Source organism: Pinus tabuliformis, chromosome 2_2 (assembly GCF_031772625.1).
Source record: "Pinus tabuliformis cultivar Carrire ecotype Pingquan chromosome 2_2, CPIR1, whole genome shotgun sequence".
In the NCBI taxonomy this organism is placed as follows: Eukaryota; Viridiplantae; Streptophyta; class Pinopsida; order Pinales; family Pinaceae; genus Pinus; species Pinus tabuliformis.
Genome location: NC_142300.1, coordinates 48,813,593 through 48,885,681, shown reverse-complemented (window position 1 = coordinate 48,885,681; position 72,089 = coordinate 48,813,593).

Sequence of the window (72,089 nt, the reverse complement as noted above, 5' to 3'; positions counted from 1 at the left end):
GGCCTGTATTTATCATATCTTAGCTTAAACAATAGGGTGTGTAAATTTATTCATTTTGGATGGAATTTGTTCGGATGCAACTTTATCATGTTTGGGTGAATTGGGTTTTGCACTGATTCATATTCTGTTGGATATTTTTGTTGCTTATGCCTAATGTGAATGTACGAGTTTTGATGTTTATGCTATACATTGGATTTAACTGGTAGTGTGTTCCCAGATAGATTGATTTATAAGTTGTGTTGGTGGAAGATTGTAAATTAAGTTCTGGTATGGTTACATCGGTTATAGCTTTCTTTAGGCCATCATGTGTTGCTTGAGTCAGTTATAATTTAATTTGTATTTGGCATATTTTAATGAACCACAAAGTTATTGGCAACAATTGTAACAAGTAAAAACATTTTCTTAAGGCATTTAAATCTAATATTTAAATGTGGATATTTGAGCATGTTAAAGAGTAGCAATGAGGTCAATTCCAAAACTTAAAATTGGACAGTGGGAAGTGTCAAGTATAGAGATTGACGTTTAGCAAAAGTATAGAGATTGACATTTAGCAAAATAAACTGCCAATAAACTTATAACAGAGGAAACCATGTGTTGGAGGCATGCTCTTGAAAGTAAACTAACAAGCTAGCCAACCTTTTTCCTTCCACAAAATATAGGGTACCATCGAAGGGATCAATATGATTGACAACAAAAAGGTGGCTAAGTACATTGGAACTAAGCAAAAAGGAGTAGTAGGAGTAGCTATGGTGAAGTAGAATCTGTCCTCCAAGCCAAGGCAAAACCAACAGTTCTCACAAATAAAGCATTGTGAACTTTTTAATGGATTTGAACTTGCAAGCAACACACTCATCAAATTGATTATGCTTACACAATTGTGTTTATGCATCTCAATCAGATCACTGTTACATGATGTGGTAGAGAACGTGCTTGCAGCAAACTACCTTTAGCCATAGAACACTTTGTCCATCCTAACCTTGGGGAGTTCATTCTGGTGATCTCTGGCCATCTTAGATGCCATTAAATATATTGATGTGGATCAGCGTTCTTTTTATGGTTAGAAATGTTGGGGTATGTAAGGTTTATGGTGCCAATTATTTCCAATGACAATGTATGCATGGATGTATAGAGGGCCATTTTGGCCCCTCTTATGGACAATATTATAATGAACACTTGTTCATTTTTGCTCATGTTCACTATTGGAGCCATTACCTGTGGCCCTACGTTTTTGTCTGCAGGGGATGAATGTTGACCATTTCCTGCGTATTGCTATTTCAGTGACTCTGAATCTTTGTTCTTTTCAACTTTTGGTCTATGCTCTCAGTAACAAATGACCAATTTAATTGAAAATTTTAGTTGAATTTTCATCAAGGAGGTAGTCCATTCAGGGTTTTACGTGTTGTGTTTTGTTAGGTCTGTTAGTTTTAATTTTTTCTAGTAGATTTGGGTTTTCAGATGCTATGTATATTTTCTGTGGTAATTTTGCATTCAAATATTTTGATTTCTTTTACTGGTACTTTTGGTATTGGTTAATTTTTTCAGTGATTTTACTATATTGTAAATAATGAAGTTGATTGACTTGTTTCAGATTTTTGCTCAACAAAAATCAGGTTTTTTTTGTGTGTACTATTTGGAAAGATGCAAGATTTCTCCAAAGGAAAAAAACTGTAATTTTCATTCATTTGTAATGGTTCAAAGTTACTTTCTGTAGACACATTTCTGTTGTGTTTTCTTGATGTTTATGATTATCAGTTCAGTGATCTTTTTGCATAGCTTCCAGAGAGGATTTTTATACAATGTTCAACCAAAAAAGACAAGGAGTGAATAAACTCCTTTCATAACATGTGCAACCAAACAACATATGGAGAGTTCAAAATGTATAGTAGAAAATGAAAGGGTTGCAAGTAGTCAATTATATTCCTTCCCGTGCAAGGAAATCCCTGAAATGTTTTATGTTTTAATTATAGGTATTATGTGCATTATCTGTTGTTTCATCATGAAGTATTGCTACAATCTCATGAAATGTAAACTAAAAATGTTGTCATTGTTTCACTTGTGTAAACCATTTGGTGTGTAGATGCATAACAAAAAATCCCATTTGCATTCTCAGGTAAGATTTCTACATTATAATAGACTATAGATGTTCCTTCTAAAATGGATTTTAGTTACAATGCCACACACAGTATGAAATAAAACAACCTAGGTTGTAAGCAAAAATGTTGCTGTCACAAGAAAAAGATACAATCCATCCAAAATCCACATCATAATGTGGTTACAACCAAAAACGTATGACACCCGTATTCTTTATGGCCCTGAGAATCTTGAGTGCCAAAACTCCCCGAGTTACCTAATTGAGCAAGGTAGGTTGGCCTACCTAAAAAGGGTTTATTAGGAAATGGTTGATTGCTGCCATATGATTGAGTCCAATTTTTAGCTTCCAACCATGGAGGTATTGAGTACCCATACCTCACATTTGCATAACTGACCCCTACATTAAGTGGAGGTGTGTAATGAGCATGCATAGAATTGACACCTCCTCTGATAGGAATAAGGCAAGTGGGTAAACCATTATTTTGATATTGAGGCACTTGAATGTTTATGAGATCTTGGAATAATGGTGTATTATCTGCAATGTAGTCCAATGAGTTTGAAACAATCTTGGTTTCATCAGCTATGCTTGCATCATTGTCAACCATATTGATCATCCCTTGTTCCTTTTCAAGCATTTGTTGTGTCTTTCTTGATTCCTTTTCCTGTCTTGCCATTTGTTTTTGTTGGTCCTTAACTTGCCTTGCTTTATCTCTTTCAAGCCTTTCATCTGCTCGACGTTGCATTGCAACAATCCTTGCTGCCTTCTTCTCCTTAACTAGATCCTTCCTTTTCTGTTTTAGTTCTTGCATTTCAAATTTATTTTTTTTAAGACTCAACTAACAGGTTTGTATAGTCCTCTGAGGTGAGTAACTGTGAACTTCGGTCCAAACAAAGACTACCCGGTGTACCTTGCTTTTTTTCATTGATACTCTCTCTACTGGTAGCTTTAGGAACCGACCAAGTATCTTCTCTACCCCTCCCACCTGCATGTCATTGCTTGGTACTTCCCTTTCAGTATCTGATGGAACTATATCATTATCTTCATTTGATGCCTCATTATGTGCTTCATCTTCTTCCATTGATCTATTGTCCACAAAAAATGAACAATTTCACTGTTCAATTCTGCTGGTTGTGAGGGCATGTTCATGCTTTGTTCATTGGTTGTTGAGACACTATGTGCATTCATATTAATCATTGCTTCTGCTAGCCATGACGATTGGGTTACTTGGTTTGGCAATGTTAATTGGCCATTGTCAACTGCATTTTCAACAGTGTCATTAACAATATCAACAACAAGAGTTTCATGTTCTTGAGTTGGTGGAACAATCTCCATGTTACTACGAATTTGTTCATGGTTATACTGTGTTTCACATACAGTTTCATCATCTTCATCATATAAGTGTCCTTGAGAGAGAGAAATCATATTACTAGCTACAACCACATCATCTTGGTCATCTACTTCTTGCACTTCAACACCTATTTGAGCATTCCCTTCTCTCTGACCATCCACGTGAAATGCCTGGCTACAACCAATATCATGCATAAGAGCATCATAGTTCAGTGGCCAGATTCTTGTCCTCCTAAAGCCAGCCTTGATATTTGATGGTGTCAGAGCCCTTTTAAAAGCTTTACTTGCAAGCTCTGCTAGCTCGAACCTTTTCACCTCAACCCCTAGATTCTTTTCCATCCATGCAACATGCTCTGACCTGAAATAGTTCTTGAAAGGGCCAAACACACTAACATCAAGGGGTTGCAGTTTGTGAGTGGTATGATCGGGCAATGTCAACAGGTCAATGCCTAAATTGTTTGCTTCCTCAATTGTTTGTATAACCATGTGGCTCCCATGGCCATCTAATATCAATAGGTGTCTTTTATTAGGCGAGATGCCACCTGGTACTGATGCAGCAAAGTGAAAAAGCCAACTTAAAAATAGTTCTTTAGTCATCCATGCATGGGGATGTGCAACCATGCATGCACTTGGTTCACAGATCTTTATATAGTTTTTCAGTTGATTTTTACCTTTGAATAGATAAAATCCTGTGATTGAAGTACCAATTGCATTGACACATAACATAAAATAGTTATCCACTCCCTACTCTTAGGCAAAATATTTGGCACATTTCGTCTCCCTCTCTTGGCAATTACCCGCATGCCATAATTCCTCCCCGCCTGGAAACCTGTTTCATCATAGTGCCATATATGGTTTGCTCCATAAGAATGTTTATCGTAAGCATTAAAAAGTGTGTCATAGAACTTCTGCACAACTGCAGGGCGAACATTTAATGCTCTGTCTATGTCAAGGCCCTCAGCAGTATGCAATACAAGTTATAGATGCCTTTTTTTAAACACAAACCACCATGATTTACCAGGAAACCCATCTTTGAATGGGTTTGGCCTCCTTTGACAGATTTGAGCAACTGTGGATTTGAGTTGTATCAACTGTAGCCCATGTCCCAATTGGGCCATCTCTTTACACCACTCAACCACCTCAGCCTCCTCCTCCTCAATGATAACTGTAAGAGGCCCTCTACGTTTTGTATGAGTCAGTGCATTTATCCAATAATGTATTGATGAGGGAGGAATACCATGTTTTCTTGCAGGTGCCCGAACTGAGTATTCATTAAACTCTATGTCATCAATTGCAACTAACATTTCTTCTTTTTGCCATCATCTTATAGCACTGATCTTTTTAGTTGAACTTGCCCCTTGGACTATTGTTGATGGTGGTTCTGTGGTTGATGCTGTGATAACATCAGCTTCAGTCGCATGGTCATCCTCAACAACGTTCCTTGGGGCATTGTTGACATTGACATCGCCTGTACTGCCCTCATCAGACGATGTGCATCGCAGCGGTGCACCCCTTGTCACTCTCCTCCCACTTCTCCTGGTACGAGCAACATAACTACCTTTTGCCATAGATGCAAAAGCCTATAAAATTATTGCATGCATTTAGATAAGAACATTTGTAAATTATGCTTTCATACAAGGCAAAAATACCTCTGCTTTATTATAGGAAATTATCAACATGTATGTTAGTATGCTTGAAAGATCAAATATACAAAATCATTTTGTTGTATGTCTTCAAAATTATCAGCGATTGTTGTTTTGATAACTTGTCTTTACACTTAAAATACCATGACTGTATTGATTAGTTTTGTTGTGCATTTCCCAACAGTGTCTCTTGTTCGGTTTGACTACTTAAAATATTGTTTTGTTGTTTTGATAACTTGTCTTTACAGTTAAGATACCATGAGAAGATCTGGTAGTTACTGTTGTTTGAATTAATTTGTTTAGACTCCTGTTTGTTATTGCAAGTGAATTTATTCATGGCCCCCGTTGTCTCACCAAGTGGACTTGCATAATGCCTTCTAGGTCTGTTCTAGGTCTGTTCTTCGGTAATGAGGGTGAAGTTAGATATAAATATAGGTTGCTGTTTGGTAGAGGGTGCATGCATGTGTCACCTTCAGTGAACTAGAGTGTTGCTTTTGTAGGTCTTCAAATCAGCCTCCCATTCAGTTAAACATCTAGTCAAGTTCTAAGTCCAATTCAGTTCTAGTTCCTCCCACTACAACCTATCCCTCTTAACATTCATTATCTATTTTTTTTTATTTTTTTATTTTTTATTTATTTATTTTTCCTGTAAGGATGCACTTCTCCAGAAATGGATCTCTGGTTATCAAGGAGTTATCATGGGCCAAACCAAGCATGGTATTTAATTTGACCAAGGCTCCAACTTGAGACCCCCTGAAGCGCTCTTGATCACAACTTGGCACCACAACAAATTTTTTCCTAATGTCACTTACAGTTGAAGTTTCTAGTCATGTAAACATTCATTTCAACTACAACTCTTATTTATATCTTGTTTACATATATAAGAGAGACCATGCCTTTTTCTTAAATCAGGAAAGCATATTATCAATTTGTAAAGTTTTGAGTAATTATTGACCTCATATATCAAATTAGATAAAGTGAATATGAGTAATGAGGGTGCAGTTGGATAGAAATATAGGCTGCTTTTTGGTAGAGGGTGCATGCATGTGTCACCTTCAGTGAACTAGAGTGTTGCTTTTGTAGGTCTTCAGATCAACCTCCCATTCAGTTAAACATCTAGTTAAGTTCTAAGTTCAATTCAGTTCTAGTTCCTCCCACTAGTTCTAGTTCATTAGAACTCGCATCATAAGATCCTTGTTGAATAACATGTAAAATATGGACATGTATTCAACCCATTCAATCTAGTTGATAAATTTTCATTACATGGCTAACTAGCCTCAATTCCTGTTGCCATTTTTTCTTTTCAATGTTGATCATCCTTTTCTTGTTTAAGAACACATTTAGACTTTAGCATAATAGGAAAGAAAGCTATCTATAGCAGGTGGTTCTGGGGTATAGAAAGTGATTGGTCAACGAGTTTACTAAGCATCAACTTTTTTGGTTCTATGTTTGCTTTTCTTCAATTCTTCAAAAATCTTCCTTGCCACATGTAGCTTTTGCCACATTTGCAATAGTTTGAGGTTGGTTGTGCCTTTTTTGTGGTCCTTCATTCTGATAGGTTTCCCCTTCTGTACAACAACCTTCCAATAAGGCCCTTCCACTGCTTCTTGTTCATTTGTTTATGTTATTTTCTTCCTTTTACATTGTTTTGTTTGCTTTCTGATCATATTTCAAGAATTATCTAAACCCCCATTTCCTTTTCTCCTTTCAACTTTTTCTTCACTTTATTTTGCAGGTCTTGTTTATGCTACCATTAGTCTTGATGATGTTTATTGGTGGCCTCATACAAGGTTTTCGGTTCCAACACCCAAAGTTGTATTGCAATAGTTGACCACTAATTAAGCAACTCATCTAAATCTTCTGATCTATTTTACAGCCAACACAAGGACAATATTTTACAACCAACACAAGGACAATAAATCTATGCTTATCTTCCAATTGGGCCATAGTTTTTGTTTCTTATTATAAAATTTCATTAAGCTTTTGTTAAAAATGATTCTAAAAAAGAAATTGCCTTGTGAAATTATGGGTAAACAGATTTCAATTGAGTTGATCATCCTGTTCCTATATATTTTTTCATGTTATCTTATGATAAGTTGCAATTTTAGCCTTCATGTCACTAAAGAAATGTCCAAGCAACCAAACAACTGCTGCAATACCTAAGGTGCTACCATTAAAAGTTGGGGGCTTCTCAAGTTATGGTGATTTTCAACTTCCTCTCTATATGTAAATGAGGTGAACCACATGCTCATATTTTCTTAATGGATCTTGCATGTACACTTTTGTGCTTACATTGACTCCAGGAAGGATGATAGATCTTAGTCCAATCTTCACGTTGATGTTGGTGAATATTTTGTTGGCATACTTAGATTTTGCTGCGTTTTGTTTGAATCCCTATGATCATTCTTTGTCAGACTCTCATTTTGTCTTAATCCCTTCAATATGTTATGTTACCTATGTGGTTCTTTAGGTTTTTTTGTCCAAATCCCCTTTTAACATGTTCCTCTTTTTTCACTCAACTTTTTATTGTTGTCGGTTTCTTCTGTAATTTAAACACGAGATTCTTGATGTGCTCAAGGCATCAAGCGACACCCTGTTTCTATTCATCTATTGACTAGAGTTGTTCCCTTTATTCATGGGTCTCATCTACCAATTCTTTGTTCTTATCTACCAACTTTAAACTATTAATATAGTCTCATTAGCTTTCTATAGTGTTAGTCTTTAATATTTATCTTTCCCTTAACATAAACATTATGGACCTAAGAGAGAACTTAGAATAATCTAGTCTGGTGTGTTAATTCATAAATCATATAAAAAATGCTAAATTTCGAATGTTAATTTCACAGAGATGCATGGCATTTCTATCCTCATTTATGCTATGTACTCTGATATTTGGAGTGGTATCCTATAAACACATTTTTTACATTCAGTAGAGATAAAAATGTATTTGAAACTTTGTCTCTAGGTTTGTTTGTTCATTGTGGATAAGATATCTAAATTGTTCAGATATGAATGAGAAGCCTTTACCTGGGTAATGGGTCCAAACGTCTCAACGACATTAAAGGCTTTCTTTGTCCAAATCCCCATTCAACATGTTCCTCTCTTTTCACTCAACTTTTTATTGTTGCATGTTGCTTCTGTATTTAAACATGAGATTCTTGATGTGCTAAAGGCACCAAGCGACACCCTGTTTCTCTTCATGTACTGACTAGAGTCGTTTTCTTCATTAATTTGTCTCATCTACCAGTTTTTTTTTAATTTACCAACTTGATACTATTAATATCGTCCCATTAGCTTTCTATACTGTTAGTCTTTATCCATCCCTTAAAATAAGCATTATGGACCTAAGAGAGAATACCCTAGGCTGTGTGTTGATTTTCATGAAACTGAAACTGTAAGAACTGAAACTGTAACTGAAACTGAATCTATAAGAATTGAAATTGTAAGAACTATGAGAAATGAAAATAGAACTGTAAGAAAAATGTGTTGTAATTGATATAACTAACCTGGATATACTGGCAACTGTTCTGTGATGTTTTGTTTTCAAGGTTGGTGAATAGTTTGAAAGCATAACATGCAACTTCAACAGTGGTTGAACTTCTTTTATAGCTTTTGGCACTTGAATTTAATTTGTGGTAAGGATGGACATGGATTGCAATGGCTTCATTTTGAATGTGTGATCTAGATTTAATTTGATGTGATCCAATGGTTGGGAATTTGTTATTTGTTGATCCATGTGCTTTGATTTGTTTTAATGAGAAATAGAATGGGTTGGGTGTCATTTATTGAACAAAGTGGGTTTAAATGTTATTGGGTTGGGTGTCATTTATTGAACATAGGGGGTTTAAATGTTGAACAACACAACAGTTATGGCTTACATACATTCACTTTTATTATGTCCAGGTATGGATATTTATTTGGGATACAAAGATTCAGTTCTAATGAGTGGGGTTTGAAGTGATTGCTACTTTGTAGTTCTGGAATAGACCATTTTGGAAGCATTTATGATTTTATCTGTTTTCTAGTTGGGTCAATATGGTTTGCACTCTTAAGTATTAAGATACTATTTATGGACAGTTGTGGGCCCAGTCAATGTTTTGGGAAATTTTGGACATAAATTAATACTTATTTGCACTTAATGTTATTTATCTTTGTTTAAATATTGGTTGCAAAAGTCTCAATTTCTGGTGGTTTGGTGGGACCAGTACTATACCAATTACTGGTCCCTTCACAACATTAAACATCTCTCCCCTAGATGTTTTCCTATGTAGAAATAAAGCACAAACCAAGTACAAGTAAATCTTAGAGTTGTTTCCAGCTTAAAATTGTTTTCATAATTCTAAATTCAATTATTGACCTTGTTGGAATAAGATTGTAGATTCAGACATATACATTACACTTTCACACTAAATGCTCTTTCTGAAATTGTAGTTATTTGGTCAAAATTGGTTTGAGAATGTAATGAAAAATAACTCTAAATGAAATCAGTGTTCTAAGTTTATAAGCAAATTCACACCAATTTAATGACAATCACTCTTAAATTCAAAACTCAAATCCTTCTAATCATGATTTCAATCATTAACTTAAGCATTATTGACTCTAATTAATTCCAATAAATATCTTTAAATCACAATAGTAATCAATTTCTGATAAATCTCGTCTTTTATCCATGTATTGACATCAAAATTGTTTTATTACATGAAAACATAATATTAATTACTAGAAATTTTGTGTGATTAAAAGATCACTATAGGAAAATTGCAAGGAATTCTGTATAATTATAGGATCACTAAAGGAAAATTACATGAATTTATAGATTTTGTTTTAATTGATAAAATTGAGTAATGGAGTGAATTTAAACACAATTAATCGTTTCTAAATCAATTAAAATCAAATAGACAACACATATTAGGGGGCTCTCCTAGAATATGTTGTGAAAACTACTCATAAGCTTTAGAAAAATGCTTTACCATGTCATAAAAGAAGTCTTTGAATTACAATTTTAATCCTTAGTACAGATAATAATCCTTACTCAAAATAAGCATATAAAAATAATGATTGATTAATTCCTTCCTCTCTTCATGAGGTTTTTTTTTATACACAAAATATCAATTAGAAATGATAGAACCAAATTTGATCAAGAATGGGGTTCATGTTAGCTTACTTAGGAAAATAGAATATCTCAAATGGATAGTAGGGATTTGATATGATGTTGTATAATCTTCCTTAATTTTCTTTGACTTCAAATCCTGATCCCCCAGCCCTACTATTTGAAATCCATCCATTGGAGACAAATCTACTCATTTTTCTAACTGATCAAGAATTTTTGAACTGACTGCAAGAATTGCTATGTAGACACCTTGTGTTGACCAATCATTGACTTGAGGGTTGCAACCATCTACAAGGAAGCTAGATAGGTATTTATCTATTAGATGAACATTTTGTATGCATTCTAAGTGTCAGAATCAGATTGGCTGACGTGGAACCCCATTGAGCTTGGCAGAATTACAAGAATTCTGCGTTTGTTGATTTTTTGTAATTACATGAATTCATGTAGATTGTTGTTTTGAAAATTAGCACATGAATAAATGCTTCTAATAAATATTTATAAATTAAAAAGAGAATATTTTTCTTATGAGAGATAATTACCTTTATTTTAACTTTTTTCATGCCATTATCTTCACAAAATTGATAAAAGTAAAGAATTTTGGTTCAAAATTGAGGATAGACAAGGTTGGAATAATATTATTAAAAGTACCAAAATTTGTACATGATAGTCACAACGATAGGCAGGTAAGTATTTAATTTATATGGTGCATTCACAAATATTAATGAAGCAAATTAATTCAGCCTTTCTGTACCTTACTATTGTTGAGTGATAAAATGTGTCTTTTTAACTCCTGATTATCTTCACATTAGTTTATCAATCCGGGCAAGATTTTCTATTTCAAGAGTGTACACAGTTTGTAGCGGCTATTTACTCAAGAGTAATGTTTCTAAATTGCAGTGCAATGCACTCAAATACAAGAATAAATGGATGCAACAAATAAATTCTAATTGCAATTAAAATAATGTCCAATCCTTTAAGGAACTCAAATCCTGCAGTAATTTAAGTAACAACAATGCAATCTATATAACAACGCTATCAGTTAAGAGTGCAGTAATAATAACTCTTCCCTTAGAAATTGATAGAAATTAAATCATGTTCATTCGAATGTAAGATAACGATGGCATCAATTTGAGAGTTCTTAACAGAAATAGTTATAGCTCATTACAGTTGATTACACCAAAAAAGAGATGTATCAATGAAACTCAATCTGAAATGAAAGGAAACTAATCAAGAAACAATTCTGTAAATTAAATATAAAACAGAGTTATTCTATCACGCAAAGAACCAATGAACAACAAAGTGATAAAATAATAGAAGGCAGTAATATGATCACACTAGCGCACTTGCGATAATTGAAATCATATAATACAGATTAAGCAGTGAGTTCCACTGGAAGTCGGGCCCTAGCTGCCAGCGTACACCGCTTAGTTACTGCAGAGAATAGAAAGGAACAACAACTCTTTTATTTATTAATCATCAAACTGTGAAATCATTACAACGTATTTGCGCTCTGAGAATTACAATGGTAATACAATAGTCCCCCTTTCCTCCTATCCTATCTTATCCTATCTCTAATAATCCCTAGCTTAATCTCTCATAATCTATATAATCTCCCCTCCTCTTATCTCTATTCCGATTTAAATACACAAAGAGAAAAGAGAAGTTACAACCATGATGATTACAATATGATTCCCATTACAAAATTGGATTGTTCTCAACAAATTGATAAACAAGATCATATTTGAAATATCTTCCCATCAGCGTTTAACAAGAACAGGTCGAATTTGGTGTTGCAGCTGAGATAATTTGCAAAACGGCCACAACAACGAATATGAGAAAAAAGTCTTCAGAGAACCTTCCATTTCTCTTAGTATGGACCGAATTTTGGAAAACTGTTCATGCAAAACTAATATGGTCCGTTCTTAACAAAACCCATGTTTCAGATTTTCCAGATTCTTCTCCATTTGCCTGAACTGTGTAATACAAAACTCTCACTTATTATTCCAGCGAATTTATGAGTTGGCACATTTAATGATGAGCTGGAGATCAAATCTTCAATCTGGAAAATATCTTGGAGGCTAAAATGGTGAGTGATGTTACAACCAATTTATTAATAAAACATTATTGGTAAAATCATGCATAATCATCAATTTATTAAAAATAAAGGAGAAGAAATAATATTTATCCATAAGAGCATAAATAATTATAAGATGGAATTATATGATAAACCATGATAAATGATATGATAAAGAAGAGTAGAAATGGAAGAAATAAGTGTTAAAAAAGTGATAATAATAATGATATATTAATAGCCCAAAAACTATCAGTTGAGGTGATGCAACCCTTGTACTTTTGGGTTTGTTAATCAAGACATTGATCAATAAGATGTGCAAATTGATAGCCAATCAGGTTGAAGATAAATAAATTAAATTATTGTTAAAAAATAATAAATTTCAATCTGCAATGTTAAACTATAGAAAGTTTGCAATTTTTTTGGTCAAACCCAAACTAATATGGGTTTGACCAAAAAACCCAATGCATTATGTACTGCCTGCTACAATGATAATAACAACAAAATACAAGATCTACCTAGGCTTGAACCTAAGGTGCACCACCACCAAGATATTATTACATTGATATATCATCAAACCTTAGGAAAAGGCTATTTCACCAAGGAAACATATGTAGTATCCCTCCTTTAACTCAAACTTAGGAAATATATGTCAACAAGGGTTTTGACATCATCCAATTTACATCCATCCTGGGTGATGTCTAAGGATGTTAGAATGTGAGGGAATGTCTAATAGTGTTACAATGTTATATCACCTAAGGAAATCCTTCCATGGAAAAATGTAACAATGCAACACATCAACACTGTATGAAAAGGAGACATGAGAAAGATGTTAGTTCCATCAAACATCAAGTATGTCCTGACCATGTAGAACACCCCTCCTAGTGACAAACCAATAACACCATGATGCATGATCACTAGGATGCTCCAAGAAGAATATAACACATAAATTAGCAAGCATTAATAAAGAAGAATATAATACATGAATTAGCAAGCATTCATATATCAAGAGAGAAATCCATCAAACGTAGTCATGAAATTTGCACAAAACGATAAGATAACCATCCACCCATAAATAAGTGAATCTCCTCCATCAATTATCTTCATAAAAAAATGCCCCCAAGTCCATCCAAAAGCTCCAAAGGTACCAACTAAAAACTCCATTGTGATGAAAATCACAATATGAGAGTAACAAGTTATAAGGCTTTATTTGTAATAAAAGAATCATGCTTTTATGGTCTTAGGTTGGTGGGATATTTCATTATATTATCATACAAGGTTACGTATGTGATAAAAAGGCTTAAAATGGATAATTAATGTGCTTAGAATTAAATATCTAAGGGCCTAATTATGCCATAAAGGTAGCTTCCGTCACAAGATGGGGTTGGAGTTCATTCTTTCTTTTGTATAAAAGGGATTTCACCCCTTTACAATTTCTATTGTGAATCAATCAAAGCTACTTTGACTTTCCTTTCTTAAGAGAGCTTATCTTGTAGAAGTCTTCCTCCAACAATGGAGACTTGCATGTCTAATCCACCTATATGTTCAGTTCCTCCGTATTTGACAAATAATCTTATTTATTTATATTATTTTGCGTTCTTTCTTGTATAATTTAGAATTTATTAGTTTCATAGTTTTCAAGTATTTTATTTTTGTAGATGCTTTTGGTTAATGATGTAAGCAACAAGTTTCACACTAATTCATATGCCATGAGGACACAAGGCACGAAAATATGAGTGTCCTACACTTCAATGACTCCACAAAACATGGCACGGAGAACATTTTATATATTAAAAATATGACAAATCAGTGAATTACCATAAAATATGAAATATATAAAACATTTACATGATGATACAAATTCAATCATACAACTATTGCATATAACCAAAACAATGTTGAGTGCAATCTATCTTTGAACCAAAAATACATCAACAAAGAGATTTTAAATAACATGTAGAGTCCAAAAAATATCATGCTACAACAAATAACTAGTACTACATATCATCAAAATCATTACTTGTACAAGGATCCTCATCATCAATATCACCCTCTAAGCATTAAAATAAGATGGAAAAAACTTAACATATCAAAGGTTAATGTTTTTACTAGGGTCATGGCAAAAGAGTTATACAATTAATGCCATCAACATCGAGGTACATAGAGGGTTTGGTCCTCTTAATTAAATGTTAGTTCAATACCCTCATACATGACAAACTCCAAAGGAAATGTTGCAAATCAAACTATTAACTCTGTTAAATTTTGAGTGGGAAAAAAATTACACTTTCTCAATAATAGGTTGAAACCACTCTCAAACATCTCGAGTCAATTAAGAGTAATGTTAAAAATTTAAGTAAAATGATGAAAATGGAAGATAAAGGAGAATGCCATTTTTACTTGCATAACATTAGTAGGGCATGGTCAAATCCACTTCCTAGCTCTTGGAATCCCTTCTAACATTGCTTACTCTCCCTTAGTTTCACTCCAAAACCTTTGAAAGCTCTAAACCTATGACTGAATTACGTGAGAATGATACAATAAATCAATTTAAGATGCTTCTTTCACTGGACAGGTGTCCAAATTTTGGGATACCAGTAGGGCTCATGTTCGACACTAGTCAAACTTGTATCGTATAAACAAGACACGAGTTAGACATATGTCATGCACATGTCATGTTTGACACGTGAAATACATGACACGAGGGAGAGGGGGGGGGGTCATGTTACTTAACTTTCAAAATGTTGGAATTTATTGCATGCAAGCAAATACATTTGAGAACAGACATAAGATCATTTGGTTAAATGATTGCAAGTGTTGATGATAGTAGCATTGAACAAGTGCTTCTGCATAGGTTTAAGTGTCTAGATGCTTGGAAGTCGCCCAATGTCCTTTAACCTTAGCAATTATTTTAATTAAAGCAATTATTCTTCTTATAAGAAGAAATGAGTTAATGTAATAAAATGCAAATGTTATTTGCATTAATGACTTAGATGAATCTCAATTTTTGATCTCATGTGAAGTTGAGATTTAATCTTAATCGTCAATCACTTGTGGATTTGATCAACAAATCTAACTTATATAAGGAATGCTAGGTTAAGGAAAAAGACACATTAGTGAGCACAAAACATGGTAAGACAATGAGATCCTAATGATTGGGTGAAGGAAATTTGTCAAAGGATAAAGGGTCTAGAGGGAGAAGAACAAGGGGTGGCAAGGGAGAAGGATCCAACAACGAGAAAATCCAAAGGATAGATTTTGAGGATTTGATTAGTTAGAAAATTTCTAGGTTTTTGCTATTTGTATTCTTCCTCAGAGGGCCATTATTCCAGTAAGGGAGCCCCTGTATACTAAAGATATTATTTAATAAAACAACAAACTTGAAGGGAAGAATTTGTGTGTGCATGTATATGAGGTTGGTGCTATTTTTTCTTTCATTTATTATATTTTATATTTTATTTACCTATTGAAATTCCACAAATAATTTTATTAAGCAGATTTGTAGTAAATAGCTAGTAGCTAGGGTTAGTAAAACTAAAAAGAAGTTGGGAGTATCTATCATGCAAATTTTGCCTAGGACTTGTACCTCAACAAAACAACATGGATTTTCTTGCTTAAGAGGGGAATAAAATCCATGAGGAGCTAGCATGTCACTTAGGAGAATCAAACTTTGGTGGGGCTAATAACAAGGGCTTTCTTTAACCAACTAGTGAAGCCCTTGTTGAAAAAACTTAATTAGTATTTAAAGTGGTTGTGACACTAGTTTACAAATTATGTTAGAAATAATAAAAAATTAGAAGTTCCAACCACATATATTTAAATGTGTTGAATTGTCTAAAGATGGGTAAACATGGTTGCAAATTAATAGTACAGATTTGTTGAATTGTTATTGTTGAAAAAAGTTTGCAGAAGGTCAAACTTTGAAGACAATTGTTAAATAAGTTTGAGATTGCAAACCTACAAATATTTGATGTTGGATGATAGATAGAAGCTATGGGCTACTAAGAAAGTGCATAGTTCCTACATATAGTAAGCATTGTAGAGGTAGAAGTTGAGAGTGGCGGGGTCCATAGAGGTAATAAGAGATTACATAGTTTGATTAAAATTGGAGAGTGTCGACAACATAAAATTGGTGGTGTTGAAACCTATATATTTCTGGAAGTTTTACACTACCGAAGTATTAATATCTATCAACATGTTAACATTAATATATATGAGTTGCATGATAGAGTCTAGACTTGCTAATATGAGAGTTGTTAATGAAAAGGTCTAAAAGAAGATAAAATATTAGAATACAAAACTGACCTAAATTTGAACATTGAGTTGGTATCATCTACCGTGAAACTTGGGAGATTATGACACCAACTCAATAATGCAAAAGCTTGTTGCAAGGAGTTATTAGAATCTACATTGGTATGGAGAATCTACAATACAGGTCAAGGCCAAGGATTGAATAAGAGATAGATGAGGTCCCAGATATGTAACTAGTTATGCATGTGTTGCACACTGTATAATTGATTAGTTTATCGACATACTTGATTTTTGTATAGATAGGCCAAAGAGTTACAAAATTTCATAGGGGCCTTAAAGCCATAAATTTTGTGAGGGGCCAAAGAGTTATAAAATTACATAAAGGCCTTAGAGCTATTCAATTTGTAAGCGCCCTTAGAGTTGTGCAATTTCTAAATTTACTTGTAATGTGAATATGTTGAGGGGTCTTTATGCCATACACTACATCTTGTGCTATTTGTATGATTATTGTACTTTGTTACTACTATTAGGTTTAGTTAATACACTTATACGTTCCACCATTCAATTGGTTCAAGATGAATGAATGGATTTTTCAATAGTTTTTGCATTTGATATAAAACTTCTAAGTTTGCTCATTTAAGTATGAAGAGAATCTGCTGTATTATTTAACTTGGCATAGGAATTGCTATACATAGTTTTTTTCCTTTTATTTTTCTCAAGAGAACAAAGCATTTTTTATGTAGAAATAGATATATCTGCAATGGCATCAATGTGATTGAAAAAGCACTGATTCGATCCAAAGTACAAACATCTTTTACTTTAATTTTTGACACTTTAGAGGCACTTAGATTTTGTTAACACAAATGTTACAACTGGTATTAGAGTGACAATTTGTTAATCCCAAGTAGAAACACATTTATGTGCATTGATTATTGCCAAAAATACCCGATGCTTCTTCCATAGCATCATTTTGTTGTTGTTGTCAATGATTCCGTTTACAATTTGTAGGTGAGCTATAGTAGGCAATCACACACACACACACACACAGAGACACACATAGATATACAGTTTTCATGTTTAGGGATTGACATGGATATAGTATTGAAAGGTGCTAAAGTTGAGTACACCAACATCATAAATGCTGCAACCTATATAGTTATGCACTTTATGGATATATGTGTGTGTGTGTGTGGAATTTGTACATTAGAATTTCTATTATAACTTTTCTTTAGGGAGGTTCTAGAAGCTAAAAATTGGACCATAGTGAGGGGAAATCTCACTAATCATATAGTCCAATTATCAAATATTGGGTCATGATATTTTAGGAGATATGGTAAGAGGAAGTCAAGATTTCTAAGATCAAGGGGGTATTAACCATTATTTTAGCCCGTGTCCTCTCCGAACCGTAAGAGATAGTTTCCCATCATACAACTCACCAACTTCACTTGCTCTGATAATGTTAGATGCTCCTAAAATCATGCATCAAAAATGTCATGTTGGAAATTTTGATACACCTTTTCTTTTGGGAGGTTTCGAAAGCTAAAACCTGAACCATAGTGAGGAGAAATATCGTTGATCATTTGATCCAAATTTAAAATCTTGGGTTGCAAAATTTTAGGAGATATGATTGAAGGAATTCGAGTTTTCTGGATGCTCCTAAAATCATGCATCAAATAGGTCATTTTAGAATTTTGCTATAACTTTTCATTTGGGAGGTTCTAGAGGCTGAAACTCGATCCATAATGAGGGGAACTCCCATTGATAATTTGGTCTAGTTTTTAGAACTTGGATTTCTATAACTTACGAGATATGCCTTGAGGAAGTTTCTATATTATTTTACATGCAAAGTGTTTGAATAAATGCGTAAATGGTTTAATGATTCATTGCATACAAACTGTTTGATGAAATTCCCCAATGAAAACACTATTTTTTGGATGGGGATATTATTGTTGTATGTTAGCATTGTTGTATTATAGTATTGATTTGGCTTATCTATGCCTGTTTGCATGCTAAGCAATTGAAGAAATGTATTAAAGTGTTTTATTACAATTTGCATACAAACTATTTGAGAAAATGCCTCAAAGACAAAAATCAAAAGTTGCATGATTGAGGGGTATATTTCAGTTAGTGTGTTACAAGTGGAATTAGAGCAATGTTTCTTATTTGATTTCATATGAAATGTTTGAAAAAAATGTCTACAAGAAAAATACTACTTAATTGGTTGTATACAATGTATTTAAAGAAAGGTTTACATGAAAATGTTTAACAAAATGTATGAGAGATGAAAATTGAGTTTTTGCAAGTGTGGTTAGGATAAATTTTGTAGGGGTATGTGGCAAAGTGGTATTAGGGATGATTGTTAAGCTTGTGAATAAGAAATTAAATTTTGATACCCCATGTTTTTATTTGAACATTAAGGCACCAGGTATGTGACATAAAATATGGTATATTGAGTCAAATTTGATAAGAATCCAAGAAATAACTTAAAAGTAATTAATTGATATGAAATGGGTATTCAAATTTAGTTAATAAAAAAGTCAATAATGTGATAAATTAAAATTTTAAATGAATATGATAAAACTGAGATATGAGTAACATGTTTTAGAGAAGTTTTCACTTTATGAACTATTTTACCAATGTGGGGTTTGCCACAAAACTATGGTATTCGATATACAGCTTGAGAGTGTAAAGGGTTAGATTTGTGTTTAACATTTTTAAAAGATGTTTGAGGGTGTCATGAGGTTTGAAGGGAGTTTTATGTTCTTTTTAGCTGTAATTTTGGATAACTAGTCATTGATGCCATGACTGTAAAGGAAGGAAAATTGACCATGGTAGGGATGAGATGATTGAGTGTTTTAGGTTTTAGTTTAGGGGATGACACATAAACTTTGTTGACTTGGGAGAGGGAGTAACCATTACTTTGAAGAGTTTTAGTGAGACAAGATTGTTCTCTATTTAGGTTTTGAGGGGTCAAAGATATGAATAAATCTAGAAATGAGATTTTTAAGTACAATAGAGTAGGGTGGTGATGGAATGGGCATGGAGGTATCTATATATAGTATTTTTCTAAAGACTTGATGGAGACATATCCTTCATATTGACAAGTAATTTGAAAATCCAAAACAATAAGGGAATTATTTGGCCCAATTTCCATACAAACTTTGATGTGAGGGGATAAGATATTAAGATGATCATGAAATAAGATCAATGTTGAATGTCTATGGGGTCACATGACAAAAGAATCATTTACCAATTGAAACAATAAGAGATATTGGAGATCTGACTACAATTCTTTTAGTATTTTAATAGTTTTTCATTTAAGCCAAATAAAGTGGCAATGAGGTAAATTTGAATGAAGTTTAATGTTTTAGATTTAACAAATTCAATAACAATGTTAAGATATTTGAGGACTGGGATTTTAGTAAACAAGGAAACAACATAAACACAGACTCAAATCTCAGTACTTGAAGCTCTTAACATCATTTTTTTTTATTTCTTGACTATGAAACATGAAACTTCATTAAAATTTGCCTCACCTCTAGCTTCTTTAGCTTCAAAGGAAAACTCTATGAATAGACTGAAGGTGCTACAGTAGGATCACCTAATATCCATAAATGTTGTTGGCATATTCATTGAACACCTTGAAGTTTTAGCCATTAGTTTCTATCATCTCAAACCTCATGCTAGTTTTGCTTTGTAAATGATATTTTTTTCAATTGGCCCCATGGTCATTCAATGTTGATTTTGTTTTGTGCCCATCGTAATAGATTATCTACTCACATAAAATTCACAACAAAAATGAACAAGACAATTCACTTCCATTTTTAGATGTTATAATTACTCATCAATTTGATGGCTCCCTCTCCTGCCAAATTTTTAGAGAAAAGGCTCATACAAATAGATAACTTAATGACGATTCTCACTAGCATCTTGCTCAAAAAATTGATGTCCTTAAAACTCTCATTCTAGAGCTATTCCAATCTCTGCCCATAACACCTAAACAAAGAATGATCCCTTCTCAATAAATGTATTCAAACTAATGAATACTCTCTATCCCCAAAATAAATCTTTCTATGCAATTCTCCAACCTAAATCTAATAGTTACTCCTCTCCTTCCTACTATGGTCAAATTTCTCTTCCTCACATTCATGGCATCACTAACCGATTATCTAAAATTCTAGCTAACAAACCTAAAAACTCTCTTTAGACCTCACATAACCCTTAGGCAACAATTTAGAAGTGTTAACATCTAAGCTTTTACTCTCTCAAAGTGTCTATCAAACTACTTGCTCTCGTGGCAAATCATAAATTGGGCAAACATGTTATTCAATTCAAACTCATCTCAAAAGAATATATTGTTAATATATTTCACAAACATCTATCAAAATCTACAATTGCTGAGTACTCCCATAACACTAAGCATTTAATTTTCCTGGAACACTTAAATCTTAGCATTGATCATCATAATGAAAGCTCTAAAAATTATAAACATCCCAACAATTTCAATCAAGAAATATAAACTTAACCAAAATTTGAAACCCATAACTTTCATCAACATATTTCATCTTTGACTCTCAATTATCAACTTCGAATTCATCATTTGTAAATTATCCTAAATTCTAACACTTTAAACCCTTTAACTTACTAGCACTTCTTACCATAGTTATAATTCTGACTTTTACGAGGTATTCTTGAATCATATTTCCATACCACAATTTAAAATTGCCTTCTTAATTTATCATATTGTGTTATTACCATTGTATAATTTTGACCTTGTCTCTCATGTTTATGTTAAGATTTCTTTTATATCTTTTTTCATCATCCATTTTTTATAACTAGTTTCTATTATTTTTTTAAATTCATTTTATATATTCTTATTTCTCCACTTAATCTATTTTAATTATGTTATATAGATGTTTTTATTGAAGGTTTTCACATTAATCTCTCTTTTAATTTAAAAATATTCTTATGATCTAGAATTGGATCCCAATGAAAAAATAATTGGCCATTGAATAGAAAAGTCGAGGAACTAACAAATTAAAACATAGCCAACACAACCGTGTTGGAGGGGTTGTGACAAAAACATAGGCATAGTACCACATAATAAGGGATGTTGGCATGTTTTTGTCGTCTCCTCTCCTCTACATCAATAGATGGAGTTTTCAATAATAAGTTCCTTGCATCTCTAAATTTATGATTATGCTTTCACATCTACCTAATCTGATTATAATTTACTATACCACTTGTTGATAGCCACTTATCATATTAGTGAAAAGTGGAATGCCTATTCTCCTCTCCTAGCTATTCTTATAAAAGGTTCACTATTTTAGGTTGGGAGATTAACCTAATGTGCTAGTTTATATTTTAGCATAACTTTACATATATTTATTAGCTTTCCACCACTATTACTACAAACAAGCCAATATTATAGATGGGATACTTTACCAATATAATTTTTATATCAACTTGGATTTAAAACACAAAATAATGTTATTTTAACTTACTGGTTAAACCTATCTATCTATGCACATAGAATGACATCCCTTGAAAGACTATGCTGGTGAGATTTAGGATGGTTCATGTTTCATGTGCCTGTCACGGATTAGTAATATTACAATGTTAGGTACACATTTATATTGGAAATATAAAAAAGTATGAGCCATTTGTAGTTATCACGATTTTTTCAATTGTAGCCATGATCAAGGTTGTTACAAATATAGAAGAGGATATGGAGGCCTGCCCTAGATATACATAATTTTTTTTGGTGGAAATCCTTTTATGGGAAAATAAATAGCTATACTTTTTCGTTTGAATTCATTTTCAATGGGGAAGATAAAATAATTAGACATGTTCAAGAAACTAAAGATAAATTTATTCCCCCCCATGGGGGTGAATCCCAAGATAAAAAATGGGCTAGGGCCCCTCACATGCATAAGCATGTAGCTTGAATTCATTGTTGAGTCGATGATATACTGTCCGATTCAGTTTTCTTATGGTGGTATTTGCTTACAAGGATGTGTAGGGAGGCAACATCTAGATTCCCCACCTTAGGAGCAAATGTCGGAAGGAAAGTTGAGGCGAGGATCGCTGAAAACTCTCTGGCCTTGACACAAATGGAGAATTTCTATGGTAATTACTAAAATGGGTACTAGGGTTGCTAGTATACATGTTGCATGTCTGTCTGAATCGATGTAGCTACCGTGGATGAGCACATGATACATAATGAGGGATAAAATATTTGGAGCTCCTTGTGTGCTTAGCACCACAAAATTAGAGACAATCCCTCTAGTCCTGAGATTGGTGTGTCTCCCAGCTCACAATGAATGGGTATGTCATTCTAACCATTTTTTCTCATTTAATTTTCATGGCTACTCTTTGAATGTTTCCCTGCATGTCATTATGAGGGGTTTTATATACTTCTAGGTCTATTTTTATGCTCGCAGTGTTATGAGAGGCTCACTAGTTCATAGTTATGGCATCTCCCCTAAGTTAATTTTCATATTTTTTCCTTTATACTTGATCTCCTCTAGTCGTGGTTGGCTTATCTGGGCTCTGTGCTCTTTGTATCTCAGCCTATTTATACTACCCTTAGGGTTGCCACTAATTTGGGTTTTGATTTTACGACGTTATAGTCTTGGCACTCCTCCACGATTAATTCTTTTAGTCTATTTTTTTCTGGTGATACCCTTCTACTAGGGGACACATTTTCTTGGTTCAAATTCCTCTATATTTTAACTTGTGTCATTCATCCTCAGTTCTGATGATAATTTTGGTCCTGTGGTGTAACTAGTTTAGGGTTTGTGAATTATCTATTTTGGTGTTGAGTTTCTTAGGTATAAACCCAAGGGATCATTTATATTTGTCTGATACGAAATGCTAAAATTTTCAAGGCAGGAATTTGGGGGGGGTGATCCGGGAGGATCCAAAGTACAGTGGCCTTGAAAACAGCTCAAAAATAAAAATTTTCAGATAGAATCAAAACTAGAACTACATCGAAGTGCTCGTCGTCCTAGTTCCAACAGTGCAAACGATACTCAAATATGAGTTTGTATGAAGGAGATAGGGATGGTCAAAGTTTTTGTCAAAGAGGACAAGTGGCTGGCTTAAGGGATCTACAAATTGGCTGGGCCCAGGGCATGGAATCTGGCTCCCGAGAGCGGGAGAAATTGTAGAATGATTAATTTTTCTATGAACCCCCAAAAATCTTACAAATTGACCAAATTGGGTTGGTTAATAAAAAAATATAAAAAAAGGGGAGGGGGTGTGGGCTGCCATGCCCACAGCCCCCACAACCCCTGCACTATGGTTTAAATATATATTATATAGTTTCAAAATGGTTGGGTTGGGGCCGCGTGGAGCAGACCCCACCCACCAAACTATACATCAAATATGTTAATACATATATATATATATATATATATATATATATCATCCCATGGTTACAAAGCTGATAGTCAAACAAAGGTTCATATGTTAGACTAACCGCAAGCCATTTCAATATATCGTTTCAAAAAAAATCTAAGGTGGGGGATCGATGTGGGTTGGAACCCTTGACCTCCCCGCCTCTCTTTCTCCACCTTGCCATTACACCACGGGTGGCGGCTTTGTAAAGTTCGACACCCTGCCACCATATAAACTCAACCTTGCACAAATGTTCAGGGAGAACCAACAGACCGAAGAGTCGACGGGTGGAACGACGAGCTAGGTAGAGGCCAAAACCTTTCCCAAGGGAATCTTGGGGGTATCCAAAGATTCCTTGTGGTGCAGAAGGAGGAAGTGTCAGAATTTGACGAATTGATAGTCATTTTTGCATGTTTTCGCGCCAAGAATTCAGTGGTGACGTTAGTTTCAATAGATGGGATCTCCGTTTTCAGGCCATCTTCCGGATTGGATGTATACGAGTCTTTTATGTAATATTGCTTGTACTTGATTTCTTTGATGTCACTTAATGAAAGAGGGCCTCCCCACTATTGAGCAAGGCCCAGAGAAGTAGCCCACCTAGGGTGAACTCCGATATCATATCGTGTGTATTTGATCTTGTATTTGCTTCTGTTTTTCCACTTCATGTTTATGTGGTTTAATTTAACTGGTTAAAAATGCTCTGTCATATGTAATTCTTTATGCATATTTAAGAAAAAGATTCTAGATCAATTTTGGTATCAGAGCATGTCTTTTTCGATGCAAATTGCATGAGTATATGCTAACCAAGAACAAGATCCAAAGAGGTGAATGGAAACTCAAGCCTTTTGATCCCTAAGCATGGTGTGCACCATGAAGACAAAACATGGTAGAGAATGATGCATGATACGAGGAAGAGCGAAATTTATGCAAAATATTCTACAACATGGAAAAGGAAATTGACAAGCTATTTGCAGACTATGAGAAGACAATCAAGCTAGAGAAGAAAGAGCATGATGATGATCATGCATCGGTGAATCATGAAGGTGGAAGAGAAAAGCCTCCTCCGTCTCCATCCTCCAGTGAGATTTCTTCTTCTTCCTCCTCTCGCCATTCTAACAGGCATCGTGGGAATGCATCTAAAAAGCCATTTTTTAAGCTAGATGTCAAATTTGATTTACCCGTAATTAGTGGAGAATCTAATGCAGAGAAGCTAGATAAATGGATAAGACAGGTTTGTTGGGTTGTGTTATATTCTTTCCACAACTAACCTATGTAGTGAACTGGGGGGTTAAAGGGGGCGGAGCCCCCCTTTGTTGCTCTGATTGTGCAGTGGGGGGGCGGAAGGGGGGCAGGTAGCCCCCCTCTACGGGGTTTTTTGGACCCTATATTAGGTTGGGCGAACCTACTTATGGTTTTTCGGTCCATGGTTTTGGACGCGATGGTTTTCGGTCCATGGTATTGGATGCTTCGGCATGTATAAATATGTATTGTAACATTGAAAGGAATATAATGAAAAATCAAGCTGGTAGTCTCGGTTTTGGGATCCAGGGGAAAATCTCTGTGTACATGTGTTTTATGTGTTATGCTCTTGCATTGTTTATTTTCTGTGTTTAATAATTCATATGCAGGTAATTTCTGTACGGGGTTAAAACCTACATTTGGTATCAACGCTGTTTTGGCTTTAAGGGGACGCCTTTGTTGTTGAGGGGTTTCGCTCGGGCTTGTGGTAGACCCTGTTCAGTGGGATATCTACGAGATCGATTCTGGTGGTGAAAGAAGACAACGAGCAATGGAAAGATAGAGATCGAGAAATTTAATGGTCAGAGTTTTGAGTTGTGGAAACTCGAGATGGAGGATCTGTTGGTGGATAAAGATCAGTGGATTGTGGTAGATCTGGGTACTAAACCAACGGGAGTGTCCGATGAAGAATGGAAGAAGCTGGATCAGAAGGCAAAGAGCACAATATGATTGTGTGTCTCAGATTCAGTATTGCTGAATGTATTAGGGGAAGCTACAATGAAGGCTTTATGGGACAAGTTAGGGACTTTGTACCAATCTAAGTCTTTGGTGAATAAACTGTTCTTGCGGAAAAAGCTGTATAACCTGAGGATGAAAGATGGAGACTCGGTGACAGAGCATTTGAACGCATTTAATACTGTGGTAAGTTAGTTAGGATCTGTTGATATTAAAATTTCAGATGAATATAAGTGCATCAGTTTGTTGTGTTCTCTACCAGATTCATGGGATAGTCTGGTTATTGCAATAGGTAGCAATGCAACTGCCTTGTAGTTTGATAAAATACTCTCAGCCTTGCTGACGGAGGAGATGAGACGGAAAAATATGGAGAGCCAAAATGGTGATGCCTTGTCTATATGAGTACAGTCCCAGAACAGAAACAAAAATAAGTCATCGAGTGGGAGATCTAAATCTAGAGGGAGATCTAAATCTCCAGGAAACCCTGTAAAGGTGGTGTGCTGGAAATGCAGAAAGGAAGGGCACTTCAAAAGGGACTGTAAATCTAAAGCTCTTGATAAAGGAAAGGGATTTGATGATGCTTCTTCTACAGAGGCGAAAACCATCTCAGATGAAGGTGGGGATGTGTACATGGCTTCTTCAAGTACACATGTAGATCATGAGGCATGGTTGACTGACTCAGGTGCATCCTTTCAATTCACTCCCCATAGAGAATGGTTATGCGAGTATGATAAATACGATGGTGGTGATGTCTTCGTAGGGGATGATAGGAAGGCTAGAATCGTTGGTCGCGGAAAAGTAAAGTTGAAGTTGCAAGGTGGAAGGGTTAGAACACTTCCGGGTGTTCTGCATATTCCTGCATTGGCTAGAAATCTGATTTTTGTAAGCAAGTTGGATGATGTAGGTGTAAAAACAGTGTTCGAGAAGGATACCTGCAAGATGGTTCGGGGAGCACTAGTATTGATGCAGGGAGTTCGGACTGGAAATCTATACAAGCTGCAAGGCAGCACTGTTGTTGATGGATGCAACAATTCTGTGGTTCCTGAAAGTGGAGCAGAAAATCTAGTGGTCTCTGGAGAGAAGACCATGCTGTGGCATCAAAGGCTTGGACATATTGGAGAGAAGGGCCTTCAAATACTTCATGGTAAATTTATGGTAGAAGGTAGGAGTAATAGCTCTCTGGATTTTGATTTCTATGAAAATTGTGTATATGGGAAGCAGAATCGGGTGAGTTTCCCCTCTGGTGGTAAGAGGGCGAAACAGATATTAGAGCTTGTGCACAGTGATGTGTTTAGACATGTGAAGGTTCCATCATTGGGTAAGTCTGTGTACTATGTATCATTTATAGATGACTTCTCAAGGAATACATGGATATATTTCCTTAAGAAGAAATCTGAAGTCTTTGACAGGTTTAAAGAATTGAAGGCTCTGGTGGAAAACCAGACAGAGAAGAAAATAAAGGTGTTGAGGACAGATAATGGTGGAGAGTTTTGCAGTAAGGAATTTGAAGAATTCTGTAAGAAGTGTGGTATAGCATGGCAGAAGACTACTCCATATACACCTTAGCAAAATGGAGTTGCAGAAAGAATGAACAAGACATTGATGGAAAGGGCAAGAAGCATGCTCAATGGTGCCGGGTTAGGACAAGAATTCTGGAAAAAGGTGGTGAAGACAATATGTTACCTGGTCAACAAAACACCTTCATCAGTGTTGGAGGATAAAACTCCACAAGAGGTATGGATTGGTGAGAAACCCTCTCTTTCACATGTGAGGGTATTTGGATGTGATGCATATGTACATGTTCCAAAGGACAAATGAGCCAAGCTGGATAGTAAATCTGAAAAGTGCATCTTTATTGGGTATAAGGATGGTTTAAAGGGCTATAAGCTTTGGAACCTAGCAACAAGGAAAGTTGTGTGCAACCGAGATGTGGTGTTCAGAGAGGTGAAAGGTGTTATTAAACATGAAGTCCAACCAAAGGGACCTGAGAAGATAGAGTTTGAGCTAAAGGAGGAAGAATCAGACTCTACAGCAGAGGAGGAATCAAAAGATGAAGAGCCATAAACTCCAGGTGTAAGAAGATCAGCTTGAGGAATAAGGTAGCCAGAAAGGTATAATCCATCTATTTTTTATTCAAATTTTGCTTTATCTATTACTAATGATGATCCCAGAACTGTGAAGGAAGCAGTAGATTCAGAAGAAAACTCTGGAAAGAGGCCATGGTTGATGAAATGACATCTTTGCACAAAAATGAGGCTTGGGACCTGGTGGAGTTGCTGGCTGGAAGGAAACCCATTGGCAACAAATGGGTGTTCAAGAAGAAGACAAATGTAGAAGGAAAGGTGGAGAAATACAAAGCTCGGTTGGTAGCAAAAGGTTATTCCCAGGTGCTGGGAATTGATTTTGGTGATATTTTTTCTCCTGTTGCCAAGGTAACTTCTATTAGGTTAGTTTTATCTGTTGTTGCTGCTTTTGATTTTGAGGTAGAAAAGATGGATGTGAAGACAACATTTCTTCACGGGGATCTGGAAGAGGAGATCTACATGAAGCAACCCGAAGGCTTTGCGGTGAAGGGTAAGAAAGAACTGGTGTGCAAGTTAAAGAAGTCTCTGTATGGGTTAAAACAGTCACCAAGGATGTGGTATCAGAAATTTGATACATTTATACGGGGACTTGGCTTCACTGGAAGCAAAGCAGATCACTGTGTGTATTTTAAATTAATTGGTGACCGTGTTATTTATCTGGTCTTGTATGTGGATGATATGTTGCTGGCTAGAAACGACAAAGAAATTATCTAGGATTTGAAGACCCAATTGTCCTCCAAATTCGACATGAAAGATCTTGGTGCTGCAAACTATATTTTGGGCATGGAAATTAAAAGAGATCGGGCAAAGAGGAAGCTCTAGTTAAACCAGAGGAAGTATGTCGAGAAAATACTACAGAGGTTTAATATGCAAGATAGTAAACCGGTGAAGGTTCCTATTCCTGTAGGTGTAAAGTTATCTGCTGAACAGTGTCCCAAGACACAAGAAGAGGAAGAGGATATGTCCCATGTTCCATATGCAAGTGTAGTCGGTAGCCTGATGTATGCAATGGTCTGTACTAGACCAGACATTGCACATGCAGTGGGAGTATTGAGGAGGCTTATGTCAAAACTAGGGAAGTAGCATTGGACAGTAGTGAAGCGGGTTTTCAGGTATTTGTGTGGCACTAGTGATTATGGTTTGTGCTACCAAGGAAGACTAGGATTGGACAGAGTGTTGGATATTCGTGGGTTTGTTGATGCAGACTGGGCTGGAGATCTGGATCAGAGAAGACCTACAAGTGGGTATGTGTTTAACCTATTTGGAGGTGCAGTCAGTTGGATGAGTAAAAAACAATCTGTAGTGGCACTATCAATTGTAGAGGCAGAATACATGGCAGCCACTCATGCAAGCAAGGAAGCAGTTTGGTTGCAGAGATTGTGTTCAAGTATGGGGTTAGTACAGGGAGCTATAAGGATAGACTGTGATAGCCAAAGTGAAATTTTCTTGGCAAAGAACCCTGCTTACCATTCAAAGACAAAACACATCGATGTTTAGTATCACTTTGTGAGGGATATGATAGAAGACAAAAAGGTGTTACTGGTAAAGGTGGACACTTTGAAGAATACTGCAAATGCATTGACAAAATATGTGAGCTCTGAGAAGTTCTCTTGGTGTAGAGAAACAATGGGTGTTTCAGGGCCAGATAAATGACTAAGCTCTCCTGTGGCCCCCTGTCGAAAGGAAACGACACGTGGGAGAATGTTGGGTTGTGTTATATTCTTTCCACAACTAACCTACGTAGTGAACTGGGGGGTTAGAGGGGGGGCGGAGCCCCCCCTTCGTTGCGCCAATTGCGCAGTGGGGGGGCGGCAGCCCCCCTGTCTGGGGGGTTTGAGGGGGGTGGGTAGCCCCCCTCTACGGGGTCTAGGGCAGTGCCCCGGGAATTTTTTTTTTTGGACCCTATATTAGGTTGGGCGAACCTACCTATGGTTTTTCGGTCCATGGTTTTGGACGCGATGGTTTTCGGTCCATGGTATTGGATGCTTCGGCATGTATAAATATGTATTGTAACATTGAAAGGAATATAATGAAAAATCAAGCCAGTAGTCCCGGTTTTGGGATCCAGGGGAAAATCTCTGTGTATATGTGTTTTATGTGTTATGCTATTGCATTGTTTATTTTCTGTGTTTAAGAATTCGTATGCAGGTAATTTCTGTACGGGGTTAAAACCTATAAGTTGAAGTGTATTTCCGCATACAAAAAATCAAAGAGGATGAAGCCAAGATCCAGCTAGCATCCCTTTGATTGAGTGGCACTGCTCTCATCTAGTGGGAAGGAAAGCTACAACATGGTGGTAAGAGTAGTTGTAAACTTATTTCCTTGTGGTCTGTGTTCATTTATGCTTTAAGAGGACAATTTTACCCATTGGGTTATAGGAGGAAGGCCATGATGGAATGGAAACATTTGAAACAAAGTAAATGACAAACTGTTCAAGATTTCACAGAAGAGTTTAGAAAACAAGCACTAGCATTGAATGTTCCATTAGACACTTCTGAGACGTTAATGAAATATGTTGGCTCGTTGCATAGTTATTTACGTCATTCATTGTTATTATTTGAACCTATGTCTCTTGATGAAGCTAGTGTGAAGGTTGTACACCTTGAAAGTAGGGAGAAGCATGAGAAAGATGACCGCCCAAAAAGGGCAACAACAACCAAGAGAAGAGAAGCAAGGCCCTCTTGTACTCATTGTAAGAAATAAGGGCATGATTGGGCGAAATGCTGGAAACTGCATCCATTATTAAGGCCAAGAGGGAAAATGGGAAAGAGAATAAGAAGATAGTTGCAACCTTACAACAAAACCAAGAATCTTAATCCGAGGATGATGAGAGGATCACAGCTACGGGAATTGCAGGCGGTGGACCAATTGACCCAATATTAGACTTCGGTGACAAAATGAAGATTGCAGCAAATGGACCCATCGACTTGGGTTCCGATTCATACGATGAGACAAAGGTTTCAGTGGATATTGTAACAAAAATGAAGAGGGCACCAAATGCGGCATGGCTCAAAGAACTCAAATAAATCAACCAAATAATTTAGGTGGAGAATGCTGAATTGAGGAGACTCTTGCAAGAAGTAGAGAAGGAGAAACAAAGTTTGTAACATCAATTACAATCCAAGGAGGAGGTCTTGGAAAGGTTGCAGCATAACAAGCCTGAGGTAAAAAATTATTCTTTAATTTCATGTACTCTTTATGATGATGATTTCACTGCTTTTGAGGGACACACTACAGGAATTGGATCGAAATGTTGAAGAAAATGGGGTATCAAGGAAAGGGCCTTGACATTAATGGCAAAGGCATTGTGAACGCCATCAAGGAGGAGGAGTTGCCTCATTATGTAGGACTTGGGTATGTCAGAAAGGAAGTCGGGGAATGATCCAAGACAACCAGTGACCAACCAATGACAGATGAGGAGAGCACTTTATCACATTCTAGTGACAGTGAGGGTTCCACAAGCATGTATCAAGGGCGCACCAGAAATAAGAGTTTCAAGATGATCTGAAGAATTTGGAGGAGAAAGAATCATTATAGTCACTACAACGAGGTTGGGCACTAGAGACCCATGTGTTAGATGCTCCATGACCAGAAGGCACTGTTTAAGGGGCCAGTTAGTGAATATGTTCAACAAACGAATCCGCCACATTCATGGTGGTCCACTTTATTGAGTAAGATATGGTCTTACTAGGTATAGTAGCTTGTCATGGCCGCCTTTTGTAAATCATGCATTGCGAATAAATTGTAAAAGTAATGATGTGTTTTCCATTACTTACTAAAGCAACGATGATGTTTTGGCCTTTTGTGAGTAGTTGGGGTATTGGTTTCTATTATAATGTAAACTTGACCAAAGAGTGTGTTATAAACTCTTGGAAAGTATGAGGTTGTTTGAGTCATTTGTGGTTTTGTATGTGATTGCAAAGAATGTACCAGGCTTGCATGCAATTCATGTGGATCATGTGGCTTAACAAAGACATATGCCGTGTGCTAGACATGTTCATGCTTTTGGAAGTCCAAAATCTGTTTAAGTGGGGAGGAATGATCTGGGAGGATCCAAAGTACAAGTGGCATTGAAAATAACTCAAAAATAAAAGTTGTCAAATAGAAGCAAAACCAGAACCAGATCAAAGTGCTCGTCACCCTGGTTCCAACGGTGAGAACGACACTCAAATCTGAGTTCGTACGAAGGAGATAGGGTTGGTCAAAGTTTTGGTCAAAGAAGACAAGTGGTAGACTTGAGGGATCTACAAATTGATCGGGATTGGGGCATGGAATCTAGCTCCCGAGAGCGGGAAAAATTGTAGAACGATTAATTTGTCTATGAACCCCCAAAAATCGACAAAACTGACCAAATCGGATTGGTTAATAAAAAATATAAAAAATAAAAAAAAAGGGGTGGAGGGGGGTTGATATATTATATAAATTCAAAATGGTTGGGTCGAGGCCGCGTGGAGTAGACCCCGCCCACCGAGCTATATACCACGTATGTTAATAAAAACACACATCATGACACAGTTACAAAGTTGCTAGTCAAATGGAGGTTCCGATGGTCAGACTAATTGCAATACATTTCAATATATCATTTCAACAGAACTCTAAGGTGGGGAGTCGGTGGGGTTGGAACCCCCAACCTCCCTACCTCCCTTTCTCCACCTTGTTGTTACACCACGGGTGGTGGCTTTGTAAAGTATCCTGCCCCACCACCATATAACCTCAACGTTGCGCAGATGTTCGGGGAGAACCAATAGACTAGACGGGTGGAACCACGAGCCTAGGCAGAGGCCAAAAACTTGCCCAAGGGAATCTTGGGGGTATCGAAAGATTCCTTGGGATGCAGAAGGAGGCAGTGTCAGAATTTGACAAATTGATAATTTTTTTTGCATGTTTTTGCGTTAGGAATTCAATGGTGACGTCAGTTTCAACAACTGGGTTATCCATTTTAGGCCATCTTCTGGATTGGAGGTATAAGGGTCTTTTATGTAATATTTCTTATACTTGATTTCTTTGATGCCACTTAATGAAAGAGGGCCTCCCCACTATTGAGACGTAGCCCACCTTGGGTGAACTCTGATATCATATTGTGTGTCTTTGATCTTGTATTTGCTTATGTTTTTTCCACTTCATGTTTATGTGGTTTAATTTATATGGTTAACAATGCTCTATCATATGTAATTCCTTATGCATCTTTAAGCAAAAGATTCTAGATCACGGGGTGGAGGGTTGTGGCCCCTAGGGCTGCAATTGAGCCCAAAAATAGGCCGAGAAATCCATTGAAACTTGTCATAGAGTATTCCCCCTCGACATTGAGAATGAAATTAACCATTTGGAGTCCCTTGCTATTTGTAATAGATAATATTTCTCGAATTCATAGATCATGGAAGATGTATCTACTTGGATTCTTGACCTGGGGCATACCGAGGGAAGAAGGCAACAATATTTTATTGCACTGGATTTGTATTGGCAGATGAAGACTTTTCTTCGTAGGGTCTTGATGGACAAGCAAGCAGAAAGATACAACATATTTGCTAGTTTGGAAGACATCAAACATGTCCAACATAACTAGAGAGTTTGTTTAGCGAGGATTGATGCGAGGTTGGCACACATTGAGCTCCACTTCTAGTGTGAAATTTATCCTCATGATCCTCTTGGTTCCAGTGCTAGAGATCTGACCCCTGTCACTTCCTCATATTCTTGAGTTTGAATGCTTGTTTTCAGTTTTGTTATTACAATACAGTCGTGGATACTTTATTTATGCTAGAATTGTTGAAAGTATTATAATTTTGGTTAAATTACTCTATTAGTAGGTGGTCAAAAATATTTGGTTTCCTAATGGGTAGATTGAGACCACCTATCTAGTGACATGTTTGATGAAGATGCTTACTAGATGAATTCTTTGCATGACATTTTGAGGCAATACAACTTAAACTTACAAAAAAAGATAATTATATTTTTTGGTGAAATCCTTTATTTGAAGAAGAAATTAGTTTATTATTTTTGGTGGAAGTCTATTAAGCAATAGTCCTGGTGTATATTGAAAAATGGCTTCAAGTAGCCAAACTTTTTCTCCTATGCCTCCTTTCACAGGAAAAAATTATGAAATGTGGTTAATAAAAATGATGACCTTGTTGATGGCTCAAGGTGTTTGGTATTATGTTTCTTATGGATATCAAGAACCATCAAATAAAATAGATGAACAAGCCCTAATGAATGCTTAGAGAAATCAACTGAGAGAACATGGAATCAAGGATAAAAATGTTGAATGGTGTTTTCATTGATGGCAACATTGGTTATTTAATGCTCTTAATATTTATCTTCATTGCAGTGATTTAAGCTCTAATCTATAGAAGCCCTTGAAAACCCTAGAATCCCGCACTTGTTGAAGCTTTTGAATATTAATATTAGTTGGGTTACTCTTAAATCACCATCACTAGATTCTCCTCATCATATCAATTCCAACGGTATATGGCATGCCTTGTGGATCCTCACAGTTTGAAAAATATGCCTTTTGGAAGATCAAAGCCCCATCTAGTGGTAAAAAGCCCCAAAAGGAAATGATGCGGGAATACATTATTGGTTTACCTATGTATCATTTTATTAATGGAAGAAGGTTGTCTAAATAAAAGGGTAAAAGATAAATGGTTCAATTAGGAGGCCTCCCATGAAAATTTTAAATTTGAAAGTAATGTGAATGAGGGGTTTTGGCTCCAATTTAAAATTTTAATTTCAAATCTCCCTCCAAAATATGAAGTTCGACCAACCCTCCAATATGCCCTCTTAATCACTATAAAAAGAAGATATGATTGCTCTCCTAGGTATAACTTTGAACGTCTAATCTTTGGTATTAGTTCCTACGCCTAATACAATCACACATTATCTCATGGACAGGTCAATGTTTTGAAAGTTTGGGGTCAATGTTTATCTTTTGTGGAAAGGGTATTCGCTGAATTTTTGATCAGTTTCAAGTGATTGTGGTAGAACAAGATGAGATTCATTGGATAAGATAAAATCACTCTACATTCATCTAGTCTGCGACCTATGGAAACCACGAGTCATATTAAAGGAGCCACATTTCTATTACTAAAGTTTCAATGGAGGTTAACTTGATTTTCTTTTGGTTCTTGGGTTTCCTTTTGGGCTATTTAATATATGGAATCTTTGTTTTTCGACCTCACCTGGAGGATACAGTCCTGTGCATGCAAGTGCGGCCCTTTTCAAGAAAAAATTGTGGCCCTCTTAAGGCTCAAATGTGGGCACTGATCAGTAACATATTTTGAAGTGTTTGAAATCCTTGCTGTCCAGTGTCTTTTTTCAAAGATAAGTTCTGTGGTTCATATGGTGTCAAGTATCATAACCCTAACCAATGATATAAAGGAAACTCGACACACCTATATGAAGCAATATCTGTATATATCTTTGTCCACAAAAAAAAAGTATGTCGCTAGAAGAAACAAAAATTGCTGAAGCATGTTACATTAAACATTGAAACAGTGATTTGTTGAGTTGACTGAAGCATGGAATATCTTGATTTCTAGAGTCTTCTAATTTCTGGTGCTAGAGTATGATGTGTTGAACGTGAAGCCTGAGGAGTGATACCAATATGGAGTCGAAGTGAGGTCACGGTATTGGTATGAGAGGGTTTGGATTGCTCGGAATTTGCATTCTCCACTATGGTTGTTCTATTGCGACAAGAGAAGAGGTTCTGAAGGCCATTTTGTAGCACCAACGCAAAACAGTGCCTGCAAAGTATAACAGTGCCTGGAAATTATAGTTTCTAGTATGAAACTATAGAACGATTAATCTATCATGTGTTTTATGAGTTTCCAAAAACCAATATTGAACCAAGTTCAAAACGAGAACAAGCACCGATATCAGAACTCAATGATAGATTGTAGGGTGCCACTTTACCAACCATTAATAGTATAGAGAATTGAAAGGTCACATTGAACATTATTACTCAATTTTTTTTTTACTCATAATATGACTTATTTATCACGTGATCATGTTTTTTCATCTATTTCAATATAAGAATATAACATAAGAAGTTGGGGATAACTTTCTCTTACAACCAATTCCAAAACACATTTCTCCTCAAATTTAAAAGGAGCATGTGCTCTTTTCATACTTATACATGAGCTCTAAGTAAGACTAGAAATAAATTCTACCATAATTCCATGTGCGAGCATTAATCTAGATCCACTGATTTGATCTATTAGATTATGATAAATACGTTACGCTTATTGACCCTTGACATCATAACCACAAAAGTATGCCACAATAACCGAAAATATTATGCTTCTATCACAAAAATCACATATAAGGATATGAGTATTAACCTAGTAACAAGATAGTTGAAGGAGGAATATGCCTCTCTTAATCAATAAATCTAATAAATATGATATATTTATTGATTCATCAATTAAAAATTCTCAACGACATTGCTTCAATAATGAGACTCGTATAATGAATGTTGCAGCAAGAACAACCATTGTTACAAATTCAAAAGCATATTATTATTCATAAAGTGCCAAATAAAACAATGGACTTGCCAAAATTGGGCACAATAGTTGTTTGTTCCAGTCCTCAAAACACAAGAATGCACCCATGAATACTTGCAACTCAGACGAAACTTATTGTGCTCACTTGAACAAAATCCTACAGAATTATCAACAACAACCACCCTTTTTTTAGGAAAACTTTAGATAATAAAAGTAACAATTGTCCTATTCTCTATTCACACTTACAAAAATTATTAAATTCATTTTTACATTCAAAAGTTTGTAGACATAGAAAGCTACATCCATTAAATAACCTATTCATAAATTTCTAGTAGATAAAAGCTACAATAAATAAGACATTTAATTTATATGCACAAAAACTACCACCATTGAGGCCTTTTGACAAATACTTTGGAAGCATGCAATCTACACCTATTGAGGCCTTTTGACGAGCACTTTCAAGCATGCAATCTACATCTATTGAAGCCTTTTAGCAAACACTTTGCAAGCATGCAATCTACAGCCATTGAAGCCTTTTGACAAACACTTTGCAAGCATGCAATCTAAGATTCTTACTCAACCTATTTAACTCATAAAATTAATAAATTAAGACTTCAAATGTTGGCATATTAAAACAAGGACTAATTCATCTTAATCCTTCACCAAAAACTTGACAACAAACACACATAGTTGGTAGCAATAATTTGCAAAATCGCCCAGATTTATGATCTAGGTTCTGAAAAGTGTTTTTCTAGAATCAAATGGGGGGTTACAAGTATTTTTTTCCCTTTGGCACGAATACCCTCTGATGTTCAGTTGAATCGAATCCACAACTCCCAGGGATGCAATTATTTAAAACAACAAAAAATTGGATCCATAATGTCTCATTTACCACTTTTGTCAAACACATGGAATGCAAACTTTCATCTACAACTCTACATGAGGAAAGACAACCCATAATTATGTTATTAAGAGTTGTTAATAAATCACCTTAGAAATGCTGTAAGGTGATTTACTATTTTTGGAAAGTCATACTTGAGACGATAGACATGACTTTCTATTTTTAGAAATTCACTACGAACTTGTTAGAAATGAGATTTTATTAAGGAAATTCATCCTGAGCTGCCCATGAGTGGTATTTTATTTTATTTTTTTTAAATTTTTAAATTTTCATTTATTTATTATTTATTTTATTATTATTATTTTTTTGTGAATTATTTTTGTTAATTTATTAATTTTTAAACTTTTGAATTTATTTAATTTATTATTATTATTATTATTTTTTCGGGGAATAGGGATTACACATCCCTATCGCATGTATCTCTATGCCTTAGTAGATTGAGGAATCCATGCCCTGATCTACTCCAAGGATCCAAGATTCCACATCTTGATATTTTAAATATTCAGGACTCTGTGCCCTAATTCTTTCAATATAGATCCAAGACCCCCCATATTTATCTTTCATGGATTTATAACTCCGCGCCCTAATTTCCATGACTTCTCATACACTCTTCTTTGAAAATCCATGCTTCACATTAAAGAATTGATTGTGAGCTCATACCCATCTGCTGGTTTCTTGGTAAGGTCTTGTTCCAAGACCAAGAATTGTGCATGAGTTCTGCAACCATTTTGGTTTTGAAGAAATGACTTCCATAATCATTTATAATTTGAACATCCTTGTTTGCAAATAACCACATCCCCTGCCACATCGTGCTCAATACAAGATAAAACATATATAATCATACAAATAATGTATTATGACTTCCATATGGCTTCCACAATCTTTTATAATTTTAGTATCCCTGTTTGCAAATAATTAGGTCCCTTGCCACATCCCACTCAATACAAGATTAAGCATATATAATCATACAAGTCATGTATCATCCATAAATTATAATTATCCATATGTTCCACATAACCATGATCATCCATGGATCTATGTGTCTCGATCTTGGATCACCATCCATGTCATACACTTATGTCCAAACTAGGATACCAGAAGAGAAAACATCGATACTATGCACTTAACCAAAATCTGTCTTACCAAAATCAATGTTTATCATAAGCACGTAGCAACTATGTGACCTAAACTAGGTCTATTGGATACACACATATACATAAGTTTGACATACATAATTTTTATATCACTGCATCAAAATCACCTTCTTTAAATACCATCAAAGCTATCTCACTAAGAAGTGACACTACAAAGATCTTGTTGAAGTGATTATAGTAATTGTGATTGGTAGTCTCGACAGACCTAAGAGAAAGAGGATTGGTGAATAAGTTTTTTAGGGAACTCGTGATGTGATTTTATTGTTAGGGTATGCATATGTTGCTAATGCATTGTTCCTTGTCCATGCGCATGATGAAAATGTGTCGCTGTTAAGTTGATGAAGAGTTATGTATGTTACTAGGGTTTGATGTTGGATTGAACATTTGCAACAAAGAAGTTTTTGCATATATGAGAATTGTTTGGCTACTGATTTTCAATGAATGTATTGATGAATATATATGAGATTGGTTTGACAAATACTTGATTCAACTAGCTTTTTAGTATCTGATTTAAGCAGAAGCTTGTATTGCGAGACTGATAGTATATCAATGTAGAGACTTGATAGAGGAACATGCAACTTGAGCAGAGGTAGATTTTATTATGACAATGTACTTGGTAGAGTTGTTGGTCTAGTTAGGGTTTAGTGCAGAAGAAAATTTCACTGATATTAGCGTTTGATGTACAAGCATATTTTTTTGACCAAATATTGCATTGCAAGGTATTTTGTATTGATTATTGAGCACAGGTGGATCTAATCTGAAAATTTTGAAACGTGGTATGCTGACTAATTAGGTGGTAGGGTGGTGCTAGGGCAGGTTGGAGCCTGCACAGGGCGTTGGAGTGTCCCTCCAATTACATCTGGTAAACAGGGTGTTGGAGCATCCTTTAGGTTGAAATTAGGGTGTTGGAGTGTCCTTCCAGTTAGAGCTGGTGAACTAGGGTGTTGGTGTGTCCTTCAGGTTGGAGCCTATAAATCAAGGGGTTAGAGACACCTTCAGTTGGAGATAAAAACATTGATGTAAATTTTATTGAAGATAAATATTAAGAAGTGACTGATGGTTTTTCTCCCAGAAGGTTTTCCACCTAAAAATCAGTTATCTTCTATCTCGATGTTTGTACATTGTTGAATGGTGTTGTTTACTGATGTATTATTTATGTTAATATGAATATAATTCTCTATAATGTTAAAATAACTTATTGAAGATAAATACTTATTCAACCCTGTCTCAGTATTTCCAACAAAAAAGGCATTGCATCTCATCTAAAACGCATTGGATGACATCATCTTTCCGAAAATTTCTCTTGCAAAGTTCTCTAAAAATGCTTGGGATATCTTGGAGAGTGCCTATTATGGTACCACCAAAGTAACTATAGTGAAATTGCAAACTTTTCAAAGATACTTTGAAAGTATAGTAATTGAAAGAGTCAAAATCAATAGTTCAGTATTTGAGCTGAGTAATAACCAATGTAAATCAATTGAAGATGCTTGGTGAAAATGTGTTATATAATAAATTAGTTTAAAAGGTTCTTACAACCATTTCCAAAAAAAATTATTTGGTAGTTCAAGAAATTGAAGAAGAAAAATATATTAGTCATCTCTCTTTAGATAAATTGATGGGGTCTCCTCTCTCCCATGAAACCATAATCAATAGAAATGACACTTCCTCACTTGAAAATTCATTCAAGACTCAAATTTATCTTTCTAGAGGAATAAAAATAGGAAGAGGAAGAGGCATGACAGGAAGAAAATAGAAAAACAATGAGTAACAATTAGAAAAAGAAAGGAGGAGCAATGGCAAAAGTTCACAAAGGTATGATAGAATTAATATCATACGCTATTATTGCAATAATCTAGGTCATTATGCGAGATAATGTTGGAAGGGAAAGATTGAACTAGAAAGACAAAATGCCAATTACTAATACTTCTAAGAACAATGAAGAATCTATGTTCCTTATTTCTCTTTCTGCCCATGAAACCTAAAATGATGTATGATTTTTAGATAGTGAATGTAGTAATCACACCATTGGAAATATAGATTTGATTTTGAATTTAAATGAACTAGTAAACAAAATAGTTAAATTAGGCACATATTCTATTGTTGATGTTAAGGGTAAGGGAATGGTCAACATCATGACCAAGCAAGGCCAACAAAAATACACACCAGATGTGTTCTATGCCCCAGGTTTGAAACATAATCTGATTAATGTTGGTCAAATCACTCAAAAGGGATACAATGTTATCTTAAAGGGAGAATAACATTTAATTTACTATAAGCCTCCCAGTAAAAATTAAATTGTTAAATTTCAAATGTATAGGAATCAGACATATCCACTTGTTATGAATTTTAACAAACATGATACGTCATTTTCCCAAAATAAAACCTACATGGATATTTTTTTGTTATGGCATTGAAGATATGGTTGTCTTGATTTCATGGCTTGAAGTTGTTGTAACATAAAAGGATGGTAAGAGATCTTTCTTCCATCCATGATCCAATTGGTACTTATGAGAGTTTCATCCTTGGAAAGCAACACACGAACATTTTCCCTAAAGGTGTATCCTATAGAGCAAAGCACCCCCTAGAGTTGTTCATACTGACTTATGTGGACCAATGCAAACTCAATCGATTGGAGAAAGCTATTATTTTTTTACTTCCATAGATGATTATATTAGGAAGAATTGTATACTTCCTTGGAAATAAATTAGAATCATTTGATAGGTTAAATGAATTCAAAGCATTGGTAAAAAAGTAGAGCGACTATGTTATGCAACCAACTCACAAAATAGAAGAATGAGATAGATCAACGTCTTCAAAAGTAGCCTCTTCGAGGGGGAAATCTCTTTTACATTACACAAATGAATAAATCTTGGATGATACAAGACCTCCTTTCTATATATAGCAGTCTAAGGGGTCACAATATAATTAGAGCCAACATAACAATAATAATGTAAGGGTACAATAATAACAATAGTGGGCTTCTATGGGGCACAATAATAACAATATGGGGACAACATGGGCACAAAAATAACAATAAGGGGCTACAATGACAATAATAATAAGGGAATAGACTAGTATTATAGGGACCTAACATGCTCCTCTCCTTCAAAAAAGTGTTGTCCCCAATGCTTGAGTAGTTTTGGATGATTCTGTATAAAATTCTCATCCTCCCATGTGGAATCTTCAGCGGGTAAGTTCTTCCACTTGATGAGATACTCTGAAATTGATCGATTTCATAGTTGTCGAATTCTTGTTTTAGTGACTTCTTCATGTTACAATATTATTTTTCCTTCATCATCAAGTTCTAGCAATATCGTTTGAATTGGGAGTTTGTCACTTATAACCTTCTTTAAGCATGAAACATGGAAAACTGAGTGTGCTCGGGAAGATGCAGAAAGTTTCAATTTGTATGCCATAGTACCAATCTTTTGCAACACCTAGTACAGACCATAATACTTCGGTGATAATTTATTATCCTTCTTAACTTGCTTGAGGGACATTTGTTTGTATGGTTGTATTCGTAGAAATACCCAGTCACCTACAACAAAACTTCTTTCACCGCGACGTTGATATGCATGTTGTTTCATTCTATTTTACACCAAAGTCAAGTTATCCTTTAGGAGTTGGAGAAATTTTTGTTGATGTTCGATGTGATATTCCACTACTTGAACCTTAGAATTTTCTCCTAAATACTATGTGATGGACGGTGGATGATATCCATAAAGTGCCATAAATGGGGTCATTTTTCTACAATATGGCAGGAAGTGTTATACCACCATTCAACCAGAGGAAACTGTTAGGTCCCTATACTACTAGTGTAACCCCTTATTGTTATTAGTACAACCCCCTTATTATATTGTTGTGCCCATGTAGTCCCCATATTGTTATTATTGTGCCCCATAGAAGCCCACTATTGTTATTATTGTGCCCTTACATTATTATTGTTATGTCGGCTTTGATTATATTATGACCCCTTAGACTCCTATATATAGAAAGGAAGTCTTTTCATTTGTATCATCGAAGAATTGTTCATTTGTGTAATGTAAAGGAGGTTGCCCCCTCAAAGAGGCTTATTTTTAAGGCGTTGATCTATCTTTTCTATCATTTTGTGAGCTGGTTTCATAACATTTGGTATCAGAGCTTTGGATTCTAGGGTTTCGCTGCTCCAAACAGGTCATCGTGCCATTTTCGCTATAAATTTTTTCTGTGACGTTTCAAAAGCTAAAAAAACCCATTTGGGTTGAAATCGTTCTAAAATTTGGGTCCAAATTTTAGAGCTTTTCTCACTATATTTGCAGAGATATGATCTGAGGAAGTTGGCATTTTTGTAGACTCCCAAATTACATTCCAAACAGGTGACCTGGGGAAAATCGTCATAACTTTTGTTTTGAGAATCAGATTGAAAAAATGTAAGAATTTTCAGAAATAGGACTTCCTGTAGTTTTCTGTATATCAGTTTCAGGTACTAAGGTGAAACAATAAGACGTGGCACGTCGTACAATTTCGCTCTACTGAACTAGTCTATAATCAGGTCACCGTGGGAGTCTTGGCATAACTCTTTCTTGGATAATCAAATTTTGATCAAACTTGCGGGGTTAGAAACAGAACTCAGAGAGCTACTGCAGGAAGAAATTTCAAAACTTGGAGATTTGAAATTACAAAGTTATAGTCATCTCAAGATCGAGCTCTTAAAATCAAGAAAAATCGAGATGAGGAAGTTTGATGGCAAGGATCCGATAAATTTGATACTACAGATGGAGAAATATTTTGATCTACATGATGTACCACTGTTACAAAAGGTATGTATTGCATCTTCATATTTAGAACAAGATCAATTTTTATGGTATAAAGGGTTTTGTTCTCGTAAACCACTTGTTACGTGGTCAATTTTCACGGAGGAAATTATAGCACATTATGAGGATACAAAGAGCAACACCTTCTTTAGAGAAACACCACAAAAATTGGAAGAAAAAAGAGCAAAAGGGCTTTGTTACAAAGTGGAAGGAAAAATTATGGCAACAAGGAAGTCTACCCATCACAACTATAAAGATCGAAGTGTTGTTTCTCCTAGCCTTCCACAAACTACAAGGGTTATACCACAACAATTGGAAGAAAAAAGAGAAAAAGGGCTTTGTTACAACTGTGATAAAAAATACATTAAAGGTCATAAGTGTGCTGAAAAGAAATTATTTTACATTGATTGTGAAGAGGAGGAAGAAAATGATCAAGAAACATTAAAAGAATAGTATATACACCAGGAACCAATCCTAGAGAAAGAAGAAATGAATCCGACCACATCTTGTAAAGCATTGGAAATAATTACTACTCCTCAAACTCTTAAGATAGAAGGACATATCAAGAAGAAAAAGGCTCAAGAAGTGAAAGACCACATCAAGAAAGAAGAAATGACTCCGACCATATCTTGTAATGCAATGGCCGGAATTACCACTCCTCAAACTATCAAGATAAAAAGACATATCAAGAAGAAAAATGTTCAAGAAGTGAAAGATCACATAGAGCATCAAGAAATGAATCCGACCATATCTTGTAATGCACTGGAAGAAATTACCACTCCTCAAACTCTCAATATAGAAGGACATATCAATAAGAAAAAGATTCAAGTAGTGAAAGATCACATCGAGCATCAACACCAAGTTTTCCAACTTTTAAAGGATAATGCCAATTTGGTGTAGAATCGAATGAAACAACAAGCAGATCAACATTGAAATGAAAGAAGTTTTGATGTAGGCGATTGGGTATTTTTATGGTTACATACATACAAACAAATGTCCCTCAAGAAAGCTATTTATGAGAAGGAAATGTTGGCAATACTACACGCACTTAAGAAATGGCGACCTTACCTAATGGGAAGACACTGCAAGGAAAAATCAGATCATGATATTATTAAATACTTTTTAGAACAAATATTATCCTCTGAAGAGCAACAAAAATGGGTCACAAAGATGTTGGGTTATGACTTTGAAATCATCTACAAAAAAGGGAAGCAAAATGTTGTGGCAGATGCACTCTTAAGAAATGATGAGGATGTGGAAGCATTGTTGTGCGCCATTTCTATTATCCAACCAGATTGGATAAATGAAACAAGGTATGAATGGAAGAAGGATGAAGAGGTGTGGCCACTCATTCAAGAGTTTCAAAAGATCCCAGTTCAAACAATATTTCCAGAACTTGACGTGGAAGGAAAAATCATTGGAGCCTGGAGTAGTCATAGAAACAAGAACCCGACAGCTACGAAATCGATCAATTTCAGAGTATCTCATGAAGTGGAAGAACTTACCCGCTGAAGATTCCACATGGGAGGACAAGAATTTTATACAGGAGCATCAAGAACTACTCAAGCGTTGAGGACAACACTTTTTGAAGGAGAGGGGCATGTTAGGTCCCTATACTACTAGTGTAACCCCTTATTGTTATTAGTACAACCCCCTTATTATATTGTTGTGCCCATGTAGTCCCCATATTGTTATTATTGTGCCCTTACATTATTATTGTTATATCGGCTCTGATTATATTATGACCCTTTAGACTCCTATATATAGAAAGGAAGTCTTTTCATTTGTATCATCAAAGAATTGTTCATTTATGTAATGTAAAGGAGGTTTCCCCCTCGAAGAGGCTTATTTCTAAGGCATTGATCTATCTCTTCTATCTTTTGGTGAGCTGGTTTCATAACATAAACCATTTGACCCATTGTGTTTGTTTATCAGATACAAAGCAACAAATATATCCTTCTAAACATTTGTTCACTATCTCAGTTTGCCCATCAGATTAAGGATGATAAGATGAGCTATGAGCTAACTGAGTACCCAGACAAGAAAATAATTCTGTCCAAAAATTTCCATTGAAAATAGGATCTCTGTCGCTTACAATAATCTTTGGGTTTCCATGTAGCTTTTGAATTGTTTCCATAAATGCAATAGAAACTATACCGGCTTTAAATGGATGAGATAATGCACACAAGTGTGCATACTTGGTAAGTCTATCAACTACCACCATGATGACACTCTTTCCTTCAGACTTGGGTAAACTTGTGATAAAATCCATTAAAACCTCCTTCCAATGTTGACTTGGAATGGATAAAGGTTGTAATATACATGGGGTCTTAATTGTTTCAACTTTATTTTGTTGGCAAACCAAAAATCCCGCCACAAACTTTTGAATATCAGATTTAAGGCCATCCCAAAAAAATTCCTTCTTAACCCTGTGGTAAGTTTTTAAAAATCCTGAATGCCCTCCTAAGGGACATGTGTGCAATTCCATAAGAATATTTTGTTTGAGTTGGGAATTCTTACAGAGGTATAAGCGATCTTTGTACCATAATGAATCATTTTTCCAGCTAAATGTATCAGATGTACTGGGATCTTGCTGCAACTTTTGAATGAGTTCCCACACTTTTCATCATTCTTCCATTCATCCCTTGCTTCTTTTATTCTGGTTGGATAATAGAAATGGCACGAAGAAATGCTTCCACATCCTCATCCTTTCTTGAGAGTGCATCTGCAACAACATTTTTCTTCCCTTTCTTGTAGATGATTTCAAAGTCATAACCCAACATCTTTGTGACCCATTTTTGCTGCTCTTCTAAAGATAATCTTTGTTCTAAAAAATATTTAAGACTATCATGATCTATTTTTACCTTTAAGTGTCTTCCCATTAGGTAAGGTCTCCATTTCTTAAGTGCATGTAGTATTTCCAACATTTCCTTCTCATAAATAGCTTTGTGTAAATACTTTCCTTTGATTGGACGACTTTCAAAAGAAATGGGTCTTTCTTCTTGCATTAAAACAACACCAATTCCATTTCCTGAGGCATCACATTCCACAATAAAGTTTTTTTTGAAGTCTGGCGTACCTAAGACCAGTGCTTGGCACATTGCCCCTTTAAGATGTTCAAAGGCTTTCGTTTCTTTGGGAGTCCAAGAAAATGCATCTTTCTTCAGTAATGTTGTTAGAGGTGCTTCTATTCTCCCATAATTCTTAACAAACTTGCGATAATACCATGTCAACTCGAGAAATTCTCGTAGATGCTTTATGGATGTGGGGATTTTCCATTCCTTAATGGATTTAATTTTGCTAGTGTCTACCTTACCACCTTTATGAGATACAATATGACCCAAATATTCCACCTCTTGTACTCCAAAGAAACATTTGGAGGTTTTTGCATATAATTGTTTCTCCTCCAATAGTTTGAGCACTCTATCAACATGTTGAAAATTATCCTTCCAAGACTTTCTGTTGATTAGTATATCATCAAAAATACTAACACAAATTTTCTAAGGAAGGGTTTGAAAATGGAATTCATGAAATCTTGAAATGTAGAAGGTGCATTGGTAAGGCCAAAAGGCATGACCAAAAATTCATAATGACCCTTATGAGTTCTAAATGATGTTTTTAGAATGTCTTCAGTCTTCATTTTGATTTGATGATATCTTGAACGAAGGTCCAACTTGGTGAAGTAAATTGCTCCATGCAATTCATCCAATAATTCATCAATGATAGGAATGAGAAATTTATCTTTAATAGTGAGCTTGTTGAGCTCCCTATAATCCGAACACATGCGCCATGATCCATCCTTCTTGTGCACCAATGCTACTGGATCGGAGAAAGAAATTTGACTAGGTTGAATTATACTAGCCTCTAGCATTTCTGCAACCATACGTTCAATTTCACTCTTTTGGGCATAGGGATATATGTAAGGCTTGATGTTTGGAGGAACACTTCCTGAAATCAAATGAATAGCATGATCATGATCAGAAATATGTGGGAGGCCTTTGGGAGTCTCAAATACCTTGGAATGATTTTCTAAGACTTTTTGGATATCTGGAGAAATATATGATTTCGATGTGGGAACCTCTAGCGAACATAATTGTGTAATTATGCCATGTTGTTCTTTCTTTAGAAGCTTTATCATTCTGTTAGATTTGATTATCTTTCTTGGTTTCCCTGCGATACCCCTTAATTCAACTTCCTTTCCTTCTGAAAAAAATTTCAAGAAAAGTTCTTGAAAATTGAAAGCTATTGTAACCAAAGATTGTAGCCATTAGACTCCTAGTACAACATCAACACCATCTATTGGAATGGAAAGCATTGGACTATTCAACACATATTCTCCCATGGATAGCTTGATATTATGGCACTTTCTAGAGCAATTTATGGTTCCTCCATTTGCAACCATCACTTGACAATTTGGTGCTGGATATAGGAAGAAATTCAATTCCTTCGCTATCTTACAATGAATAAAATTATGGGTACTATCCAAATCAATCAACACTATTACCTTTTTCTTATTGATATGTCCTTCTATCTTGATAGTTTGAGGAGTGGTAATTCTGACCAATGCATTACAATATATGGTCAGATTCATTTCTTCTTTCTCTAGGGTTTTTTCCTCGTGTGTATCCTCTTCTTTTGATGTTTCTTGTGCATTTTCTTCTTCCTCTTCACAATATATGTAAAATAATTTCTTCTTAGCACACTTATGACATTTAGTGTACTTTCTATCACAACTATAACAAAGCCCTTTTTTTTTTTTTTCCAATTGTTGTGGTGTCAACCTTGTAGGTTGTGGAAGGCTAGGGGAAACAAAACTTCCATCTTTATATTTGTGATTGGTAGGCTTCCTTGTTGCCATATTTTTTCTTTCAATTTTTCTTACCAACCTAAATGTCTTCTCCAATGAATCAGGTTCCCAAAGGCGAACTTCATGTTGGATGTTATCCTTTAAAGTCCCTATGAACACATCAATCCTTTGCTCCCCTGGAATATATTTTACCCTTATATTCAATTTTTGGAAGTCCTCAATGTGCTCCACCATTGAACCCTATTGTTTGAGATTTATCAGTTGGCTAAAAAAGTGTTTCTTTTTGTATCCTCATAATGTGCTATCATTTCTTCTGTAAAATTTTCCCAAGTGACAATTTGTTTACGAGAGAAAAGCCATCAATACCATACAAACTATTTGGATTCCAAATATAAGGTCGCAATGCGTACCTTTTGTGTGTTTTACACATTATGGAGATCAAAATATTTCTCCATCTGTAGTATCCATGTTACGGGATCCTTGCCATCAAACTTTCTCATATTGATCTTTGGAACATGGTGGGTCTTCAATCCAACGTTAGAGTCTACGAAATCATGACTAACATTTCTTTTGTTCTCATCATGAGTTTCCTCTACTACCTTTTCGCCATTGGGAAGCATTTCTTGTAGCAACTTTTCCAAACCTCCTTTCAAACCTTCCACGTCTTTATTCAAATATTGAATGTTTACTTCTAAACCATCCATCTTAGCTTCCACTCCATCCATCTTAGCTTCCATGCCATTCATATTAGCTTCCATGCATTTCTTTAAACCATCCATCTTATCTTTTGTTACTTTTTGTGAGAGTGAAATTTGTTGCACTTGGTCTTGTAATTTTGATATATCATGTTGCATTTCTTTCTTCTCTTCACAAGTCATGCTAGAGCTTTCGGGTTGCTTTTTATGTGTTTCCATTTTATTTCTTCGAGGCATCAATTAATGATAAATATGCTTCACTGTGCCCTTTGAATCACTTCAAACGAAACTTTCAAACCAAACTTATGCAAATTGTTTAAAAAAACTACACACCTTTTTTCTCTTTGTAGGAGCTCGATATTGAATCTGTTGTATATTTGTAATTTCGGATCTCCAAGGTCTAAATTTTTTATTTTGATATCCTTCTGCGTCCTCTTTCCAACCCCATAAGTCTTATCCAGATTGGATTCTCCAAGAAAGAGTTATGTTAAATCTCCCATGATGACTTGATTATATACTGGTTTAGTAGAGAGAATTTGTACGAAGTGCCACATGTCACTTTTTCTACCTTTGAACCTGAAAACGATAAAAAAAAGTCTATCCTATTTCTGTAACTCCTTACAAAATTTCAATCCGATGCTCAGAGAAAAAGTTATAACGATTTTCCAAAGGTGACCTGTTTGAGATCGATTTCTGGATCCTGCAAAAACCCTGACTTCTTCAGTTCCTATCTCCGCAAACATAGTGAGACAAGATCTGAAATTTGGTCCTGAGATTCATCACGATTTTGGCTCAAATGGGTTTTAAGTTTAGCTTCCGAAGCTTCGTAGAAAAATAGTTATAGCAAAAATTCCACGATGGCTTGTTTGAAGCAACGAAACCCTAAAAGCCAAAGCTTTGATACGAATTGTTATGCAACCAGCTCACAAAATAGAAGAATGAGATAGATCAAAAACTTCAAAAGTAGTCTCTTCAAGGGGAAACCTCCTTTACATTACACAAATGAAAAATTCTTGGATGATACAAATGAAAAGACCTCCTTTCTATAAATAGGAGTCTAAGGGGTCACAATATAATATGAGCTGACATAACAATAATAATGTAAGGGCACAACAATAAAAATAGTGAGCTTTTATGGGGCACAATAATAACAATATGGGGACAACACAGACACAAAAATAACAATAAGGGGCTACAATGAAAATAATAATAAGGGAATACACTAGTATTATAGGGACCTAACATGATACCAGATTAAAGTGTAGATATCTAACTGAGGAGGGGAATCTGATTCGAACGAGTTTAATGAGTTTTGCAATCAACAAGGCATAAAATGCCAATTCATGACTAGATATACACCATAGAAAATTATGTAGTGAAGAAGAAAAACAAAATTATCATGAACATGGAAAAGAGTATGCTAAAAGAGAAACGTTTGCCACATGGTTTTTGGGGAGAAGTAGTAGCTTGTTCTGTATATATTTTGAATACATCATCCAAAAGGTGTTTGAAAAATAAAATGCCACAAGAAGCTTGGTCAGGAAGAAACTCTTGTGTAGCATATTTCATAGTTTTTGGTTGCATAGCTTATGTTTGTGTGTGTAAAAAACTAAGATTGAAATTGGATGATAGGAGCAAGAAATGTATCTTCATTGGATATAATGAATAGTTGAAGGTATCCAAAGGATCCAAAAGATGTTCAAAGTTCTAGAAACTGCTCAAAAATCAAAGTTTTCATATTTAGTTGACACCATTCTCATTGCGTAGATCTCGTCGTTCTGATTCCAACACAACTTGAATGGGCGAAAAAGGACATCGTATGACGAAGTTACAACCAGTCAACATTCAAGTCCAGGTATGGCAAAAAGTCAAGGGTCAACATGTCAAAGTCAATGGTCAAGGTTCCATGGTCAATGTTAAACTCATGGTTTTGGTGGTCAAAGTTACAAGCTCATGGTTCCTATTGACACATCGTGCGTTTAGGTTTTGACAAGTGTCATCCTGTGGTTGGTTTAATTCAAATCAATCATGAGGCAATGCATGGCCCACTCAGGAAAGGCCACATGGCCTTGTCACATTGGTCAAAGTTTATCGACTAGAGAACTTGATGAGATTAAAACCAATGACCTATTTGCAAGCAATCCTGCACCTTACCACTACAACGTTGGAGAGACTTGTTATGTGTAGTGGGGATGTTTTATTTAAGGTGTATGGCATCACATATGGGGGGAAGGGATATGGCGGGATCCCACTATATCCTCCAACATGGTTATAAACCACCAATGTTATCACAAAACCTCCGCACTATGGGTAACAACCTAGGGCCATAAACATTAACATATACGTTGTATAGTGGCAGGTCTGTTCAGCCCGCCACTATAACTTTTAAAAATTAAATTATATGTCATACAACCGCCCGTATATCATTCCAAAATCATGCATGTTGAGGGTCAAACAACCGACCTCCGCTATATAACTAGAGCGCCCAACTGTTGAGCTACAGTGGATTTTGTTGAATAGTTTGCGGACCAAATTTGTTTTAAGTTGCAGCAAAAGAGTATTTTTGGCCTATTATGGCCATTTGGAGGCCAAATTTAGCATTTCAAAAGCCTAAACAGGGTTTTTTGGGCCTTTTGAATGCATTGGAAGCATTGTTTTGACGAGTTGGATCTTGTAAATAGAGTTTATTGAATATTTGAGTATCTTAATAAAGCGGTCACACTGGAAGCAAACCCAGATATGTAGCCCAGGAGGGGTGAACTCTCTTATCAACTTGTCTTCTTTTTATTTCTTCTATTTTCAGTCTCCATTCTTTTATTTTGTTGCAAATTTTTATCAAGTTTATGTGTTTTCAATTTCTATCCCTTGCATAAGAATACATAAACTAACTTGCAATTTGTTTAGTAATACCTTCATTTCATTTTTGGATTAGAAGGGCTACAAAATATACAATGCATTGACCATGAAATTTATTATCAACAAAGATGTTGAATTTAAACAAGAAGAGGCATGGGAAATAAGTATTGAAAATCATAGCAAGCTAATGAACATTGGGAGAACAATTCCACATATTGAAGAAATAGTAGAAGAACAAGTTGTACGAAAATAAAAATCACCAGATAGGAACACTCAATTAAGGACTCCACGAAATTCAATTCAAGGAGGACCATCAGGATTTTTTATATCAAGTCCTCAATCTAATATTAATTCTGAGCCAATTCTTAGAAAGATGATAAATATGCAAGAAACATATGAAGAGTTAGACTCACATTCAAATTATGCAATGTTCACCTGTCAACCCACATTTTTTGAGGAAACGATCAAACATGGACAATGTATTAAGGTGATGCATGAGGAAATAGATTCCATTTAAAGAAATGAAACATGGGATTTAATTGAATTACCCAAAGATAAAGAATGTATTGGAGTAAAATGGGTTTATAAAACCAAGTTGAATTGAAAGGGTGAAGTGGATTGATATATGACAAGATTAGTGGTAAAGGTTTTTTTACAACAACAGAAGATTGATTTTGAAGAAAAAATTGTGTTGAGTCCTTCATTTTTGATTGTTTATTTTTGATTGAAAATCGATGGCAGAAAGAAGAAATGAAGAAGCGAAAAGAGGAAAGTTGGATCAAGATTTTAGTTTGGTAATTTTCAAGCGAGAGTCAAACAGGGTTGAAAACATCAAGTGAGTGTGAGTTAAATTAATTTGATCAAGGTGTGGAGTGAAGTTTTAAAATGTCACGAGAGTTAAATTGATCCTATTAAGGTGAGTGAGTTAAACTTGACAGTATCAAAGGAGTGAATTTATTGATGATGTCAATAGGAAATAGATTTAAAAGAAGCTATAAGATGAGTTGTGCCAAGAGAAGGAGAGGATGAAGAGAGAGGCCGACATGCTATCAAAATTCATATTCATGCTATGACCATATGTTTCTGTAATTTTAAGTGAGCATTTTGTGGATTTACGCATCAAATATAGTTGTAAATAGGTGGATCTATAAGTTTAAACTCTATTGGCTTAATGTTAAAAAAATGACACAATTTGTAAGGATATCTATTGTGTAATGCGTGTGATCATTTATTTTCTTGAAAAATTTTAAACTCCTGTTTAAGTTCATATATAGCAATTCCATGGTTTTCTCTATAATGGTGGTTGTCTTGTATAAATGGTAAATGAACTCGCTCATCATTAAGTAAACAACATCAATATACTAAATTTCTAGAAATGCTTCAGGTGATACTTTCTTCCCTTACGGAAAATTGGAAATGGCAGTGCAGGCTAGACTACAATGGAACCCTTTTATTGGTCCTTGAAGCAAAAACCTAGCCCATACAATATTTTTTTTCCAACAAATGGTTATGTTACTAGGACCTTGAAATTTAACAGGGTTTTCTAATAATGGTGAGTAGGATATTAAAGAGCAACATTTAGATGTGGTGGGAGGAAAAGTATGACACTTTCATTCATCAACAAGTGGAGTTATGAAAGAAAAATCCTGACTGGTTACACGAAAATATATTTTTCTCTAAGATTGCTAATGATTAGTATGAAATATTTTGGGCCTAATTCCCTGAAAAGATATATCAATGGTTATGATGGTTACAACATTCTTTAAGAGATCAAAATTTTGGTCGGAACTACCAAAACTGTACTACATTAGATCTAGCTACATTACATTGCTTAGATCACAAACTTATTAGAGCTGTTGATTTTTGGGTGAAAACTACATTGGAGGGGTATGTTCTTGAATTTATTGCATAAAATCATCAATATTTCTCAAAATAAGAAGCAATTTTTAAATTTGGGTTGAGAGGAAGGTTGTTGAAGAAAATCCCTTTATGGATCAAGGTCTTATTGGTGGAAGAAATATTTCTACCCTTCCCTTCAATTAATATGGAAACTTAAAACCCTTGCGTTGAGGGGATGATCTTGGGCTATAAGATGACATGTTATGGAATATAAGAAAAAAATGTGATGGAAGGGGAAGAAAGATGGGGCACTAGATATTTTAGGGAAACAAGAAGAGATTATATATCTGAGGAATGGTTGGAGAGAAAGACGACAAAGATTTGAAGGAGATGAGAGGAGTTGAGGTGAATAGAAGAAGTGTTGGATAGCTTGGAGTTGCAAAAGAAAGGATTGAGAGGAGATGAGAGTTCTAGCAAAGGAAAGGAATCTACAACAAGTGAGATAGGAGAACAAATTTATGGTAATAATGTCCACCAGGAATTAGGTGAATCCCAAACACCAGACCAGAAGATCACGGTGACCGACCCTAATACCCTGTAGATGAAGACATTGATTTTGTGATGTGTATTTTGTTCTAGGAAGATATTCCTTCCCCCGAAGCCATTATTTCTCAAGATAACAACATGGTTGGTTCTCCTCAATCCCTTCCACTTGTGCTTTATAAAAATCCAGTAAGTTTCCATTCTAATATTTTCAAGACTTTGAAGTTTCATAGTACTCATAAAGTAGATATAGTTGGTTGTTCCTCTAGTGGTAGTCAAAATTTTGGTGAATATTTCAAAACATAGATCAAATGGGTTTATTTTGGTTTTTCCTAGTCATATTGCAATGACTGGTAATGTGGCGAGATCTTTCACTTGGTACCTTGAGTTTTGTGGCCGAGGATATGAGAATGTTGAACAACAATGGTACCTAAGTGTGTCCATCCAGAGGAATAGAGAAAATCTAGATGCAACTAAGTTAGTTGAGTTCTAGACTACATTGAGAGGATGAGCCCTTAAATGGTACAAAAATTTTATACCAACCATTCAAAATTTGACTTTGGACTTACTGAAAGGAGAGTTCATCAAAAAATTTAAAATGCCTCAATCTGAGCAACATGCCTTGATTTAGTTGTCAGACATCAAGCAAAAGGAAGGAGAATATACATGGGAGTGCATGCAAATATTGAAAGATGCTGTAAGGAATCTGCCCCATTCCATCCATCGAGATGATGAGAAAGAGTGGTTCATTCAAGCATTGTTACCATTAAAAAGAATATATTTGACACAAAAAAATATTACCACTTTAATATAATCCTTAGAGAAAGCTATGAAAACGGGGCCATGGAAGAAATTTCTGACTACTTTGAATCAAGCTCTAATTCTAGTGATCCTGCTCTCAATGATTTTCATAACCAAATTGTTGTTTTGACCAAGAAGTTGAAGGAGATGAATACTACAAAACCTGGTTTTCCTTAGGTTTGGTGTGTAGGTTTCTATACTGAAGGCCATCATGCTAAAAAATGTCCAAATTGGGGTGTGAGATCTTCCAATGTTCCTTTAGGACCCACTCCTCCACAAACATTGCCTTTAAGAGGAGTTGCACAAATATATTTAACTGTTCCTTTTCAAGGACACACTCAATATCATGCCTTCCCAAAACAACAGGGAATTTCTGCGATGAATATTGTGAAATTTGTTGTTCTCATGGACATTCGCCTCGGTTGTGGCCTAGATTGCAGAAATATTCAAATATTCCTTATTCCATTTTTGTGAGTTTTGTGGATTTCCTACTCATAGTACTGACTAGTGTAGAGCTTTGGATGCTTTGGTTGATCAGATGGATCGTTCCAACTTCTGAGTGAATGAATCCACTCATGGAAGGGGAGGAGTAGGGTTTAGAAGAGGAAGAATTAGTGGAAGAGGGGTAGTTAGATGTTACAATTGTGATGAACAAGGAAATGTTTCCAAGGATTGTCCGTTGCCAAAAAAACCATGGTGTTCACACTATTATGTTAATTCCCATGCAACAGAGGATTGTCCTAAATTGATTTCCCGATGGGAGGAGAGAAATCGACAAAGAGGATTTAATTTGATTAACTCAAAGCCTCAGAAACTAGAACAAGTATAACAATTGATCATTAATGTTGTTACCTAAGGAGGCACTTAGACTAGTGTTGATAAGAGAACTTTTGAACAACCCATCATTAAGAAGGATGAAACTTCACATGCCAAGTATGATTCCATTCAATAAAGGGGGTACTTTAAAGATCCTACTGATATATTTAGAGAACTAGCTCCCTCTTCTTACAATCCTAGAGTTGTGGAACAAGAGGAGGGACAAACCTTATTCCTTGAGCAAATACCACTGGCTAGTCCTTGGTTTATTCTAGAATCTCCGCAACCTATTACAATGTGGTTTGAGTTGTTCCTTGATATTCTGAATGATGAGCAACTATCTAATCAGTTGTAAAAGAATTTAAAGGGCATAGTAAGAGGTGAAGAGCTATCTAAATGACCTATCTCTACAAACCTACCATAACACAAAAATCTAAGGGTCAAGCATAATAAAAGGAGAAATGGGAAATAATTTAGAATAAATGCTCAAATTACATGCTATTAGATTATGGATACTATGTTGGACCTTGGATTTTATGCCAATATTTTTCCTAAGAAAACCTAAGAGGGGTTGTGATAACCTAAGTTAGTATTTTCTCCAATTAAGTTGTGAATGGTGAATTAATATTGTATTTTTCCCTATTGGTCGATTGAAATATGTAGAGGTGGATGTTGTAGGTGTCAAAACCTATGTTGAATTTAAAGTTATTAACATTATTGGAGACATGGATCCATATCCTACTTTATTAGTGGTTTCTTAGGCCTTTGGAAATTATGCTATTATTGATTTGAAGAGAGAGAGAGAGAATTACCTTTGAAGTTGATGAAGTTAGAGTTATTCAACCCTTGGATCCTTATCAAAGTCCTAGATTTACATAACTTGTTGATGATGCACAAGATCCTAATGGAATCGACCAATGGTATCAATTAACTGTAGGAAAAAGGAAGATTACATCAACCCTATAGTTGATGGATTTATCAGCTGGCGAAGTATCTAGAACATAGAAGAAGGTTTTGATGTTGCACTAGAAGAATGGAAATAAGGAGATCATGAACTATATTCCAAAATATGCACAACTGTCTGATCTGACCAATGGATTGGGATAGAGTTAAGAAATCATCCCACCTTTGATGATATTATTCCCATAGACATTTTTGTAAGAGATATTGAACTTACTGTTGTAGAATAATAAAGATTGTTGTTAGATATTTCTGGAATAGAACGTGTAATATTTTTGATCTGTCCAATGTTTCAGATGGTTACTCCATCCATCATTAGGGACCAAAGATTCAACAAGAGTAAACGAGTTCTGAATAGGCCTTTTATAGGATAAGTAAACTCAGCATACGTTGGGATAAAGATAAGAGATAAATAAATTTGGTCAAAGGTTAAAGTGCTACTTTTTAAATTAAATAATTAGAAATAATATCAAATTAGATAAAAGAGTTAATGATTAAAGTAATTATTTAGACATAAATTCTTCTTTTATACATGTGTCCATTCATCACAAGCTCATTCCCCACACCCCCCAAACGCCTAAAATTTATGTTCACCTTAAAATTCATAAGTGAGATGTTCTCCTTTGTCCCATTAGTGCCATTGGAGCACCAACCCATGCATTGAGCTGATATTTAGCCACCAATATTCATCAATTTGTGAGCTCTACTTCCTCATACATCAAGATTCTGTTGATTTCATTAAAAAGACCAAAAACATCACGAATGATGAGAATGACTTGTTGGTCAATTTTTACATTGTTTCCCTTTTCACCAAATTTGCGGTACCCGAAGCTTTAAAGCAGACGAAAGGTACAACTATGGGGTTCCCCCCTTTATCTGGCAGTTGCTAACATATTTATGGAGGACTTTGAAGAACTAGATCTTAATTCTTGGCATCAAAAACCCAAATGCTGGTTCTGATCTTTTGATGACACCTTTTTCATTTGACAACATGGTCGACTTTCACTCGACACCTTTCATTCCAATCTTAATGGAATTTCCCCTTATATGCAACTCACTATTGAAATCAAATCTAATAAATCCCTTCTAATCTTAGATTTTCTCGTTACCCATCTCCTTAATGACACACTCTCCCATCAAGTCTATATAAAAAATACACACATTAACTATTATCTCCATGCCATTTCTCATTGTCACTCATCCCAAAAGTCAGGTGTTCTTAAAGCCCTCATCTCCAAAGCTCTAAAAATATTTGTTCCCCAGTTTCTTTAAGGTGAAAAATCCCATTTGTTCAAGGCTTTCAAAGACAATGGATATTCATCTGCTCATATCATTAAAGCTTTTCATTATGTTTCTCACCGTAGATCCATCATTTCTGATCCATCTCCCTCTTGTGGTCAAGTTACTCTCCCATACATAGGAACCACTGATCTTATTACAAAGATCTTGGCCAATAAAAATAGTAAAACCGTATTTAAACTCCATAAAACCCTCAAGAAATTTCTTTGATCGAACAAAGATATATATTAGATCCCATACTAGGATTAGGGTTTATTAGATACCCTGCTCTTGCAGTAAATATTATATTGGCAAAATTAGTCGTCCTTTCAAAGCCTACCACATAGCTGATACCGACCATAACCGTCTTTGAAAGTCTGCCATCGATGAAAACTCATTTGAGTCCAAGCACTTCATTTTTGTTGATCAATAAAAAATCGCAGGCTTTGTACTATTCTATAACTCTCATATTATTTGAGAAATCCTCGAAATCGAGAAGAACCCCAATAACTTTAATAGGGATGATGGATACAAGCTAAGATAATCCTGGAAACCCATTATCTACCATCTCACCCGTTGATTCCTGGCCCTCCCTTGGTTTCCTTCTCCCCCTCCCATGGCACCTTCTCTCCTTCAGTTTCCGTCTTCCCCTCTAAACCTTACTACTATTTTAATTCAATTTTTTTGGTATCGTAACACCCACCCCCGACATTTTTCATAATTTCTTTCCTATTGTCCCTCATTATTTCTTCTTGTCATTATACCATATTTATTAACTAGACCCTTACCCTTCATCTCTTTGATCTAGCTGGGTTCAATTTATAATAATGTTTTAACATTATCAAAATTTGAATTAATTCCTAAATGAATTTTTAATCTCCATTTATTTAATTTTCAATTAATTTCTTTTTAATTCTTAATTTACTTTCTATTTATATAAAAACATTAATTAATTCTTAAATTATTTTTAATTAATTAAATTTTCTTTGTGACCTTGTTTAATGTTGGTGAAGTAGCCATTTTAATCTTTAATGCTTTCATATGCTTTAACATTTATCTCTAATTATTTTATTTTTTTCAATTCAACATAATCCCCTATCAGAATTTAGTTTTTATACAATTTATTCTTAGTATTATTTAATTAATTCTTAATTTGTTTATTTTTTTAAACTTAATTAATTAATTAATTAATTATTTAAATTTTTCCTTGTGACTTAGTTTAAATCTAGTCAAAATAACTATTTTAATCATTAACTCTTTTATCTAATTTAACATTATTTCCAATTATTTAATTTTAAATCTTAAATAGTACTTTAACCTTTGAGCAAATTTATTTTTCTCTTATTTTTATCTCAATCGCATTCCTTTACTGTTATTCGGATTCCTTTACTCTTATGGCTTTTCCGTCAATGATGATGTAGCTCTTCCGTCCATGATGATGTATAGAATAATCATCTGAACATATAAAAAATATTACACAGTTCTACTCCAGAAATCTACTACAACAATATGAATCACTGTGAAAATCTCCAATCACTTATATCTAGCCTCTCCTAGCCTCTCCTATGGAGAGACATATCTCCCCGAAATTAGATTATTTGAGAAACTGCACATCAAAAGTTGCTGATTTGGCCTTTCTCAGGCATTGCAAAGACGCGGGAGGCTTACCTTCTTTCACGTACCTCCGATTTCTGTAGAAAAAAAAGAGATCTAGCAATATTTTTAAATAACACCAACATGGCCATCCTCCATGCAGAAATTCAATTTTCCACGTATGAACTGAACAATCCTTCACGTAAATTGTTTCTGTTCACCTTAAGCTAACTTCTTTCATCCACTCTGATATTTTGGATATTATTGAACTTCACTCGTTTACAACTACTTTTGTTGCCTTTGAATCTTCTACTAATATTCAAATTCAAAAATTTAATAGGCTTCAGTCCTCTTAATGAAAATATGCTCATAATTTTATTCATTCTCGGGTCATGGATCCCCATGTTTCAGATTCTACCCATTTCGTCACCGATTTTCCTCACACTTCGGTCACCCATAGTCTGGGATCTTCTAGACGCTAAGCAACCACGACGACTCCTCCAGGGTTCTAATTAACTCACAACCTCAAACTCCTTCCTCCTTGTCTTTGTCTACCTACGTAACATAGGCTTCACCCTCACTGATACTCTCCATAGATTATCAGTTAAAAGGCAAGTGATTGCTAGACAGTCGCGCGGTCCTCACAGGCGACCGATAGTTAGGCGCATGCTCCCTGCAGATAGAGGGGAAAAAGACCTGAGTCTATGCGACTGTTGTTAAGGTGACAGACGTGGCGTGTGTGTGATTGTCCATGAAACAGTCGTGCGCTGTACGCGTCTGCGCGTATAATAGACTCGTGGTGGTGGGGCAAAGGCCCCCATAGCTTAATGGATGACAGACGCGTTGACTGTGCGTCTGGATGGTGCCATTACCCGGAGTGTCACATACCTATGAGGAAAACAGACATGCGACTACACACTAGTTATGGGAACAGGTGCGCGAGAGTAGAAATGGTTGTTTTGAGAGCCAGTGAGGATAATTTTTGATGTTTGAGTCCTTTTGGAAGGGTGGGTATGCTATGGAGAGAGCACGAGTGGGAGCCTCTCCACATGGCGAATGCGGGTGACGAAGTGAAGAGCGCTACACTAGTGCGATGGGGGTTGATAAAGTCCACTCAGAACCCATTATTGAGGTCGCAAGATGAGTTCCTATAGTTATTGATACGGTGTTGGGACGCAGAGCGCGAGGTGTTCCAGATCCCGGGCAGAGAGTTTCCCTTCACTACTGCTGTTGATATTTATTTCATCACAATATTGCTGCCTCGTGGAGAGATATTGTAGCTGCTATCGACTGGGTCGGTAGACATCCATGAGTGGGCAGAGGTTCATTGTGGGCCTCATGCTGTCGACCAGGGGAGTGAATGGATTGGGATTGTCGTGGACTCAGCCGTGCGGGTTGCTCTGGCAATGATCGTGCACCTCGCTGGATTGAACGCCCCTCACAGAGTGTCATGGCCACAGGTTTCCGTACTAGAGAGGCTGCATGCGGGCCATTTCTTTAACTATGATGGTTTCTATACAGAGGGATGGTGTCACAAGTTACGCAGGTGTTTCGGGGGTAGTCCCAAAGTTTCTTTTATGCGAGCATCCGGTGTAGCATCCTCTACGAGAAGGTTGTGATGCTTCTACCCATAGTAGCAGTGCCACGGGCCATCGAGAGACCCACAAATCTGACAGTGGGTACTAATGATGCCACGAGCCCGTGGGGGTGAGGTGGTGCGCTACTGGACCCAGAAGATGGGGGGTTGGTTTCGATACAATCATCAGATAATTCTGGAGTACTCCTATCATGGTGTAGACTTCAGAGGTGATCTACACATGGGACTTCCTCCCGGCGACTATTGGGGGCCAACAAGTATGTGGTTTGTGTTTTATGTATTTGTGCTTATTTTCATATACTTATGATGTACTTTTATGATGATGCTTATATCATTTATGTTTTCTTGCAGAGGTTGGGGCCCGTGAATAACTGTTGGCCTATCTGGTGGGCAACGATCCTCGATGGTTGGGTGTAGCTAGTGTGACAACTGTGTCATAGCCAAGGAGGGATGGGTGGGGTTGAGAGAGGAGATGGTGGAGATAGTCATGGCTTGAGATAGAGTGTGACTTGTGATTCTCTGCCATATTGCTATGGTGGCGACTGCTAGTTCGTTTCTAGCACTAGATGAGGTTGGGGACCTTGAGGTGGGGGGAGATGGGGGGCGTCGACCTAAGCCCTAGATAGTTTTGTATGTACCAAGGCAAACACCCATTATGAGGAGATAATGAACTATATTCCAAAAAATGCACAAATGTCTGATTTGATCGATGGATTGGGATAGAGTTAAGAAATTATCCCACTTTTGATATTATTCTTGTAGACATTTTTGTAAGAGATATTGAACTTATTGTTGTAGAATAATAAAGATTTTTGTTAGAGATTTCTGGGATAGAACTGTGTAATGTTTTTGATTTGTCCAACGTTTCAGATGGTTACTCCATCCATCATTAGAGACCAAAGATCTATAAGTGTAAACAAGTTTTGAATAGGCCTTTTATTGGATAAGTAAACTCGGTATACATGGGATAAGGATAAGAGAGAAATAAATTTGGTAAAGGTTAAAGTGCTATTTAATAGTTTTAAATTAAATAATTAGAAATAATACCAAATTAGATAAAAGAGTTAATGATTAAAGCAACTATTTTGACTATATTTAGACATAAATTCTTCTTCTATACATGTGTCCATTCAGCACAAGCTCGTTCCCCACACCCGCCAAATGCCTCAAATTTTTGTTCAACTTAAAATTCATAAGTAAGATGTTCTCCTTCATTCCATTAGTGCCATTGGAGCTCCAACCCATTCATTGAGCCGATATTTAGCCACAAATATTCATCAATTTGTGAGCTCTACTTCCTCATACATCAAAGACTCTGTTAATTTCATTAAAAAGACCAAAAACATCACGATTGATGAGAATGACTTATTGGTCAATTTTGACATCGTTTCCCTTTTCACCAAATTCCCGGTACCTGAAGCTCTAAACCTGATCTCCTAGTTAGTAGATCTTGAAACCTTGAACCTGATCCAAATTTCCTCAACTTCACTTTCTTCTCTTTTAAAGGTACCATCTATGAGCAGACGAAAGGTACAACTATGGGGTCCCCCCTTTATCCAGTAGTTGCTAACATATTTATAGAACACTTTGAAGCAAAAGATCTTAATTCTTGGCATCAAAAACCCAAATGCTTGTTTCGATGTTTTGATGACACCTTTTTCATTTGACAACACAGTCGACTTGCACTCGACACCTTTCATTCCAATCTTAATAGAATTTCCCTTATATGTAGTTCACTATTGAAAACGCATCTAATAAATCCCTTCTAATCTTAGATTTTCTCGTTACCATCTCCCTAATGACTCACTCTCCCATAAAGTCTATAAAGAAAAGACACACATTGACTATTATCTCCATGCCATTTCTCATTGTCACTTCCCCAAAAGTTAGGTGTTTTTAAAACCCTCATCTCCAAAGCTCTAAAAATATTTGCTCCCCAGCCTCTTTAAGGTGAAAAATCCCATTTGTTCAAGGCTTTCAAAGCCAATGGATATTCATCTGCTTATATCATTAAAGCTTTTCATTATGTTGCTCACCCTAGATCCATCAATTCTGATCCGTCTCCCTTTTGTGGCCAAGTTACTCTCCCATACATTAAAGGAACCATTGATCTTATTACAAATATCTTGGCCAAGAAAAATAGTAAAACTGTATTTAAACCCCATAAAACCCTCAAGTATTTTTTCTGATCGAACAAAGATATATTAGATCCCATACTAGGATTATGGGTTTATCATATACCTTGTCCTTGCGGTAAATCTTATATTGGCCAAATTGGTCGTCCTTTCAAAGCCCGCCACATAGCTGATACCAACCATAACTGTCTTTGAAAGCCTGCGACCGATGAACACTCATTTGAGTCCAAGCACTTAATTTTTGTTGATCAATAAAAAATCCTGGGCTTTGTACTATTTGATAACTCTCATATTATTTGAGAAATCCTTGAAATAAAAAAAAACCCCAATAACTTTAATAGGGAGGATGGATACAGGCTTAGCTAATCCTAGAAACCCATCATCTACCATCTCACCCGTTGATTCCTGGCCCTCCCTTGGTTTCCTTCTCCCCCTCCCATGGTGCCTTCTCTCCTTCAGTTTCTGTCTTCCTCTCTAAACCTTCCTACTCTTTTAATTAAATTTTTTCTAGTATCGTAACACCCACCCACGACATCTTTCATAATTTCTTTCCTATTGTCCCTCATTATTTCTTCTTGTCCTTATACCATGTTTATTAACTGGACCCTTCATCTCTTTGATCTAATCGGGTTCAATTTATAATAATGTTTTAACATTATCAAAATTCGAATTAATTCCTAAATGAATTTTTAGTCTCCATTTATTTAATTTTCAATTAATTTGTTTTTAATTGTTAATTTACTTTCTATTTATATAAAAATATTAATTAATTCTTAATTTATTTTTAATTAATTAAATTTTATTTGTGAACTTCTTTAATCTTGCTGAAGTAGCCATTTTAATCTTTAATGCTTTCATTTGTTTTAACATTTATCTCTAATTATTTTATTTTTATCAATTCAACATAAACCCCATCAAAAGTTAGTTTTTGTACAATCTATTCTTAGCATTATTTAATTAATTTTTAATTTGTTTATTTTTTCTTAAACTTAATTAATTAATTAATTTTTAAATTATTTAAAATTTTTCTTGGTGACCTATTTTAAACATTAACCCTTTTATCTAATTTAATATTATTTCTAGTTATTTAATTTAAAATTCTTCAATAGTACTTTAACCTTTGACCAAATTTATTTTTCTCTTATTTTTATCCCAATAGGACACTGAGTATAAAAAGCCTCTTCAACACTCATTTACTCTTATAGCACTTCCATCCATGATGATGTATGGAGTAACCATCTGAAACGTTGGACATATAAAAAATATTACACAGTTCTATTCCAAAAATCTGCGACAACAATATGAATCACTGTGAAAGTCTCCAATCACTTATATCTAGCCTCTATGGAGAAGCATATCTCCCAGAGATTAAATTATTTGAGAAGCTGCACATCATGATACAAAAATGAGTTGCTGATTTATACTTTATTAAGCATTGCAAAAACGCGGGAGTCTTACCTTCTTTCACTTATCTCTGATTTCTGTGGAAAAAAAAGAGGTCTAGCAAGATTTTTATAACACCAACATGGCCATCCTCCATGCAGAAATTCAATTTTCCAGGTATGAACCGAACAATCCTTTACACCAAATTGTTTTATTCACCTTAAGCTAACTTATTTCATCCACCCTGATATTTTGGATATTATTGAACTTCACTCATTTACAACTACTTTTGTTGCCTTTGAATCTTCTACTAAAATTCAAATTCAAAACTTTAATAAGCTTCAGTCCTCTTAATGCAAATATGCTCATAATTTTTTTCATTCTCGGGTCATGGATCCCCATGTTTCAGATTCTACCCATTTCGTCACCGATTTTCCTCACACTTCGGTCACCCATAGTCTGGGCACGTTGTAGATGCTAAGCAACCGCAATGACTCCTCCAGGTTTCTGATTAACTCACAACCTCAAACTCCTTCCTCCTTGTCTTTGTCTACCTATGTAACTTACGCTTCACCCTCATTGATACTCTCCATTGATCCCTCACAATCATCATGTAATGCAGCGTCTCATCACCTGTACAACCCCAATCAAAGCGTGACCCAACAACAAAATCCCAATTGACCCTCGTTGAACCATGACTCCTCCTCAAATCACATCTCAAACCCTAATCCTATCCCATCATACACGTCATCTAATTTGAATTCTCGTACTTCAACCTACAATCCAAATCCGTCCTCTAATGTTATATCCCCATTCATTGAGGATTCCAATATTACTTCTTCAGTCAACTCCTCTTCGGTTGTATCTAATTATCCCTCTTCAATTGAATCCTCATCCCATTCCTTTTCCTCATCCCTTTCAAATAAACCCTTTCCTATTAAGTCCTCTCCAAACCTTTCATCTATTTCTCATTTATCTCATAATGATGATAACTCAAAGATTTCAATTCATTATTATAAATTCTCCACCAATGATTCCCCAAAACCTTCCTTCTCACATTGCGGAAGAAGTTTACAAAGACCGTGACAAGATTTTGTGCTGTGCTAAACCCCCTAATCCTAATCTATCGAAGGAAGAGATCCAAGCAATCAAGTGCCTCAATGATAAACCTCACATCCTTGTCCTCAAGGTTAACAAAGGTAATGCTATGGTCATCATGAACACAAAGGACTATGAATCTAAGATGATGGATTTATTGTCTTCTTCTTATAAGTTCCTCCTTAAGAAGCCCTTGAATGTTATTACTGAGTTGGTCACTAAAGCCATAAAGTCTTCTTCTATACTAGTGTCGATTCAACACAAGCTCATTTCCCACACCCCCCAAATGCTTAAAATTTATGGTTAACCTAAAATTCATAAGAAAGATGTTCCCCTTCGTCCATTGTTAGTGCCATTGGAGCTCCAACCCATGCATTGAGCCAATATTTAGTGATCCGAATTGGATCCATGAAAAATTATCAAAGTACCACGACTGTATCAAATTAGGACAGACCTCAAAAATTTATGAACAAAGAGCGATCAAGAAGACCTTTGGACAGTGGCAGTTTGTAGCCAGCAAGGAACGATGAGGACCTCGGTCAAAGCACGCTGACTGAGGCCCATGGAGACCGCGCAGGAGGCAAAACTAGCAGTTGGGAAGCCCGGATCAGGAAACAGAGGCCATTTTTGATGTGCGATTAGCTCTTAGGTAAAAACCCCTCAAGAAGGAAAGGCCCCGAGCACTCGGTTGCATGGGAAGCCGGGAAACCATGGGGAAAGCGCTAAGGCGAAAGGCGGGTCCTGCGTTCACTTGGTAATTCAGCGCACGACGTGTGTCCGGCGGATGAGAGAGAAAACCCCCTCTCATCGCACGCTAACGGTCGAGCAAGTCAACCGCGTGAAATGAGCAAACACTGTAGGATCTGGGGGCTCCAGATCTGATGGCGGAGATTGCACCCGATGGAGAAACCGGATTTGATTGGGGAATTAAGCCGCGACATGTAAAATTCTGAAGTCCGATTTGACCGCTGAGTTGGCAGATGAGTCATTCCACAGTGTAACTGAATTACCAAACTGTCGAGGAAGTGCTGGCACAGTTCGTGAGAGGACAAGTGGTCACTTACCTGTGGACGATGGTGATGACGCAGAGGCAAGGAACTCCAAACGAACAACAACAGGCGAACCGAAGGGGCAGAAGAGGAATCGAAAAATCAAGGACAGATTGGATTTAAGCCATAAATAGACAGAGAACAAAACACGAAGAGAGAAGAGAGAAGACGAAGACAGAGAGCGAGAGGAAAGAAAATATAGTGAAGCAAGAAGCAGGAAACAGAGAGCCGAGTTGACCTAAGGCAGCATCGAGCAGACAAAGGCTTGAGAGGTTCGAGCAAATCCCTGTGAGGATCTGTCGAGAATTGAGCACCACATTGGGCTCCTCCCATTAAAGACCAAAGAGGTCAAGACTTGGAAAGGGGAAAGAGCCTGTGCACTCTAGTGGCTTGGGGAATCCAAGAACCACCCTACCAAGAATTATCTGTTTCAGGAGATTCAAATTGAGCTCCTTGTTGTAAATCTCTACTTTAAAGACACAATAAAGGAAGGCCACCACTGAAAGCTGGACCAGAGACGTAGCCCTAGAGAATAGTGTGAAATCCTTATTAAATCAATTGTGTTCTTGCATTTGCTTACTGTGTTTCTCTCACTATTTTCCATTCTTCCAGTGTCTATGTATTTTACAATCTGATCGATCCATTGCCTAAAATAACATAGACACACACCAACACATGAGTCTATAATACCTTCATTCATTAATTAACTAACTGAGTTCACTCACGAGTGATTTTCAGATCAAGTTGTATCAGAGGTTTAGGCTATTAAGGTTAGACAAGCTTGTGTTGGTTTAGCTGTTTAATGCTAACTAGATCAAAGCTCAAATTAGGAGAAGGAGAGTTGGTCGAAACTAATCCTAAAATTGGGAGAGTCTATCCTCGGAAGGCAATGTCAGAGGAAGGTTCTATGGGGCCAGACCCTCAATTCATAGATAGTTTCCTAGCCATAAAGTCCATGGTAGAAGAAATGTATAGGGATTTTAGAAAACATAAGGATGAAGATTCATCAGGGTCTAAGCAAGACAAAGGAGAAGATGAGTCATATTCCCATGACTACAAAAGGCAAAGGGAAAGAGGAAAGCTTTCTCACACCTCCTGATAGCCCTAAAAAGAAAACATCTTTGATCAAACTAGATGTTAAATTTGATTTACCTATATATGATGGAGAGTTGAATGCAGAAAAGCTGGAAAATTGGATTAGACAAATTGATGTTTATTACAGAATGTAGAATATCGACTCAGACAAAAGCAAGATTCAGCTGGCAAGCCTACGCCTCGGAGGCACTGCCTTGGTTTGGTGGGAAGGTAGGACCCAAGCTGACATGAAAAGACATGGTAAGACTATCTTTGTCTGGAGTGAATTTGTTTATGCAATAAAAAAGTAGTTTTGTCCATTGGCCTACATGCAGCAAGCCATAATGAGTTGGAAAACTCTTCGACAGTTGAAAGGGCAAAGTGTGCAAGGGTACACTCAATAATTTAGAAAGAGAGCATTGATTCTAGGAATCTCATTAGACTCACCTGAGACTCTGTTCAAGTACATTGGTGGTCTACATAGCTACATGAGGCACACTATCCTCATGTTTAATCCCACTAGTATAGATGAGGTATCTATACAAGCTACTAATCTAGAAGCTAGAGGAAAGAATGGAAATCCAGAAGTTGGGGGATCATCCCAATCCACTGCAAACAAAAATAAGGAGAAAATAAAGCAGAAATGGAAAGGAATAAAGGCTAACTCTGCATAGAAAAGCAAAGCTTCATGCACTCACTGTGAAAAGGATGGGTATGATGATGAGCATTGTTGGATTCTGCATCCATAGCTGAGACCTAATATGTTCGAGGGCAAGAACAAGAAGACTGCTGCATCTATTTAGAAAGATTTGGGGTCAGACTTGAGAGATGAAACAACCATTGCAGCCACATGTATAAGAGGTTGTCCGCTTCAGAGAATGCTGAAATCAAGAAGCAGGTGCAGGAGTTGCTCGAGAAAGGGCTCATCAGACCTAGCACATCACCATGTGGGTCACCAATCGTTTTGGTGAGAAAGAAAGATGGCTTGTGGAGAATGTGCATTGATTACCGAGCACTGAATAAGATAACCATAAAAAATTGTTATAGCCTTCCTCGCATAGATGATCTTTTAGATCAATTGAAAGAAGCTGTTTACTTCTCCAAGCTAGACTTGCACAGTGGATACCATTAGGTCAGAGTTGCAGAACAAGATGCATGGAAGACTGCTTTCAAAACAAAGCAGGGATTGTATGAGTGCCTGGTTATGCCTTTTGGCTTAACTAAAGCTCCTACTACTTTCACGAGATTAATGATTTTGTTATTGTGTATCTAGATGACATTCTAATTTTTAGCAAAACGTGGGAAGAACACTTAAAGCATGTTAAACAGACACTAGATGTTTTGAAAAGCGAAAAACTTCATGTTAAACTCTCAAAATGTGAAATTGGCAAAATATCTATGAATTATTTGGGTCATATAGTAGGGGGTGGTGAATTGAAGATAGATCCCTCTGAGGTTGCAATCATTGTAAACTGGCATAAACCCAAATCTGCTACAGAAGTTAGAAGCTTCTTAAGAGCAGCTCAATATTGGAGGAAGTTCATTTCTAACTTTTCCTTAACTGCAGCTCCCTTACATGCTTTAACAGGATTGAACAAGGTGTTTCAGTGGGGAGGAAAACAACAGAAAGCCTTTGACACCTTGAAAAAAAAGATTAGTACAACACCTATACTAGCACTTCCTGATCTTCAAAGACCATTTGAGATCCAAACAGATGCCAGTGACTATGCCATGGGAGCAGTGTTGACACAGCATGGTAAACCCATATGTTATCATTCTGAGACTTTTAATCCTGTAGTAGTTAACTATCCTACATATGATAAAGAATTGTATGCATTAGTTCAGAGTGTGAAAAAGTGGAAACATTACTTAATGGGCAAAGAGACAGTAATACATATTGATCATCAACCACTCCAATATCTACACTCCCAAACTAAGTTGCAGCAATCAAGGCACTATAGATGGATGGGTTTTCTACAACAGTTTCATTTAGTCATCATATATAAAAAGGGCATACACAATAAAGTTGCAGACATGTTATCTAGACCCATTATAAATGCATCTACTATACTTAAGCATAATTCTATGCTACATGAAAGCTACATTGAACAATATGCTCAAGATATAGACTTTAAGGATGTATATGCAACTTTAAGTCAAGGCAAACACGTAGAAGAATTGGATTATCATGTAAAGGATTGACTCTTATATCATTGTGGGAATTTATGCATTCCACAAACTAAAAGAGTAAAGATAATTAGAGAAGCACACACTTCTCTGATATCAGGTCACTTTGGGGTAAGTAAAACAGTTGCATAGCTGCAAAGATTTTGTTATTGGCCAAAAATGAACGAGACAGTTTCTAGATATGTAGGAGGGTGTACTATGTGTGCTAAAAGCAAGCCCAGCAATAGAAAACTAGGCTTGTACACTCCATTACTAGTTCCTTCTCATCCTTGGGAAAGTGTTTCCATGGATTTTGTTGGAGGACTACCTAAATTTAGGAAAGGTCATAATTATCTGTATGTTGTTGTGGATAAGTTCAGAAAAATGTGTATTTTGATACCTTGTAATAAACAGATTACAGCTGAACAAACTGCAAAACTGTTCTTTGAACATGTATGGGTTCATTTTGGATTACCCACTTCCATTGTATCTGATCGAGACACCCGATTTGTGGGGAAGTTTTGGTCAAGTCTGTGGGAACTGATGGACACCAAACTGAAGAAAAGCACAGCTTTTCATCCACAAACTGATGGCCAGATAGAAGTAGTTAACAGGATAGTGATCCAGTTACTCAGAGGATATTGCAGCAAACATCCTAAGCTTTGGGATGAACATTTATGTTATGTGTAGCATGCTTACAATAGAGCAAAACGTTCTTCTACACAAAGATCTCCTTTTTAGACCTGTTTTGGTTTCACACCGAGGTCTCCTTTGGATTTTGTCTTTGGTAAAGATACCATAGTTGATGGAGAGAATGATGTGGATAGGGAAACTAGGTTCATTGAACAAATCCAAGAGATCCACCAGGCAGTACAGGAACAGCTAGAAAAGAGCCAAGCCAAATACAAGGCAAGGCATGACAAGCATTGGATGGAGAATAGTTTCCAAGTTGGTGACCAAGTCTGGCTATATATCAGCAAGGACAGGATGCAAGGTGAAGGTAAAAAGCTAATCCTATCAGGTATGGACCCTTCAAGATACTTGAGAATATTGGTGAAAATTCTTTTCGCCTTGATCTACCAGGTTACATGCACATCTACTCAGTTGTAAATGCAGATTGCTTGAGATTGTTTGAACCTTCATTAATTGAGGATCCCGAAGAGCAGAGTCAATTGCCTTCTATTGATGACCTGCTACCTGAATATATCAATGAATTGTAGGAAGACACAGTTCTGGATAGGAAGGTGAGGACAACGCGCAGATGAGATGTTGAGTAGTGAAAAGTGGATAAATATTGGACAAGTGAGACAATTGTACCCTCACTTAGTCGATTCTTGAAAACCAACTTTTGGTGGTCCAAAAGCTTTTCAGTGGGAAGGTTGTGATCCGAATTGGATCCATGAAAAATTATCAAAGTACCATGACTGTATCAAATCAGGATAGACCTCAGAAATTTATGAACAAAGAGTGATTAGGAAGACTTCTGAATAGTGGCAGTTTGCAGCTAGCAAGGAACGGCAAGGACCTCGGTCAAAGCGCGCTGACCGAGGCCCATGGAGACCGCGTAGGAGGCAAAACTGGCAGTTGGGAAGCCTGGATTGGGAAACGAAGGCTATTTTTGATGCGATCGCGCATCGCTGGGCAAAACCCCTCGAGAAGGAAAGGCCCCTAGCACTCGGTCGCATGAGAAGCTGGGAAATCATGGAGAAAGCGTTAAGGCGAAAGGCGGGTCTCGCGCTCCAAAACCGGCGGTATATCGGGGGCATCCTTGGGTGGTAAGAGGATTTGGCTGAAAACAAGCGATTCCATTCAGCGCACGACATGTGTCCGGCGGATGAGAGAGAAAACCGCCTCTCATCGCGCGCTAACGGTCGAGCAAGTCAACCGCACGAAATGAGCGAACACCGTAGGATCTGGGGGCTCCAGATTTTTCGGCGGAGATTGTGCCCGATGGAGAAACTGGATTTGACAGGGGAATTAAGCCGCAACATGTAAAATTCTAAAGTCCGATTTGACCTCTGAGTTGGCAGATGAGTCATTCGACAGTGTAATTGAATTACCTAATTGTCGAGGAAGAGCTGGCACA